The sequence below is a fragment of the Triticum aestivum genome, chromosome 2B (genome assembly GCF_018294505.1).
Source record: "Triticum aestivum cultivar Chinese Spring chromosome 2B, IWGSC CS RefSeq v2.1, whole genome shotgun sequence".
NCBI lineage: Eukaryota > Viridiplantae > Streptophyta > Magnoliopsida > Poales > Poaceae > Triticum > Triticum aestivum.
This window is the reverse complement of record NC_057798.1, coordinates 551658039-551730127: the sequence shown is the minus strand read 5'-3', so window position 1 is coordinate 551730127 and position 72089 is coordinate 551658039.

Below are 72089 nucleotides of genomic sequence, written 5' to 3'. Positions count from 1 at the left end.
AGTCGTGCGCAGACTCCAGAGGACGGCTGGCAGCTCCTCAAGCCAACAACCGGCAGATCGCTCCAGCGGTACGACGAGTCGAGGCTTGATGCCGGATAAGATGAGGCCGTTCGCTCGCTCCACCTGGCCGTTTGACTGCGGATGGGCAACGGACGCTAAGTCCAGTCGGATGCCCTGTGTCGCGCAGAAACGGGCCAAGGCGCCTTTGGCAAAATTCGTGCCATTGTCGGTGATGATGCTGTGTGGGATGCCGTACCGAGTTGTGATGTCAGCGATGAAGGTCACTGCAGTCGGACCATTCAACTTCTTGATGGGTTTCACCTCCACCCACTTGGTGAACTTGTCCACTGCGGCAAGTAGGTGACTCAAGCCACCTCGTGCCGTCTTGAATGGTCCCACCATGTCCAGGCCCCAGACTGCAAAGGGCCAGGCGATGGGGATAGTCTTGAGTGCGGAAGCTGGCTGAAGTGGCTTGGAACGGAAAATCTGGCACCCCTTGCACTTTTGGACTAACTCTTTGGCCTCTTCCAGGGCGGTTGGCCAGAAAAAACCATGCCGGAAGGCTTTGGCGACGAGTGCCCTGGAGGCCGCGTGGTGACCGCACTCGCCTTCATGGATGTCTCTGAGGATTGCTTGGCCTTCATCTGCCTCGACGCAGTGTTGGCAGACGCCGGTAACGCTGCGCCTGACCAGCTCTTTGTTGACTATGGTGTAGGCTGCTGCTCGGCGTTGCACTTGTCGAGCCAAGATTTCATCGGTTGGCAGCTCTCTGTTTACTAAGAACCTGAGGATGGGCTGGGCCCATGAAGGTGCTGCTATTTCTTCAACTGCCACTAGTGCGACTTGGACAAGGGCGGCCGGGCTGGGAGGCGGCGGGTTGGAGTCCGTAGCCGCTTGCTGATTTGACAAAGTCCCGGGGCCGACTGGAGCAGTCCCCGGGCCGAGCTCTGGAGTCTTCGATCTTGCCACTGCAGTCCCCGGGCCGGGTTCTGAAGTCCCCGGGCCGGCTTCGACTGTGTGTTTCTTGGAGTCGGATCTGTCTTCCTCAGGCGGAGTCGGCACAAAGATTGAATCTGATTCTGGTGACGGCTTGATAGAAGGCTTGAGGAGGCGCCGGAGGGTGACACCAGATGGTATTGCCTAGCGGGTGGAGCCGATTCTTGCCAAGGCGTCTGCTTGGTCATTGTCGTTCCTTGGCACGTGGAGGAACTTGCACCCCTCGAAGTATCCGCTGAGTTGCTGGACGAGGAAACGATGGCTCGCCATATTTGCATCCTTGGTGTCCCAATCGCCAGATGATTGCTAGACCACTAAGTCAGAGTCGCCATAACACAGGATCCGGCGAATGCCGAGTTCTTTGGCAAGTCGGAGCCCGTGGATGAGCGCCTCATACTCGGCCACGTTGTTGGAGGCGGCGAACTGGATCTGCAGCGCATATCTGAGCTTGTCGCCCTTGGGGGAAGTGAGGACGACGCCGGCTCCCAAGACGGTGCGCATCTTGGAGCCGTCGAAGTGCATCCGCCAATGGGTGGAGTCGGGCGCTAGTGGCAGATACTGGGTCTCGGCCCAGTCGACGAGGAAGTCGGCCAGTGCTTGTGACTTGATGGCGGTGCGGGGCTCATAGTAGATGGTGTAGGGGGCCAGGTCGATGGCCCATTTGGCCACTCGGCCAGAAGGATCTCGGCTTCCGATGATCTCGGCCAGTGGAGCTGTGCACACCACAGTGATTGGATGCTCTTGGAAGTAAGGCTTCAATTTCTTGGCGGCAAAATGCACGCCATAGCACATCTTCTGGTAATGGGGGTAGTTCTGCTTGGAGGCCGACAGCACCTCGCTCAAGTAATATACCGGTCTCTGGACAGGTAGCGCCTTGCCTTCCTCCTTGCGCTCGACTACAATGACTGTGCTGACTACTCGGCTGGTGGCGGCAATGTATAGGAGCATGGGATCTTTGGGAGTCGGAGCCGCCAGCACAGGGGGAGTAGTTAAGATCTTCTATAGTTGGAGAAAAGCCTCGTCCGCCTTGGGAGTCCACTCAAAGAAGGTCGTCTTCTTCATGAGCTGATACAAGGGGAGAGCCTTCTCGCCCAGCCGACTGATGAATCGGCTGATGGATGCCAAACAGCCGGTGAACTTTTGCACATCTAACAGTCGTCTGGGTGCTTCCATCCTCTCGATGGCCTTGATCTTCACAGGATTGCACTCTATGCCGCGTTCGGAGACCAGGAAACCGAGGAGCTGGCCGGCTGGTACTCCAAAAACGCACTTCTCTGGGTTGAGCTTGATCTGGAATCGGCGCAGATTCTCAAATGTTTCCTTGAGGTCCTCCAGCAAGGTTCCACGCTTCTCCGTCTTCACCACTACATCATCCACATAGACGTGGGAATTTCTGTCGAGTTGCTTCAGGAGGCACTTCTGCATGCAACGCTGAAAGGTGGCGCCGGCGTTTCTTAAGCCGAACGTCATGGTCAGGTAGCAGAAGGCTCCAAACGGCGTGATGAAGGCGGTCTTCAGTCTGTCAGCCGGGTTCAGCTTGATCTGGTGATATCCTGAATATGCGTCTAGGAAACTCAACAGCTCGCATCCGGCTGTGGAGTCTATCACCTGATCGATTCTCGGCAGAGCAAATGGGTCCTTGGGGCAAGCTTTGTTGAGGCTCGTGTAATCAATGCACATCCGCCACTGCTTGTTCTTCTTCAGCACCAGTACTGGGTTTGCCAGCCACTCTGGAAAAAACACTTCCATGATGAAGCCGGCTGCCAGGAGCTGGGCTATTTCTTCTCCAACAACTCTTCTTTTTTCTTCTGACAGGCGGCACAAGGGCTGCCTGACGGGCTTCATATCAGACCGGACGTGTAATTTTTGCTCGGCGAATTCTATCGGGACACCAGGCATGTCCTTGGGGGACCACGCGAAGATGTCGCGATTCTCACGGAGGAAATCGACGAGCTCGCCTTCCTATTTGTTGTCAAGGCCTGTGCCCATGACAGCGTATCTCTCCAGGTGCTCCGGGTCCAATGGTATCTTCTTTGTTTCTTTGGCCGGCTTGAATGATCCTTCTGCTTCTGACTCCTTGGGGTTGGGCGATAACTCGGGCTGCTTGCCGGCCATCGCCACGACCCGATCAAGAAGCCATTTCTCAGCTGCGATCACCAAGGACTCGGCCAGCCGACTACTTTCGGCCGCGCAAGTGGACGACTTCCTGTAGTCGCCGGACACGGTTAGGATTCCCTTGGAACTCGGCATCTTCATCTTGAGGTAGGCGTAGTGGGGGACCGCCATGAACTTGGCCAAGGCAGGTCGGCCAAGCAATGCATGATATGGGCTTTCAAGGTCCACCACCTCAAACCAAATTGGCTCTTGGCGGAAATGATCCTTGTCTCTGAAGAGGACATCTATCAGGATCTTGCCGATTGGTGAGCAGGAAAGGCCAGGGACGATTCCTTGGAACACAGTCCGGCTGCTCTGAAGCTGTCTTCGCTTGATTCCTAATTTCTCCATCGTATCCTTGTACAGGATGTTGATACTGCTGCCTCCGTCTATCAGTACTCGCGAGAAGCAAGTGGCCCGCCTATCAGTGGCGAGTGTGGCGCCTAAGACCAAGGCATAGGAGCCTGGACTCGGCATCACCTCTGGGTGATCAGCTCTGCTCCAACTGATAGGCTTTTCGGACCAATGCATGAACTCTGGAGTACTTGTCGCAACTGCATTCACTTCTTGCTGCTATTGGCGCCTGCTGCGTTGGTCATCCGCTACACTGGTGAACACCACATAGGCTCCGTGCTCATCCGGGAACTCGTCTTGTATCGCGCCGACTGGCCTGACGGCCGGCTGCTGGGGCGGCTGTGGAGGAGGCGGCCCAGCAGGAGGGGGAGGGAGCAGGCCGTCCCCCTTGGCGATTTTGGTCAGCCAGTGGCATTTCCTGGTGGTGTGGTTTGACGGCTTCGCGCCGCTGTGGAACTTGCACCGTCTAGAGTCTGCTCGTAGGAGAAAGCCGGCAGCCAGTTGGACTTGCCGCCCTTCTGTCGCTTCGCCGGAGGCGGTCCCTCCAACTGCTGGTCTTCTGTTGTTGCCACTTGCTGACTACTAGAAGTCGGCTGCGGGGCTTTGCGCTTCTGGTCATTCTGCTGTTGCCACCGACTGGTGTCTCCAGCCGGAGTTCTCGGAGCCTGAGGGGCGACTTTGCGAGTTGTGCTGACCCGAATCTCCGCCTTCATGGAGGAGTCGGCCGTGGCATACTTGTCCGCTGTGATCAGTAGATCATCGAGGGTCTCCGGCTCGTCGCAGAGGAGCTTGTGCTTGAGGAGGGTGCCCTCTCTGCACCCGGCAATAAAGTACTCGATGGCCCGCACCTCGTGCACGCCCTCGCAGGAGTTCCGTAGTTCCCCCCAGCGCGTGAGGTAGTCGCGAGTAGACTCGTCAGGGCCTTGCACGCACAAGGAGAGTTGGCGTGGCTTGGGAGATCGCTTGTACGTGCTGGTGAAGTTGCGGACGAAAGCCTCGGTGAAGTCGACCCAGCTGTTGATGCTGCGAGGCTTTAGACTGTTCAACCACGTCCGGGCCGAGCCCTGGAGCATGAGCGGGACGTATCTTACGTCAACACACTTGTTGCCATTCGCTATGTTGACGGCTGTGGAGTAGTCGATTAGCCAATCTTCCGGCTTCACGGTGCCGGTATATTTGGGCGTGTCTCGGGGGAGCGTGAACCCTTTAGGGAAGGGCTCATCTCGGATGCGGGGTCCAAAGCAGGGGGGACCCAACTCGTCTTCTTCTTCCAGCGCCAGGGATCGGTGGAGTCGGTCGATCCGGTGGCGGGCGTCGTTCTCTCTGACTCCCTCTTGGCGGCCAAGGTGGCTGCCGAGAGTCGGATGTTCCACGGGCGGCGGGGAGACTCGCCTTTCTCTGCGAGGAGCGGGAGGCAGGTAGTCATCCCGCTATTCCACCGCTTTGGGGTGGCCGTCTTGGTCGCGCTCGATGGTGATGTGAGTCCGACTGTGGCTGACAGCCGGCTCCTTGTCCTTCTTCCCACGGGCCCCGCCAGTAGGCGTCCGAGACGTCGCACCTTGGTCTCGGCGAGGTGGTGGGTCGTCGGTTTGGCGCTGCGGCACCTCGGTGCGGCAGCCAGCATCATTCTGCACGGCAGCCGCATCGAGGAGTTGCTGAACTCGCTCCATCATTACGCGGCGCTCTTTGCCTTCGAAGTTGTCGAGCTCGTCTGCCACCGCCTGGGCGGCACGGATATTCTCTGCGGGCGTGGCATACACAGGGCGATCAGCCCCAAAGAGGTTGGCGATTGCCGCGCCGCGCTGTCGAACCGCGCCTAAGCGGCTAGGCCCGGTCGGAGCCGGCGAGCCGCCTACGGCGCGATCCATCTCGCGTTGGTAAGCTTCTGACAAGTGCCTCATGCTTGCCAGCTTCTTCGCGCCCTCGACGAGCTGAAGGAGGAGCGCCTCCAGCGTCTCGGCGTCGGCGTCTTCCAGAATCGGCGCTGCAAGGCCTCGCAGGGCCGCGTCAAGCGGGTCGTGCGCTCCTTCGCCGAAGCGCTCGCCGTGGTCGAGGACAAGGATCTCAGTGACGGTGCTGCCGCCGCACCCCGCGTAAGGGAGCGGCTCGTCGTAGACCACCATGTTGGTGGGGAACGCGTCGAGCGACACGGTGTCGGAGTCGACCAGCATCGGGTCGGTGGATCCTATCGACTCCAGGTCCGCGGCAGGCTCGCCGGCAACGTGAAGTTGGATGAGGAGGCCCGCGAGGAGGCTCTCGGGGACACTCATGCCTGCATCGGACGCAGGCTCATCGGAGAGGCGAACCTCGCCGATAAGATCGGCGAGGCGGCTGGCCGCACAGGTGATCTCAGCGCCGTGCAGCGCGTCAGCACAGATGCCATCCAGCGTGCCAGGCTGGTTGTGCTCTCCGGGGAGGAACAGGGTTCCCGTCTAGAGCAGATCTCCGGACGACGGTGCACCTCGCCCCACGATGGGCGCCAAATGTCGGGGGTTGGATACGACATATGCCAAAGGATGGCTTATCATGGTGGGAGTGAGTAGAACGTCGCCGGTGCCCGAAAGCGGGATGAGGCGAAGACATGCACGCCGGCGGAACATACCCAGCTTCAGGGCTCTCCTAGGAGATAACACCCCTACTGCTGCCCTGCGGGGTCTCCGCATGATCACTAAGGCAAAGTGACTACAATGGTGCTCCTGGAGCTGTTTCGGGAGGCAGGAGAGGGCAAGGCTAGCTCTCTCCTCCCTGTGCTATCTGGTCTATATCTCTCTAGGTCCGAACCCTTTGCATGGGTGCCCCGGGGGGTTATATAGGCCTACCCCCTGGGGGTACAATAGTAATCCGGCTGGGCGCGGGTCCCAGCCGTTTGTCTCTCAGGCCGCCGTCTTCCCCGCCGGCTTCTGGGGCCCGCCGACTAGCGGGTCCCGTGGACAGGCTTGATACTGTAGCGGCACTCCGGATGACGCAGGCTCGGTCATTGGGTCGTGACAACAGTGCCACCATCTATCGGGCGATCACTGTCGCCATTCCCCATCCTATCTGGTTAATGGCTCATGGGGCCCTGGGGAGGAGTCGGTCGACTCCAAGGAGGCCGACTCCCACATGTCCGTCTTCGGGGCGCCCAGGCCGCCTTCGGCCCACCCACTGACAGGCGGCCCCGCCGGCTTCAGGCCGTACATGCCGGCATCGTAGGCACAATGCGTGGCGCACTGTGGCTGAGGTCAGGGCAGGCATGGCAACAATGTCGCGCCTCGCCGGAGATCTTCCAGCGATACGGCTCATTGTAGCCATGCCGGCCCTTCATAAGCAGGGGGAACGGCCACGCCGTGACCGTACCCCACATCGTACTTCGGGATGAGGGAGGAGTCATGGGCCGACTCTCCATAGTCGGCCTCTCTGGAGGTCGCCAGCTCGGAGTCGGCTTATCTCGGAGTCGCCGTTTGGGACTCGGCTTGTCTTGGAGTCGCTCCTGGGACTCGGCTTTAGGGGCGCGGCCTGCCCCGGTGTCTTGAAAGGTCCTGGGACTCGGGTTAGCCTACCCGTGGCCCAATACTCCGACACATGTCATATATTATTACTCTAACATTTGGTCAAAGTAGTATAGTGGAACTGGATCCTCTGACATAGGTATCCCTGCCTTACCCTCCCTTTTGGTCACTTACTGGCAGACCCCATGCTTGCTAGGCCCCGCATGTCAGTTACTCAATGGGTTCGGCCACGTCATGGGATCCTCATCTGTAGTATACTCCCTCTATTTTTATTTACTCCGCATAAAACGGAGGGAGTGGTGGTATAATAAATGACGCGGGCGGGGGAGGCGACGTCGGTTTGCTCTCAACCGCGCGGTCCCACAAGCGAGCGAAAATGCAAGACGAAGCGCGTTCCATTCGGTGAGCGACATGGAGGGTCTAGCGTGCCGGGCTGCAATGCGAATGCGACAAGAGTGATGTACAGTCAAAATCGATTGACCGGTCGTCACTGGAACCACTATTCACACCAGAACCTTCGCTGCTCGGCCTACGCTAGCCACTGCCCTAAAACCACACCAAATCTCCAGCCCATTCCCCCACCTTTCGATCCCCTAGCCCGCATCAAGTGTCCCCTAGTTCACCGGAAAGCCATGGTGCGCTGCAAGATCACTTACTACAAGATGCTGACGCCGGAGCGCCGCGCAGAAATCGCGGCGGCGGTCAGCGCACAGACCTCTGTTCCCAAGCTCTCTTTGCGGCGGGCCAATCCCAGAGTTCTCTGTAGCCAAGCTACGAGTAGGAGGAAGCCGATCCAATGTTCACTGCGGAGGTCGCGGCGCAGAAGGCCCCCGATGGGTATGAGATGATGGACATCGACTTCGTGCGGGCGTCCGAGTCCCCCATGGTGCAGGCGGACCAGCGGTTCAACATGGCGATACTAAAGAAGGACCGGGAGGCAGAGGCTCAACTCGACATGGAGCACGCACATGCCGCTGCCATCGAGGCTCTCCTGTAGGCGGAACCGGATGTCATGGATGTGAACCGGGCGGCGGAGGCTCAACTTGAGGCGAAGCGCGCGGATGCCGCTGCCATCGAGGCCCTCCTGCAGGCGGAATCAGACGTCCTGGACATGAACCGGGCGGCAGAGGCTCGACTTGACGCAAAGCAAGTGGATGCCGCTCTCATCGACGCCTTCCTGCAGGCGTAACTGGAAGTCCTGGACTTGAACCGGGCGGCGGAGGCTCGACTCGACGCGGAGCGCGCGGATGCCGCTGCCATCGAGGCCCTCCTGCAGGCAGAACCGGACGTCCTCGACTTGAACCGGGTTGTGCTCTCGTCCGTGCAGAGCACCCGCACACTCCGCTTGAACGAGTAGCTGGAGGCCGAGGACAACCACGGTGCGGAGACACACGTCGGCAGCGACGGCTGGTTCGCGCCGGCAGCCAAAGACGACGAGGCCGTCTCTTTCCGCGAGCAGTGATAGTTTTTCTTTATGTTGTTATTGTTATGGATCTTTTGCTGTGTAAAAACATAATATTTGTTATGCAAGTCGCCTGACTAGAGTCAGTCTACCATTTCAGGCGGTTGGATGAATATCCTACATCTCCTAACCCTTCTTTCCTTCTTCCTCACCTCTTCTTCTTCCCCAACAGACCACCGCACGGGCCGTACGGATACTCCCCAACATGCGGTTGGATAAACATACACTATGAACGAAAATTATGTGTCAGTGATAGGATGGCTGAGTTTGGTTTGTTCACATGCGACATCACGTGTCAATGAGGGTGCGTTCCCTTGGTTGGGTTTGCGGCGTGCAGGAGCGACTGTGTGAGGGTGCGGTGCGACCGCGGCGTGCAGGAGCGACCGTGTGAGGGTGCGGTGCGACCGCCACAGCCGTGCGCAAGTGTACCTCCTTCTCATTTTGAAAACTTTAGGCAAGCTTGGCAAAAATGTGTGGCGAAGTTTGGCAATGCAAGGCCTAGACCCAAACAGGATAAGTACGTACATACTAGGAGTACTAGTATTAAAAAAGAAAGGCGGGGTTTTCCTTCGATACAAATCCTCGTTTCATGTGTCAATTAATGCTTATTTTTTCTCAAAAGACCAAAGAGCTAACCATCTCACTCCTCATCGCTTGATTAATGCAGCGCCATGCAAACGAACCTTCTCACTTCCGCATGCATGCAGGGGATATTAATGTCCTTGGTTGCTAATCCCATCAATTTTTCCTCGATTAGTGTTAGTGGCCCTTTGCAAATTGTAATTTTTGATATACTGGCCTTGTGTACAAAAAATGGAGGTAGTAACTATATTTGAATTCCTTGCCCATTGCGGTGACGTCGACGATTTTTTTTTGTGGTTTGGCGAAGTGCGTCCGATGAAGAACACCATTGAGGGATATCACGGTAAGTCGTTCGCAAGTGCCGCCTGCAAGCCGAGACAACCGCCTTATTTGCATCCAGGAAGTCCTTTACTAGTACTACTACTAGGAGTACTAGTGCGGTGAGATGGTTTCTCGAAGAAGACGATGGAGAAGCGAAGTCAGCGAAGAGTGGAATGATGGTTGCTTCGTCCGTGCTTTGTGATTTGACGCCTCACTGCTTTGTGATTTGTGATAGAAGGGACAGGGGAGTAGACTCTGTGCTCTATACTGTACTACATGCGTCCAAGCATGGGAGAAAGAGGAGAGACGTTGCATTTTTCTATTCCTTCAATCAATCAATCAGGGAGCTTCGGTTCCATCTTTTTGGCTTTGGCAACACCGTCCACAATGGTTCCCACGATGCCAAAAGCTATTTTCACATTTGGCTACACATTGTGGATGCCCTTAACCGTACCACTTGGTTTTGCTCCTGTGTGCTATCTATACAAATCTCAATTAATTTTTTTTGACTATATACTGCAAGGTAATAGCCTCACGGTCCTTTATTAAACCACAGAGCCAAAGTAATACAAAGTTACAAAGTTAAGATAGGGGAGGAGAGAATAATACTTACAAAAGAATTGATTAGGGTAAGGCAGCTATCCAAGAGATTAATATATTCCTATATTTACATTTGATTCTCTGAGCTAAAAGGGAGATGTCATGCACAAAATTTCTCCTCCATGCCCTGAAAGAAGGTGGTTCATTCCTGAAGATCTTCCCATTTCTTTGTGTCCAAATATTCCAAGTGGCAGTGAAGACTATTGTCGGTGTCAAAACTGGCGGATCTCGGTTAGGGGGTCCCGAACTGTGCGTCTAGGCGGATGGTAACAGGAGACAAGGGACACGATGTTTTTACCCAGGTTCGGGCCCTCTCGATGGAGGTAAAACCCTACTCCCGCTTGATTAATATTGATGATATGGGTAGTACAAGAGTGGATCTACCACGAGATCAGAGAGGCTAAACCCTAGAAGCTAGCCTATGGTATGATTGTTGTTCGTCCTACAGACTAAAACTCTCCGGTTTATATAGACATCGGAGAGGGCTAGGGTTACACAGAGTCGGTTACAATGGGAGGAGATCTTCATATCGTATCGCCAAGCTTGCCTTCCACGCCAAGGAAAGTCCCATCCGGACACGGGACGGAGTCTTCAATCTTGTATCTTCATAGTCCGGGAGTCCGGCCAAAGGTCATAGTCCGGCCATACGGACACCCCCTAATCCAGGACTCCCTCAGTAGCCCCTGAACCAGGCTTCAATGAAGACGAGTCCGGCGCACAAATTGTCTTCGGCATTGCAAGACGGGTTCCTCCTCCGAATACTTCATAGAAGATGTTTGAACACAAGGATAGTGTCCGGCTCTGCAAAATAAGTTCCACATACCACCGTAGAGAGAATAATATTTGCACCAATCTAATATGCTGACGTATTCCACAGCATGACATCACGCCACGGCCAAGCCTTTATTCGAATCATTTTACTGTTCCACCTCAGCGTGTTTAGCGAGGCGGTTTCCTTGGCACGTCTTGTCAAAGCAGAGATCATGTCCCCTTATTCCGGGATTCTCATCAATACGGGCGTGGGTTACCCAACCGCGCCATCAACCGCGGCGCTTGGGAGATAAGCGGATTTTATTAGGCCGGTGGGGGCTCGTAGTTTCAGCCGCCCATATAAGGGGATAAGAATCTACCCTTTCCATTTACGCCTTCTTCCTCCTTTGCTTATTCGTCCCTGCGCGCTCGAGCTCCAACGCCCAATCCCGCACTTCCCACCTCAACCTTCTCCAATCATGTCGGCAGCGGGAGGTAGATGGATGGCCTCCTCCGTCACGGAGGGGCAAATCAAAAAGCTAAGGAAGGCCGGATACCTGTCTAATGACATCGCACACCGGCTTCCAAATGTGGGGCAACTCATCCCCACCCCCAGGCCCCATGAGAGGGTTGTTTTTCTTCCCCATTTCCTCCGCGGACTGGGTTTTCCTCTTCGCCCGTTCGTCCGGGGGCTCATGTTCTACTACGGCCTAGACTTCCTCAATCTGGCCCCGAACTTCATCCTCAACATCTCGGTGTTCATCGTCGTATGCGAGGCCTTCATCCGCATCCAGCCTCACTTTGGCCTATGGCTGAAGATCTTCAGCGTCAAGCCGAAGGTCGTGGGTGGCCGCCAAGCGGAGTGCGAACGTGCCATGGTGGGCAAGTGTCGGAGTAATGGGCCACGGGTAGGCTAACCCGAGCCCCAGAACCTTTCATAAACATCGGGGCAGACTGCGCCCCTCAAGACCCCACGATGAAGAGCCGCCTCCTGGGAGTCGGCAACAACCGTACCTCATGGCCGAGTCCCAAGGGCGACTTCGAGTTAAGCCGACTCTTGGCTAACGGCTTCGAGTTAAGCCGACTCTTGGCTGGCGACTCTAAGATAAGACAACTATGGGAGTCGGCCCACGACTCCAACCATCTCCTGCCTTCGCCACGATGGACGGGGTGGGGTACGGTCATTGCGTGGCCGTCTCTACCCTGCCTATGAGGGGTTGGCAAGGCTACAATGCACCATATCGCTGGAGATCTCCATCGTGGCGCGGCACTGTTGCCATGCCTGCCCTGACCTCAGCCTCAGTGGGCGGTGCACTGTGCCCACGATGGCCTACCTGTACGGCCCAGAGACGGCGGGACCCGCCCGTCAACGGGAGAACAGAAGACGGCGAGAGCGTCCCGAAGACGGACCTGTGGGAGTCGGCCCCCCGGAGTCGGCCGACCCTCCCACGGGCCCCGCACGCCATTAACCAGACAAGACGAGGAATGGCGACAGTGATCTTCCGCCAGACAGCAACACTGTTGCCATGACCCCATGACCAAGCCAGCGTCATCAGAAGCACTGCTATAGTACTAGGCCTGTCGGCGGGGCCCGCCAGTCGGCGGGCCCCAGCAGTCAGCGGAGAAGACGGCAGCCTGAGAGACAGACGGCTGGGACCCGCGCCCATCCGGATTACCATTGTATCCCTGGGGGCAGGCCTATATAAGCCCCCCGGGTCACCCATGCAAGGGGGATAGCTTCTTGAGTATTAGACCCCATCATATAGGAAGGAGGGACCTAGCCTTGCCTTCTCCTACCTCCAGAGAACAGCTCTAGGAGCAACTTTGTATTCACTTTGCCAGAGTGATCATGCGGAGACCCCACAGAGCAGCAGTAGGGGTGTTATCTCCTCGGAGAGCCCTGAAGCTGGGTAAGATCCGCCGGCGTGCATGTCTTCGCCTCATCCCGCTTCCGGGCACTGGCGACGTTCTACTCGCTCCCACCATGATAAGACATCCTTTGGCATATGTCGCACCCAACCCCCGAGATTTGGCGCCCACCGTGGGGCGAGGTGCACCGTCGTCCGGAGACCTGCTCTAGACGAGAACCCTATTCCTCCCTGGCGAGCACAGCCAGCTCGGCACGCCAGACGAAGTCTGCGCCGATGCTTTGCATGATGATGAGATCGCCTGCGGGGCCAGCTGCCTCGCTGAACTTATCGGCAAGGTTCGCCTCTTTGACGAGCCTGCATCCGACGCAGGCACGAGCGGCCCCGAGAGCCTCCTCGCGGGCCTCCTTGACCAACTCCACGTCGCCGGCGAGCCCGCCGTGGAGCTGGAGTCCATAGGCTCCACTGACCCGATGCTGGTCGACTCCGATACCGCATCGCTTGACGCGTTCCCCACCAACGTGGTGGTCTACGACAAGCCGCTCCCTTGTGCGGAGAGCGGTGGAAGCACCATCACGAAGGTCCTCGTCCTCGATCACGGCGAGCATTCCGGCGAGGGAGCTCGTGATCCACTCGACGCAGCTCTGCAGGACCTGACCGCGCCCATTCCGGGAGACGCCGACGCCAAGACGCTGGAGGCACGCCACCTTCAACTCGTCGAAGGCGCGAAGAAGCTGGCAAGCATGAGACGCTTGTCACAAGCCTACCAGCATGAGATGGACCGCGCTGTGGGTGGCTCGCCGGCTCCAACTGGGCCTAGCCGCCTAGGCGCGGTCCGGCAGTGTGGCGCTGCCATCGCCAACCTGTTCGGGGCCAATCGCCCCGTGTACGCCACGCCCGCGGAGAACATCCGCGCGGCCCAGGCGGCGGCGGACGAGCTCGACAACTTCGAAGGCGAAGAGCGCCGCCTGATGACGGAGCGAGTTTAGCAACTCCTCGACGTGGCTGCCGTGCAGAATGAGGCCGGCTGCCACACGGAGGCGCCGCAACGACAAAACGACGACTTGCCTCCCCGCCGAGATCAAGGCGCGATGTCTCGGACACCAACCGGCGGTGTCCGTGGAGGGAAGGACAAGGGTCCGGCTGTCAGCCACAGTCGGACTCGCATCACCATCGAGCGCGACCAAGACGGCCGCCCCAAAGCGGTAGAGCGGCGGGACGACTATATGTCTCCTCCTCCTCGCAAAGAAAGACGAGTCTCCCCGCCACCCATTGAGCATTTGACTCTCGGCGACCGCCTTGGCCGCCGAGAGGGAGTCGGAGAAAATGACGCCCGCCACCGGATCGACCGACTCCACCTATCCCTGGCGCTGGAAGAAGAGGACGAGTTGGGTCCTCCCTGTTTTGGGCCCCGCATCCGAAATGAGCCCTTCCCCAAAGGGTTCACGCTCCCCCGAGACACGCCCAAGTACACCGGCTCCGTGAAGCCGGAAGACTGGCTAGTTGACTACTCCACGGCCGTCAACATAGCAAACGGCAACAAGCGTGTTGCCGTAAAATACGTTCCACTCATGCTCCAGGGCATGGCCCAGACATGGTTGAACAACCTGAAGCCCCGCAGCATCAACAGCTGGGTCGACTTCACCGAAGCCTTTGTCCGTAACTTCACGAGCACATACAAGCGGCCTCCCAAGCCTCGCCAACTCTCCTTGTGCGTACAAGGCCCCAACGAGTCGTCTCGCGACTACCTCACGCGCTGGGCCGAGCTTCGGAACTCCTGCGAGGGCATGCACGAGGTGCAAGCTATCGAGTACTTCACCGCCGGGTGTAGAGAAGGCACCCTCCTCAAGCACAAGCTACTCTGCGACGAGCCAGAGACCCTTGACGAGGTGCTGATCATAGCAGACAAATACGCCACGGCCGACTCCTCCATGAAGGCGGAGATTCAAGTTAGTGCAACTGGCAAAGTCGCCCCTCAGGCTCCCAGAACTCCGGCTGGGGACGCCAGTCGGTGGCAACCTCAGAACAACCACAAGTGCAAAGCCCCACAGCCGGCTTCCAGCAGGCGTCAAGTTGCGGCAGTCGAAGACCAACAGCCGGAGGAGCAGCCTCCGGCCAAGCGGCAGAAAGGCGGCAAGTCCAACTGGTTGCCTGCCTTCTCCTACGAGCAGACCCTAGATGGCCCCTGCAAGTTCCACAGTGGCGCGAAGCCGTCGAACCACACCATCCGGAAATGCCACTGGCTCACCAGAATTGCCAAGGGAGATGGCCTACTCCCTCCCCCGCCTACTGGGCCACCGCCTCCACCGCCGCCCCAGCAGCCGGCTGTCAGGCCAGTCGGTGCGATACAAGACGAGTACCCAGAAGAGCACGGAGCCTATGTGGTGTTCACCAGTGTGGCTGACGATCGACGCAGCAGGCAGCAGCAGCAGCAAGAGGTGAACGCAGTCGCGTCAAGCACTCCAGAGTTCATGCACTGGTCCGACAAGCCTATCAGTTGGAGCAGAGCTGATCACCTAGAGGTGATGCCGAGTCCAGGCTCTTACGCCCTGGTCTTAGGCGCCACACTCGCTACAGATAGGCGGGCCGCTCGTTTCTCGCGAGTACTGATAGACGGAGGCAGCAGTATCAACATCCTGTACAAGGATACCATGGAGAAGTTAGGAATCAAGCAAAGACAGCTTCAGAGCAGCCGGACTGTGTTCCACGACATTGTTCCTGGCCTTTCCTGCTCGCCAATCGGCAAAATCCTGATAGACGTCCTCTTTGGGGACAAAGATCATTTCCGCCGAGAGCCAGTTTGGTTTGAAGTGGTGGACCTCGAAAGCCCGTACCATGCGTTGCTCGGCCGACCTGCTTTGGCCAAGTTCATGGCGGTCCCCCACTATGCCTACCTCAAGATGAAGATGCCGACTTCCAAGGGGATTCTAACCATAGCCGGCGACTACAGAAAGTCGTCCGCTTGCATGGCCGAAAGCAGTCGGCTGGCCGAGTCCTTGGTGATCGCAGCTGAGAAGCGGCTCCTTGATCGGGTTGTAGCGATGGCCGGCAAGCAGCCCGAGATGTCTCCCGACCCCAAGGAGTCGGAAGCAGAAGGATCGTTCAAGCCGGCCAGAGAAACTAAGAAGATACCCTTGGACCCGGAGCACCCAGAGAGGTACGCTGTCATGGGTACAAACCTTGACAGCAAATAGGAAGGCGAGCTCGTCGATTTCCTCCGTGAGAATTGAGACATCTTCGCATGGTCCCCTAAAGACATGCCAGGTGTACCGACGGAATTCGCCGAGCACAAGTTACATGTCCGGTCTGATGTGAAGCCCGTCAGGCAGCCCTTGCGCCGCTTGTCAGAAGAGAAGAGACGAGTTGTTGGAGAAGAGATAGCCCGGCTCCTGGAAACCGGCTTCATTATGGAAGTGTTTTTCCCAGAGTGGCTAGCAAACCCGATCCTGGTGGTGAAGAAGAACAAGCAGTGGCGGATGTGTATCGACTACACAAGCCTCAACAAAGCATGCCCCAAGGACCCATTCGCTCTGCCAAGAATTGATCAGGTGATAGACTCCACAGCCGGATGCGAGCTGTTGAGTTTTTTGGATGCATATTCTGGATATCACCAGATCAAACTAAACCCGTCTGACAGACTAAAGACCGCCTTCATCATGCCGTTTGGAGCCTTCTACTACCTGACCATGATGTTCGGCTTGAGGAATGCCAGCACCACCTTTCAGCGTTGCATGCAGAAGTGCCACCTCAAGCAACTCGGCAGAAACGCCCACGTCTACATGGACGATGTGGTGGTGAAGAGGGAGAAGCGCGGAACATTGCTGGAAGACCTCACAGAAACCTTTGAGAACCTGCGCCGATTCCAGATCAAGCTCAACCCTAAGAAATGTGTCTTCGGAGTACCAGCCGGCCAACTCCTTGGCTTCCTGGTCTCTGAACGCGGCATAGAGTGCAACCCTGTAAAGATCAAGGCCATCGAGAGGATGGAGGTACCCCGCCGACTGCTAGATGTGCAAAAATTCACCGGCTGCTTGGCGTCCATCAGTCATTTCCTCAGTCAGCTGGGCGAGAAGGCTCTCCCTTTGTACCAGCTCATGAAGAAGACGACCTTCTTTGTGTGGAATCCCAAGGCGGACAAAGCTTTCCTCCAGTTGAAGAAAATGTTGACTACTCCCCCTGTGCTGGCGGCTCCGACTCCTAAAGAGCCCATGCTCCTATACATTGCCGCCACCAGTCGGGTAGTCAGCACGATCATTGTAGTTGAGCGCAAGGAGGAAGGCAAGGCGCTACCTGTCCAAAGACCGGTATATTACCTGAGCGAAGTACTGTCGGCCTCCAAGCAGAACTACCCCCACTACCAGAAGATGTGCTATGGCATGCATTTTGCCGCCAAGAAATTAAAGCCTTACTTCCAGGAGCATCCAATCACTGTGGTTTGCACAGCCCCACTTGCCGAGATCATCGGAAGCCGAGATGCCTGTGGTCGAGTGGCCAAATGGGCCATCAATCTGGCTCCCTACACCATCTACTACAAGCCCCGCACCGCCATCAAGTCGCAAGCACTGGCCGACTTGCTCGTCGACTGGGCCGAGACCCAGTACCTGCCGCCAGCACCCGACTCCACCCATTGGCGGATGCATTTCGACGGCTCCAAGATGCGCACCGGCTTGGGAGCCGGCGTCGTCCTCACTTCCCCCAAAGGCGACAAGCTCAGATATGCGCTGCAGATCTACTTTGCCGCCTCCAACAACGTCGCTGAGTATGAGGCGCGCATTCACGGGCTCCGGCTCGCCAAAGAACTTGGCATTCGCCGGATCCTGTGTTATGGCGACTCCGACTTGGTGGTCCAGCAGTTATCTAGTGATTGGGACGCCAAGGACACAAACATGGCAAGCTACCGCTTCCTTGTGCAGCAACTCAATGGATACTTCGAGGGGTGCGAGTTCCTCCACGTGCCAAGGAATGACAACGACCAAGCAGACGCCTTGGCACGAATCGGCTGCACCCGCTAAGCAATACCATCTGGCGTCGCCCTTCGGCGCCTCCTCAAGCCGTCTATCAAGCCTTCACCAGAATCATACTCCATCTTTGTGTCGTCTCCACCCGAAGAAGTCGGATCCGACTCCAAGAATGCCGCAGTCGAAGCCGGCCCGGGGACTTCAGAACCCGGCCCGGGGACTACGGCGACCAGTCCGATGACTCCAGAACTCAGCCCGGGGACTACTCCAGTCGGCCCAGGGACTTCATCAATCCAGCAAGCGGCTGCGGACTCCAACCCGCCGCCTCCCAGGCCAGCCACCCTCGTCCAAGTCGCAGTACTGGTAGTCGAAGAAATAGCAGCACCCTCATGGGCACAGCCCATCCTCAGGTTCCTGGTGAGCAAAGAACTGCCAATTGATGAAACCTTGGCCCGGCAAGTACAATGCCGAGCGGCAGCCTACACCATAGTCAACAGAGAGTTGGTCAGGCGCAGTGTCACTGGTGTCTACCAGCGTTGCGTCGAGCCAGCGCAAGGCCAAGCAATTTTCAGAGACATCCATGAAGGCGAGTGTGGCCACCATGCGGCTTCAAGAGCACTCGTCGCCAAAGCCTTCCGGCACGGTTTCTTCTGGCCAACTGCCCTAGAAGAGGCCAAAGAGTTAGTACAAAAGTGCAAAGGGTGCCAGATGTTCCGCTCCAAGCCACATCAGCCGGCTTCTGCACTCAAGACTATTCCCATCGCCTGGCCCTTTGCGGTTTGGGGCCTGGACATGGTGGGACCATTCAAAACAGCGCGAGGCGGCCTAACTCACCTACTTGTCGCGGTGGACAAGTTCACCAAGTGGATATTAGTAAAGCCCATCAAGAAGTTGAATGGTCCAACTGCAGTGACTTTCATCGCCGACATCACGACTCGGTACGGCATACCGCACAACATCATCACCGACAACGGCACGAATTTCGCCAAAGGCGCCTTGGCCCGTTTCTGCGCGACTCAGGGCATCCGACTGGACTTAGCGTCTATTGCCCATCCGCAGTCAAACGGCCAGGTAGAGCGAGCAAATGGCCTCATCCTGTCTGGCATCAAGCCTCGACTGGTCAAACCACTGGAGCGTTCGGCCGGCTATTGGCTTGACGAGTTGCTAGCCGTCCTCTAGAGTCTGCGCACGACTCCAAACAAGTCAACCGGCTTCACACCCATCTTCCTCGTCTACGGTGCTGAAGCCGTCATCCCGACGGACATAGAGTTTGACTCTCCAGGAGTCACCATGTACACCGAGGAAGTAGAAGAAGCACGTCAAGACCACATCGATCTGCTGGAAGAGGGCCAGCTGTTGGCACTCAGCCGGTCCAGCATCTACCAGTAGAGCCTGCACCGATACTACAACAGGAAGGTCAGGACGAGATCTTTCCAAGAGGGCGACCTTGTGCTCCGGCTGATCCAGCGAACAGCCGGCCAGCACAAGCTGTCGGCGCCTTGGGAAGGCCCCTTCATTATCAGCAAGGTGCTGGGAAACGACTCCTAGTACCTAATCGATGCTCAGAAGCCCCGAGCATGCAAGAGGGACGACTCCGGCAAAGAGACAGAGCGCCCATGGAATGCAAACCTTCTCCGAAGATTTTACAGCTGATGCAGTATGTATCGCACTACCCTTTGTATTAAAATACCAAGACTTCACCCCCCCCGAGACGAGCTCGGGGACTGCCCTCTTTTGTTATCTGTATGATAAGAATTATGCCTTCAAGAATACTACTCTTTGTTACGCCGCTCGGCACCGGGCTCGACTGGTCGGCCCGGGGACTCGCCGCCTTGCGCTATGAAATGCTTCCTGCAGTCGGACAAGTAGTGTGTGGCGCCTAAGTCGTCTCCTGTCAGAAGATGCAGCTCGCAGAGCGACTGATTGGTAGGCAGGAGTAAGGAAGAACGGGCGCCCACACGAAAAATGGCTAAGGACCCAAAGCACAAACATAGCCTAAGACGGCTTCCAACCCCTCTCAAGCAAAGCCGACTCATGAGTAGTCAGCTAGCCGCTTTCTTCTAGCTTCTCTTAAGCAAAGCCGACTCATAAGTAGTCGGCTTGCCACTTTCTATCCAACTTGTTAAAAAGACTCTAAAATGGCCAAGTACTTGCCTTCCCAAAGTAGCCAAGCGTTTGATCCAGTGGCAGTCCGCAGAGCAGTTGTCTGACTGGCAAGGCGGCGACTAAGGGAAGGCAGCAAAGGAAAAAGCCAAAAGAGCAATGAGCAAGGAAAGATAGAATTCGGATAAATATTTACATAACATAGGCCCTTGGCCGAATCTTCAAGTAGAAGTTCAAAATACACCCCGCGGGTGGAATTGTTCGAATTAACAAAGTTCTTCAAAGACTACTAAGGCAGATAAAATGGAGGCAAGACGGCAGCCTAGGAGGCGGCATCCGGGTTCGGAGGGTCGGAGGAGACGGCGGTGTCAGGCACCGGGGCAGCCGGCTGGGCAGTCTCGGCTTGATTGTCTCCGGCGGCAGCCGCCTTCTCCGGACGCGGCTCGTTGCTGGAGGCACGGTCGAGCTGAGGCTGGTCGCCCGTTCCGTCTTCTGGCGCCTCCGTCTCACCTTTGTCCTCCGCCTCGCCTTCCTCCTCGGCGCTGGAAGCAATCACCTTCGCCGAATCCTCGTCATAAGTTGGGTTCATCCTGAACCACTCTGGCGGCGCCTCCCCACCGTCTTCAGCCCGATCAGGGACGAAGACGCTGGTGTCCACGTAGTCGGCAATCCGTGCTGCGCGCGCGACAAGGGCGTCTTCCACGGCTACCAACTCCGCCTGGGCCTCTGACCGGAACGCGGCCAACCGGTCCAGGTCCAACCCTGGATACCACACCTTGACGAATCCCAAGGCCCGGCGCGCTCCAGCACGGGCCGAGGAACCTTTCCAAGCCTCAAGACGACCAGCTACGACCTCCAGCCAGTCGGCAGTCCGACTGGCAGTGCGCAGAGCCGGCATGTCTGGCCACAGGGCGGCAATCGCCTGGGGGCCGACACGTTAAAGCCGGCGCAGCATCCGATGGGCCGGCCGCAGACGAGCCTCGATGCTCAGAAGCTGCTCATCGAGGGTCCAGGGGGCGTTGGCAGCAATCTCCGCGCCACTTGCCCTCCGTGCCTCGCGATCAGCCTCGATGGCCTGAGTGGCCGCCTGCCAGTGGCCAGGGAAGAAGTCTGCCAAGACAAAAAAGAAGCAAGCCAAAAATCAGGAATCAGCCCGGCCCATAGTCGGCAGCTTAAAGGAAACCAAGAAACTCACCGTCGACGATGTCCTCGATCTCATGGAAGCCGGAGGTCAGCTGCGCCTCCTTGTCGGTCCAGGAGGAGCGCTCGCTCTCGAACTCGGCCAGGAGGGCAGTCTCTCTCTTCTCTGCCTCCTCCTGCGCCTTCTTGAGCAGCTCCTTTTGCTCCGCTAGCTGCGCAGCCAGCAGGTCGCGCTCCGCGGCAAGTTTGTTGCACTCCTCCCCCTTGGCACGCAAGGCGGTGTTGGCCTCACCCAGCTGCTGCTGAAGAGTGGCATTGGCCTCTGAAGAATAAAAAAGAAAGACGTTAAGTCGTTAACAAAGAAAGTCGCTGAGAAGATCCGGCCCGACTGCTCAGCAGTCGTCCCGAATCTCGGGGACTACAGCCCACAGGTGCGCCAGCGCGCCCCCGCGAAGAAGAAGGAAGACTCACTCCGACTCTCCAACAAGTCGGCAGTCCACCTGCCCAGCTCCTCAACGTTGCGGTTGAAAGCAGTGACACAGAGGTTTTGGTACTCCTGCAATAAGAATTTTTAGATGAAGATAAGTATCGGAACTCGCCAGAAGGAGTTCCAAGCTGCCTACTCAGCAGCCGGCCCAAAACTCGGGGACTACACCCAGTGGGTGCGCTGGCGCGCCCCCACAGAGAAGAACAAAGAAAAGCAAAGTCAAAAATGAAGCATACCCGGACGGCTACTCGCGACGCCAGATGCGCCTTGGTGCAGCTCTGGATGGCGTCGCCCTCGGCTCGCAGCTTCGCCTGAACGTCCAGAAGCGCCAGGTTCAACGGGTCCGTGCCGCCTCCTCGCACCCACCCAACAGGCGCGGTGCTCGTGGCCTCAGCGTCTGGGATGGCCGAGCTGGCGGCGCCTGTCTCCAACGGGCATGGCGCTGAAGTCGCCTTCTCGAGGCGGCGGCACGCTGGCGAGGCGACTTGAAGGAGCAGCCTCGTCTCAGACTTGTCCGCAGTCGGCGGTGCCGGCGGGTCCGCCGGCTGTTTACCTCACGCGCTCACAGGCGGCGGCGGAGGCGGCGGAGGTGGCGCGGCCGCGTCCGACATGGAGCCATCGCCGCTCTCCCTCTCCATGACGGGGTGCTCGCTGCCGGCTTCCCCAGTCTACCCCGTGAACTCCGGGGGCGGTGGCGCGGAGTTTAGCGGAATGACAAGCAGTGCCGACTGGCGGTGCGCGGCCTCCTCAGCTAGCCGCCTTGCCGTAACGGCGGCTTTGGCCTCGTCCAGTTTCTTCTGGGCGGAGGCAGCGCCTTCTCGGCCTCCGCCTTCTCCAGGCGGGCGGCTTCATCCTCGTCGCGCTTCTCCCGCGCGTTCCGCTCCGTCGCCTCCCGGAGGTCGGCGGCGGGATCAATCCACCGAGTAGTGGCGGACGTCTCTGCCAACCCCATGACGGAGGCGGCGGCGACCCTCTCAAAGGTGAGGGGAGCCCTGAAGCAATGAGGGCGTGTAAAAGATTTGGACAAATTCACAAGTAGAAGATAAGACAAGGGCGGAGGCACTTACGCGGAGACCAGCGGCGGCTTCTTCACTTCCTTACGGAAGCGGTTGGCCTTCGCGAGCGCCTCTTCCCGCTTGGTCGCCGCGGCCGCCCCCTTGAACTTCTTCGACCGGCCACCAAGCAAGCTCGGCCCGGCCCGACGCCTCTTCGCGCCGCCTTGACCATCCAAGCCGGCGGAGGAGCCCGCACCCGGATGGACAACCCTTGGCTAGCGGCGCGAGACGACTTCCCCCTCGGCGTCGTCATCAGGCCAGTCGGCAAAAGTGGCCGACGGCCTGAAGCCTCCTCCTCCTCCTCCTTTGCCTCCTTCGGCGTCGGCCTCCATCGCCGCCGCCCCCAAGTCAGGGTCGTGGACGTCGCTCTCCGCCCGATCGGAGACGAACTGACGGGTCGGGCCTGTGTGCCGGCTGAGGGCTGGATGAGGGGGTTTTGACTCAAGAAAAACCAAAAAGATCAAAAGTCGGATTCGGCTGCAAAAGAAGACAGAAGAAAAAGAAAGACAACTTATCGCAGGCGGGGGGTTGGCACGTGAGTACGGCTCCTTGCCGAACTGCCAATCCGCCGCTAGACCGCAGTTCACAATGTAGTTCACCGTGTCCGCCACCTCCGCGTGGGGCATGTCCTTGGAGCACATCCGACTCGGGTCTTGGTGGCCGCTCATCTGACAGATCAGATGAGGACGGCCTTGGAGCGGGAGGACTCGGCGCGCCACGAAGGCGGCCAGCAGGTCGGCCCCGGCCAGACCCTCCAACTGCGTCAGAACTCAGAGTCGCGCGACGGCGGCAGCTCCGGCGGGAGTTAGCGTCTTGACTCAGTGGGACCAGCTAGGGAGCCTCCCAGCCGGTGCGCCGGCTTCATAAGGTGGCAGATTGACCCAGTCGCCGTCTGGGGCGATGTTCTTCACGTAGAAGTACGACCGCTGCCACATTTTCACCGACTTGATCCGCGGAATGGCGGGAAAAGGGTTGTCGGCCGTCGATCTCCGCATCGCGATGAAGGCTCCGCACTGGGCCGGCACGCCGGCGACATGCGTGCCGAGTTTGGACTGGAAGAATTCCCCCGACAGCTCGATGGTGGGGAGGACGCCAAGGAAGCCTTCGCACAGGATGGCAAAGGCAGCCAGCAGCACCACCGTGTTCGGGGTGAGGTGGTGCGGCTGGAGCCCGTGGAACTCCAAGAAGGAGCGGAAGAAGCCGCTCACCGGCAGCCCCAAGCCGCGCGTAAGGTGCGAGCGGAACACGACCCGCTCGCCCTCCTCCGACGCCGGCACTATTTCCCTCTCCGGCGCGGCACGGGCTCGCACTATGTCCATGCCGGGGAGGCGGCGCGTCCTGGGAAGAAACTCGATGTGGTAGTCGTCCACCTCAGAGCCGTCCCATATGCCGGAGTGCACGGGGGGAGGTGCGGCGGCGGAGGAAGAGCTCATCGTCGCAAGCGTGGCGTGGTTCGGTGCGGCGGCAGCAAGAGGAAGAAGAAGCGAGAAGGAAGCAAGGGGAGTAGGGGAGATGGGCGCACGTGCTTCGACGCTCCCTTCCTCCCGCCTACTTATAGGCTCATGGGCTGAGAAGCCGATGGGGCGGGCATGGGATTAACTGCGCCCCGGCCCCCATGCCCCCCACGATTTACCACACGCAGTAACTGCATGCAGTTACGGCGTGGGAAACCCAACCGTTCGCACGGCCGCAGCAAATCCGCTCACGTGCCGAGGCACGGTAGTGGCGGGCCCCGCCTGAGGTCCTGTCCCGTCGCGCGCGTGGGTGGGCAGACTGACCCCGCCACGTGGCGCCACACGACGGACCCGCAATGGGCGGCTGCCCGGAAGCTTATCAGGCACGCCGCCTGGACCCCGCCGCGAAGTTCAAACTCTCCAAGAGGCAAGACGGCTTTCTGCGAGTTCGACTCCAGCTAGTCGGCCTGGAGGAAGACGGCGAGCGAGGCCGAGATTCCACTCCCAGAGAGATGAAACTTTTGAGGCTCCCCGACACGTCTCCCGCGGCGTCTCACCAGCTTCGGGGACTACTATCGAAGTAATGGGCCACGGGTAGGCTAACCCGAGCCCCAGAACCTTTCATAAACATCGGGGCAGACTGCGCCCCTCAAGACCCCACGATGAAGAGCCGCCTCTTGGGAGTCGGCAGCAACCGTCCCTCACGGCCGAGTCCCAGTGGCGACTTCGAGTTAAGTCGACTCTTGGCTAACGGCTTCGAGTTAAGCTGACTCTTGGCTGGCGACTCCAAGATAAGACGACTATGGGAGTCGGCCCACGACTCCAACCATCTCCTGCCTTCGCCACGATGGACGGGGCGGGGTACGGTCATTGTGTGGCCGTCTCTACCCTGCCTACGAGGGGCTGGCATGGCTACAGTGCGCCGTATCGCTGGAGATCTCCATCGTGGCGCAGCACTGTTGCCATGCCTGCCCTGACCTCAGCCTCAGTGGGCGGCGCACTGTGCCCACGACGGCCTACCTGTACGGCCCGGAGATGGCAGGACCCGCCCGTCAACGGGAGAACAGAAGACGGCGAGAACGCCCCGAAGATGGACCCGTGGGAGTCAGCCCCCCGGAGTCGACCAGCCCTCCCACGGGCCCCGCACGCCATTAACCAGACAAGACAGGGAATGGCGACAGTGATCGTTCGCCAGACGGCGGCACTGTTTCCATGACCCCATGACCAAGCCAGCGTCATCAGAAGCACTGCTATAGTACCAGGCCTGTCGGTGGGGCCCGCCAATCGGCGAGCCCCAGCAGTCGGCGGAGAAGACGGTAGCCTGAGAGATAGACGGCTGGGACCCGTGCCCAGCCGGATTACCATTGTATCCCTGGGGGGGCAGGCCTATATAAGCCCCCTGGGGCACCCATGCAAGGGGGATAGCTTCTTGAGTATTAGACCCGATCATATAGGAAGGAGGGAGCTAGCCTTGCCTTCTCCTACCTGCAGAGAACAGCTCTAGGAGCAACCTTGTATTCACTTTGCCATAGTGATCATGCGGAGACCCCGCAGAGCAGCAGTAGGGGTGTTATCTCCTCGGAGAGCCCTGAAGCTGGGTAAGATCCGCCGGCATGCATGTCTTCGCCTCATCCCGCTTCCGGGCACCGGCAATGTTCTACTCGCTCCCACCATGATAAGCCATCCTTTGGCATATGTCGCACCCAACCCCCGACAGCAAGATAGCCAATGTTACATGGCTCGAGGGCGCCTTCATAGAGACCATCAAAGGGTGGCAATCGGGGTGGTTCTATATCACTGAGCCGCGTGACCCTGAATGGGCAGCGGCCCCCGATTTCTGATCTGGTATCCCCACACGGCTCACATCTTGGAAAGAGACGGGCCTGTTGTGGGGTAATTCGGCGAAAGTGACCGGGACTTCAAACCTGCATCAAAGACCTGATCGGCAGGAAGGTTAAACTTGTCACCGTAGTCCAGGTCATGCTCTTCCGTCGGATTCTCCTGTGTCAACGCCGGGCTTTGATCTTGTGGGAGTTCGACCCGGCCTAGCACCAGACTCTGTCCCGGCTCTTTGACACAAAGCACGACGATGCCTGGAAGGTGCTATTCAAGAGCTACGAGGTCTCCCCTCCCATCACCGAGGATCGCGGATTCTGCGCCAAGCGCCAAGCCAGCACGGTGAGCTTAATTTTCCCTTTACGGGGTATTTTTTTTCATAGATTTGATTCTATGCGGGATCTAAACCCCCATCTCTTTAACAGGACTGGCAGAAGAAGGCCGGACAGATCAATTGTCCGGCTCCCTTGCCCGAAGACCTAGCGGACGCTCGCTTGACGAAGCTGCTGGTTACGGCACCTCACGTGGTGCCGGAGAAGAAGGCCAAGAAGAAGGTCACGGGGACTCGAAAGAGTTCCCGGTGCCTGGTGGTGTCAGATTCATCGCCTGACAACCCCGAAGCACCCTCCGCCTCTGAGGACGAGGAGGAAGAAGAAGAAGCCTCTCCCCCTCCAACGGGGGAAGGAAAGAAAAGGAAAGCCGCCCCAACTGGGGAGGCCGGAGGGTCCAAGAAGGGGAGAACCCTCCTTCAGGACTACAACTCCGATGCCGAAGACGGCGGGGAGGAATGGCCATCCAGGGTCAAGCCCCTGGCAAAATCATAAGCATCCGGATATCCGAATAACTTATGGCGCTCCTCCATTATTTGGCATTTTCTGACGCCAAATTTGATCATGTAGTCCGCCCAAGGCTCAGCTCGACGATTCGACGAGCGGATCCTTGGATTCGTCGGATGTGAATAGTGCTTCACTTCCGACGGCCTCCTCCCCTCTCCCTACAGACGACGCCGAGGTGGAGTCCTGAAAGGGACTAAACCAGGAGGAGGTGGTCCTGGAGGCGCCGCAAGGTGACCTCCCGGACTCCAGGCCCAAAGGGGGTAAAGCCCCGGAGGGATCCAAGTCCGGCTCTAGGCCGGACACTGCTCCGGAACCATCAACGGTTCCAGAGACCGGTAGGCAGCGCCTTCGCAAGAAGGGCACGCCTACTACGCCGGTGGCCTCTGTCCAACCGGAGGCACCGGATGATTTGCTGGAGGCGCTTAACGGTGCCTCCATCGACGAGGAGCACCGCATTGTTATGGGTGCGGTGATCCAAAAGGTTCAGTCCGCCAAGAGCGGGCTAACCGAAGCTTGTACGAGCCTTCTAACAGGCTTTGAGGTAAGTATTCAAAACATATAAAAATGTTACCACATAGACAGTAGCCCCTGATGCTCAGTTTGGTGTTCGGAAAGAAAAGCCGAGCTGAGGATCTAAAAAGATATACGCAGGAGTCTAACATAAATATGTCAATATGGGAATGCAGGCTGCGCTGCTGACCTCTGCCGCACTGACTGTGGAGGTCAATGCATTGAAGGAGAGCCTCGAGCGGTCCGAGAACGAGCTCGGCCGTGCCAAGAAGCAGCTCGAGGACAAGGAGGGTATGTAGTACCGCATGTAAATGTATATAGAAATACTTGGTTGCAAATAATGACAGGACCAACGTAAATGTTGCAGGGGCCACGGCCGAGGTGGCGACCCTGAAGGAAGCGGTGTCCAAAGCCGAAAATAGTGCGGCTTTGGAGCGCACCAAGCGAGAGAAGCAGGAGGCGCGGGTGGCGGAGGTGCGGCAAGAGCTCCAGGCTCTCGTGGAAAAACGCGAGAGTTTGGAGCGTGACTCGAAGACTCGAGAGTCCGAGCTTGCCTTGGCTCTTGAGAGTGCCAAGACCGCTAAGGCCGAAGCCCAGAAGGCCCTCCAGGAGATCGAGGCCATGAAGAAGATAGCGGCGGGTAAGGCATTCTTTATGCAAAGCAAGAATATAAAAGTAAATTATCTGTTACTTACCCGAATCCGGAGCTCTCCAGGAGCGTTCGCTGATCTGCCCCGTAGTGTGTCTGATGCTGCCGCATTCTACCGAGCCAAGGAGGGGAGCTCGACGGAAAAGGTGTTCTGGTCTCAATATGCTGAGGCCGGACATCCGGTGCCCCTGAGCGACCAGCTGAAGCAGCTGGTCGAACTCCACAAGGTGGCCGAACAGGCCATGAAGGGCCTCATAGTTCGGCTGTGGCCTAGAGAAGCCATGCCTGGGAGTTACTTCGGTCTGGTGCGGTGGCTGGTGGATGCATGTCCATGGATTGAAGTCATCAAGCGCTCCGTCTGTATCGAAGGTGCCCGTAGGGCCCTTGCCCGTGCTAAAGTGCACTGAGGCAAGCTGGACGCTGAGAAGCTTTTGACGGATGCGCCACCGCCGGGCAAGGAGTATCGCACGCCCAAGATGTATTATAAGGGCGTCTTGAAGGGTGCCCGCCTTATAGCGGACGAATGCTCCAAAGATGTAATTTTTGAGTAGACTCGCATCTGTTATCTTGTACGCTGAAAACTATGTTCATATGCGTTAAGCAACGCTTTGTTAATTTAAAATATTACCTTCTGTGCGGCCGTTTATCAAATCTGAGAGATGCAAGTCGTCGACTTCTACCCCCATGCCATGAGTGCTGGGGTGTTCGGGATAAACCTGAGCGCTCTTGTTCCCATTCTTGGGTCCATCTGGGGAGGCGCTCAGCACAATGAACCAGGCCATCGGACTTATAATGCTTTATCACTCTCGCTTAGCCATAGAATTCTATAATTTTAAATTTCGGTGAAGCCCCTAGTATTCGGAAGACCGATTTCGGGGCGCTATCCACGCCTAGGCCGGATAAGTCTGGCTCCTCGCTCTAAGCGGCATAAGTCTTTAAGGACTCGAAAAACCTCGTGAATAGCGACCGGTCTCTCGCACTATCATGACGGTCAGTTTTAGCTTTCTCTACTGAGGTGTTAACCCAGCTCAACTAGGGCACAATCTCAGTAGTTCTCCCAGCGCTACCTTAGACAACATTGCAGAACGTAAGGTACCAAAACATGGGAGCCTGGCAAACCCAACTATTGACCCAACACATGATTCGGAGCCGATGCATATAGTGCTATAAGTTCGGGGTGCCGCACTCGTGAGAGTGTTCGGTCTTCTCACACCATGTTATGGGGTGCTTAAGCCCCTGGTGTATTGGCCGTACCAAAGTGTACGGTTGCATAATGTCATGACTGAGCATATTTGTATAAAAAATAGATGAGTACAATAATAGATAAGAGCTATGTATTATTTATTAAAAAAGGGCTGCTATGAAAGCAGAACGATACAAATAGTGCGATAAGCAACATATGGGATTATTTGACATGTCCCCCTCCAGGGGAAAGCTGCGGGACTTTAAGTAAAACAGGTATTAAGCTCGTTATAGAGACCACCTGGACATTTGACGCGGCTTGTTCTCTCCCTGGATGTTGCATCGTGTGTTCGACGAGTGTATTGCCGGACAGGCCTTCTGAATAGTTGGGTCCTAAAAGTATATAAAAAGGAAACGGTGGAATAGGGAGCCCCTTAGTGCGGTTGAGCCGCATTCTGGGCGTGCCGTAGTTGTGCCCCTCCCCTTATGCCCATGGTATTTCTAAGGCGTAATTATGTATGCGTGGTACCGATATCACCATCTGGCGAGGGCTGGGGTTGGGGCCGCACTGCTATGCTTGCTCGGAACATGCCAGTCGGCTTTGTTGTAGGTTACTTCGGGCTCGCTTGACGTTATCCGGACGTTTAACACCTGGATTGGAGAATTGCCTTGAGAGGCTACTCTGTACTTCCGCCACCAGGGCCGCCGTGTGCTCCTCCATTCGGAGAGAGTGTTTGGTGTTTCCATTTACCGTGATGACTCTGCGAGGGCGTGGCATCTTGAGCTTGAGATATGCATAGTGCGGCACCGCATTGAATTTTGCAAATGCGGTTCGTCCGAGCAGGGCGTGATAGCCACTGCGGAATGGGACTATGTCGAAGATTAACTCTTCGCTTCGGAAATTATCCGGGGATCCGAAGACCACTTCGAGTGTAACCGAGCCTGTACAACTGGCTTCTACACCTGGTATGACGCCTTTAAAGGTTGTCTTTGTGGGTTTAATCCTTGAGGGATCGATACCCATTTTTCGCACTGTATCCTGATAAAGCAGGTTCAGGCTGCTGCCGCCGTCCATTAGGACTCTGGTGAGGTGAAATCCATCGATAACTGGGTCTAGGACCAATGCGGCGAATCTGCCGTGACGGATGCTAGTGGGGTGGTCCCTTCGATCAAAAGTGATCGGGCAGGAGGACCATGGGTTGAACTTTGGGGCGACTGGCTCCAACGCATAGACGTCCTTGAGAGCACGCTTCTGCTCCCTTTTGGGGATGTGGGTTGCGTATATCATGTTCACCATCCGCACTTGCGGGGGGAATCCCTTCCGTCCTCTGTTGTTCGGCGGCCGGGGCTCCTCCTCGTCATCGCTATGCAGCCCCTTGTCTCTGGTTTTGGCACTTAGCTTGCCTGCCTGCTTGAACACCCAACAATCCCTGTTGGTGTGGTTGGCTGGTTGTTCGGGGGTGCCGTGTATCTGGCATGAGCGATCGAGTATCTGGTCTAAACTGGATGGGCCCGGAGGGTTTCTTTTGAATGGCTTCTTCCGCTGACCGGGTTTAGAGCCTCTGAATCCGGCATTGACTGCTGTATCCTCAGTATTGTCGCCGTTAATGCGGCGCTTGTGCTTGTTGCGACGTGATCTGCCATTGTTGTCGTTGGTGTCCGAATTGCTAGGGCTCTTGGTTATGTTATTGCTATGAGCTAGCCAGCTTTCTTCTCCCGCACAAAAGCGGGTCATGAGTGTCGTGAGGGCTGCCATAGATTTCGGCTTTTCCTGTCCCAGGTGTCGGGCAAGCCATTCATCTCGGATGTTGTGCCTGAAGGCTGCAAGGGCCTCGGCGTCCGGACAGTCGACTATTTGATTTTTCTTGGTTAGGAACCGTGTCCAGAATTGTCTGGCCGATTCCTCTGGCTGCTGGATTATGTGGCTTAGGTCATCAGCATCTGGTGGTCGCACATAAGTGCCCTGGAAGTTGTCAAAGAACACAGATTCCAGGTCCTCCCAACAACTAATTGACTCTGCTAACAGGCTGTTCAGCCAATGCCGAGCTGGTCCTTTAAGCTTGAGCGGGAGGTATTTGATGGCGTGTAGATCATCACCACGGGCCATGTGAATATGAAGGAGATAATCCTCGATCCATACCGCGGGATCTGTTGTGCCATCGTATGATTCGATGTTGACGGGTTTAAAACCCTCGGGGATTTGATGATCCATTAATTCGTCTATGAAGCATAGTGGGTGTGTGGCGCCCCTATACTGGGCTATATCGTGACACAGCTCAGATGAGCTTTGTCTTCTGTGTTCGGCCTGGCCGTATTTATCATATCCGGCGTGACGGTTATCGTCACGTGAAGTGGGGCGCCCACGCGATCCGTAGATCGATCTTGTTTGCCTTGCCTTATTCTCCAATATGTCTCGCAGGTCTGTTGCGTCTCCCCGCACTCTGGTATTTTTTGAGCGGTGCCGGGGTGCGTCTTGGGTCAAGGGCCTGAAGGCCTCTCTGTCGCGGCCACGGGGTGGCCGATCGGGCGCATCATATGCTGGTGATGTAGGTTTAGTTGCTTCCTCCTCAAGTTGGGGAAGCAGCCTGCGCTTTGGGTAGCTCTTGGAGGGGTGTTCGAGTTTATACTCTTCGGCCGCCAGGACTTCGGTCCATCTGTTGGCTAGCAAGTCTTGGTCAGCTCTAAGCTGCCGCTGTTTTTTCTTGAGGCTACTTGTCGTGGCCATAAGCCTGCGTTTGAAATGCTCTTGTTCGACGGGATCCTCTGGCACGACGAATTCGTCCTTGTCGAGGCTTGCATCGTCTTCGGAGGGAGGCATATAATTGTCGTCCTCGACCTCTCTGTCGGCCGCTCTCTCATGAGGGCTGGCTCCTTCGTCCTCCTGCACTGAATCCTGTTGGAGGGGGTTGTCTTCGGCACTGTCTGGCGTGTTGTTATCTCCGGTGCCGGACTCACCGTTTTTACTTTGGCGGGATTTAGAGCGGCGCCGCTGACGTTGGCACTTGGGTTGCTTCTTGGAGGGGTCGTCCTCCATTTTTTCATCGCCATCCCCTGCTTTGGGGGTGTCCACCATGTATATGTCATATGACGAGGTGGCTTTCCAGTTCCCTATAGATGCTGGTTCTTGGTCGTCTCCTTCATCGGCGTCCATGCCATCGATGTCTTCGGAGTCGAAGTCGAGCATGTCGGTTAAATCATCGACAGTGGTTACGAAGTGGGTGGTGGGTGGGCTTCGAATTTCTTCGTCGTCCGTATCCCAACCATGCTGACCGTAATCCGGCCAGGGCTCTCCTGACAAAGAGAGAGATTCTAGTGAATTCAGGATACCGCCAAAGGGCGAGTGCTGAAAGACGTCCCTGGCGGTGAAATCCATGATCGGAGCCCAATCGGGTTCGATCGGAAGAGGTGTGGAAGATTCGGAGTTCGGAACGGAGTCCGGCACCCTGGAGTCATAGGCATCGCCAAGGACTGGGCTGGTGTTCGGATCTATCGCAGTAGGGATTGCGGCTCCTGGGGCGGCGTCCAACCATCCGTCCCCAATTGGCACGGTCAGCTCCGAGCTAATGGTCGGAGCGGGCACCTGAGCGACGCTCCGGGCGTTGTCCGGCGGCAGAGCTAAATCATGCCCACCGTGATAGTGCAGCGTGCTCGGCCGTGGCTCGAATCCGTCAAAGATCAAGTCCCCGCAGATGTCGGCCGTGTAGTTTAAACTTCCAAACCTGACCTGATGGCCAGGGGCGTAGCTTTCGATCTGCTCCAGATGGCCAAGCGAGTTGGCCCGCAGTGCAAAGCTGCCGAATACGAAGATCTGTCCGGGGAGAAAAGTCTCACCCTGGACCGCATCGTGGTTGAGGATTGAAGAAGCCATTGGGCCTAAATGTGACGACACAGAGGAACTCTCAATGAAAGCACCAATGTCGGTGTCAAAACCAGCTGATCTCGGGTAGGGGGTCCCGAACTGTGTGTCTAGGCGGATGGTAACAGGAGACAAGGGACACGATGTTTTTACCCAGGTTCGGGCCCTCTCGATGGAGGTAAAACCCTACTCCTGCTTGATTAATATTGATGATATGGGTAGTACAAGAGTGGATCTACCACGAGATCAGAGAGGCTAAACCCTAGAAGCTAGCCTATGGTATGATTGTTGTTCGTCCTACGGACTAAAACTCTCCGGTTTATAGACACCGGAGAGGGCTAGGGTTACACAGAGTCGGTGACAATGGGAGGAGATCTTCATATCGTATGGCCAAGCTTGCCTTCCACGCCAAGGAAAGTCCCATCCGGACACGGGACGGAGTCTTCAATCTTGTATCTTCATAGTCCGGGAGTCCGACCAAAGGTCATAGTCCGGCCATCTGGACACCCCCTAATCCAGGACTCCCTCAACTATCTCTGAGAAAAAAGGAAGGCCAAAGTCCTTCCTAGCTGCAGTAGCCAACTCATAAGTGGTCTGGTTAGGTTGAGGACTCCATGAGATACCCAGGTAGCTCCAGACACGCTGGCTAAAATTACAAGCAATGAAGAGATGCGCTCTATCCTCATGTGAGGCCAAGTGACAAAGAACACAAGTGTCATCCTGGATAATCCAGTGCCTCCGCTGCATCATGTCCCTAGTGTTCAGGCGATCCATCAAAAGGAGCCACCCAAAAACCTTAAGCTTCAGAGTACAAGAACATTTCCAGATCAACCTGAATATGGGGTCAACCACTGTGTCCAAAAAGCATGACAAGTAGTAAATCCTGGAAAGATAATCACCAGACTTTGAAGGCCATTTGCAGACATCCTTTTCCCCGTCTTCAAGGTTAATAAGAGGAAGCAAAGCCTGAAGAAGATTAAACTCCTCGAAGGCCTCAACAGACAGTGGCAGATAGAGGTTGTTAGTGAGATCTGATAGCTCCATCATATCCTTGACTATGAGAGAGTCATCAATCACAAAAGAGTGGAGTCTCCGAAACTGATGTTGCATGATAACCTATTGTTGCCAAGTTTCCAACGGTCAAGCCAGAATATCACCATATCCCCCTTACGAACGATTCGAACTGCCAACTTGCAAAACTTATCATATAACTTGAAAACGTCCCTCCACCAGAAAGAGCCGCATCTTTGAGTGACTTGGGGAGGCGTAGAGGCATAATAAGTGTCCCAAATAAGAGATACCCATGGCACGTCCATCTTATTAAAGAACTTAAAGAGATGCTTGATCAGCAAGGCATCATTTTGAATGCTCAAGTCCATAACCTCCAGACCACCAGAAGATTTAGGACGACATACCAAGTCCCAAGCCGCCAATGATTGCTGGGGCGTATTAAATTGATCTAAAAAATTATAGAATCAAAGATTAGTAAAAAGGAGGTGATTTTGCCGTGCGGATGGCGGGGGAGGTTTCTTATTTTCGGAGGATGTTGTCCTGGCGGTTTGCTAACATGCAGTCCCACGTGTCAGTGATTTACCATGTTGATCCGCGTCCCACATGAGGCAGAACAACGGCAGAAGCAACACGTGGTTAAGTTGAAGAAGATGAGGGAGAAGCGGATTCAGCAATGAGTGAAATGATGGTTGCTTCGTCCCTCCAACTTCTTTTTTAGCATTATTACTTCGTCCCTCCAACTTAACTGTGGGAAAGGTGCAGCTTTGTGATTTGATGCCTCATTGCTCATTACTACGCCGGCGCCATGACTGGGGTGCTTCACCCTGGCTGCTCTGCACTGTATTCCGGTATGGCAGGTGGACCCGATAGCTTGATCTCCCACATGTCGGCGAAAGGGACTAGAAGATTTACGAAAGAGAGTGCTCCACTCTTACGACGGAGGAGTAGACGACATGACGGCCCAGTGAACTGTCACTTGTACTGTATAGTACTATAGTTTTGTTGTTTTGCACGATCCATCGATAAAAACCCGATTAAACAGGAAAGGGCAGGATTTTTCCCGCGCGGTAGATGATACTGGCCATACTTTTCAAAGGCAATTTTAATGTATGCAAACTGAATAATTATAAGTAACAATATGATATCTAGTAAAACTAAAAACACATATGATTTATTGTGTTAGAGTGTAGTAGTAGTGTTGTATTGCATAGTTGTTAGATGTAACATGCGAGAACGTGTAGAGATGTAGTTTTGGAGGGCCTACAGAGAGAAAAGCGTAATACGGTCACCGAACTTCAGAATAAGCTGATTACAGTCACTATATACGTTTTGCGGTGATTATCCGGTCACTTGCTCACAGTTCAGCATAGGATTGCACTCTGTTGACCAGCCAAATAGTCTGTGTGGCACCATGTTGACTAGTTAAATTTACCACGTTCCTTGTGGGTCCCACCTATCAGTTTGCATAGGGAAAAGGTCAAATAAACACAAATTTACGCAGGCGCGACTAGGCTCCAACCCGTGCACGGGAATCACCTGGTTGTGTATGTGTCTGTCAGGGCCTGATGTGTGCGCATGCATGTGTAGGTTGAGCACTTGAGCATGAGAGTGTGTGTTGGTCGTGTGGTGTATGGTGTGTGCATGCATGCGTGCGTGTGTGCGTGTGAGTGTTGCGTGCATGCGTGGCTGCGTGTGTATGTGTGAGTGTTGCTTGCGTGCATGGGTGCATGTGTTTGTGTGAGTGTTGCGTGGATGGAGTTCGTGTGCATGCGTGTGTGTGTGTATAATCACCACACCAGCTCCTGTGTGTTAAAATAGACGGCTCAGCATACCAATACAAGGCCACCTTGTCCGCTGTGCCCGCGGTCATGACTTCGAACCACCGTCAAAATATTTTTTTGTCGTTTGTTTTCATTCTTACTAGCAAGATGCCCGTGCGTTGCACGTAACATCAAGATGCATTTTATGACTTGTTTATCTTGTGAGAGAAAAGGATGAACGAGGGAAGGCCTTATTTGCAAATGTGGAGAGGTGTGTGGGTACCTTTTTGCAAAATTGCCATAGTTTCTTTCCTATCCGTCAGATATAAATTGGACGGCCTATATTGCAGGATGGCAGGCACACCATCATCACAACCTTTGTTTTTTTATAAGAGTGTATTTATATTTTATGTATTTTATAATAGTGTAGATGTAGAGTAGATACAAGTCGACAGGTGGGCACGATGGTAGTGAGATAATGTGATGCAACACTAGAGGTGCCACGTGGAGCATTTAACTGGTCAACTAGTCATGTCATGAGCAAATACAAAGTTGTACGGTGAGCCCGTGACTGTATAATAACCACTAAACGTAAACGATGACCGTAATGAGTGTATTATGAAGTCTAATGTATGTATCGCTTCAAATACAATGATCATCATTGCATATATCGCGAGAGAAAGATGAAACACGCGTGAATTTTCTGGGGGCTTACTTTTAGAGGACCTGGAGATAGTTTTGTGTGCATACGTGAAAGGGGCGTACAGGGGGGGTATGCGATGGAGAGAGAGATGCTCTTCGTTTCTCTTTATTATGACTAACTTTGTATATAGTATAAAAATATACAAATTCACAGTGCGGAATAACTATCATTGTGGGCACCATGCAATGCAAATTAGCGTTCGTACTCCTCCATATAACTTTGTAATGTTGTATATATGTAGAAATTCTAAAATAATTTTTGGCCACACTTTATTCAAAAGGAATGTTGTATGCGAAATAAACATGAAGAGAGGGCTTTTTAGATCAATGGGGTATGTGATGTAACATGTGTGAATGTGTAGTTGATGCATTTGGCGGGGCCTAGAGAGGTATGTGTGTGTATTACGTATTCGAGAGAGGCATGGATAGAGGGGCCGACGGGGGGGGGGCTTGGGAGAGATAGCACGAGAAATGAGAGTGGTCTAGAGAGAGAGAGACGAATATGACGTCACGGCAAGAGATTCCATTCCCTTGAGTGTGTATATGCAAGGGGGGAGGGAATAGAGGCACCAGGAGAAATTTCTGTGTGTGTGGTGTTTGTGTTGGTATGTGTGGGTGTGAGAAGATAATGAGATGTGGGGGCACAGGGTGTGTCACCGCGTGAGGTCCGGTGGGTCGAGGTGAGGCCCTTTGTTCGGTTCCGTCCTGCGCCACATTGGTCGGCCCATGACACATTTAGGAAGACCCATGGATGACTAGTCGTACAAGACAAAGATAGTAGAATTGTGAAGGACTCTGTGCCCACTGACAAAGCCGGCTAGGATTTGTAACCCTAGGTTCTCGGACTAAGGTAACCCCTTTATCTCTGATATTACTATTCATCCAACCTAACTTTAAGGGGCATCCTACATAATGCTCTGCTAGAATCATACTCGTCGACTAGGAAGAGAGGTGTGAGATAATGCGTGAGAGACAGGCGTAAAGATAATGTGCGTACATGAGACACGTAGGCAGGTCCATGTATATAGAAAGGGTCGATGAGGATTGTGCCTGTGTATGTTTGCGAGAGGAAGAGTGCTTGTGATAAAGGTTAGTGAAAACAGTTGTAAATGGTTACGAGAGGGAGGGAGGGTTATATCTATAGCATGTGTGCGAGAAAGACACCTCGGGAGAGAGTGTGTGAGCATGTGTGAGAGACCACCGATGGAGAGTGAAACTACACGTAAAAGACTGCTCTACACATTGATGAAAGATATAAATTGTATCCAAATATTAGGATGGGATCATGATATTTGCAATTCGCGTAAGGAGCGGTCATTGATCCATCAGACATCTAGATTCTATCGAATTTGAGCATGTCTATGTTATTATTCGACACAATTGATCCACATAGTTAGTATTTTGAACTCCAGACAATGCATCGCTTTACCAATCGAATATAAACATGAGTATAGTTCATGTTGTGTGTGTAAAGCACATTATACATACGAAAGTTACACAGTGGACATTTATAAATAGCTACCTATGAACTAGCATACATTTGAATTCAACCTAAGGTGGTTTAAAAAAAATCGAATTCAACATGAAGTCCATTCAATTATTTGAATTTGATATCATGGCATTTGTAAACCATACCTAAACTATGGGGGTACCAATCTTTGCTCTGATTTTGTACATAATAGCATATGTAGTCGTGTACAAAATAGATTCAAATTTAGCTCCTCCATTCCAAAATAATCGTAGTTATATGATTTTCAAGTGTCAAAATTTTAAAAGGAAGCGGATAACTTAATGAGGTTTTCAAACATACAAGGTCAAATATAAGTTGTCTATTTAGGTCAATCCTCATAGTTCAAGAGTACTCTAATCGTGAATGCTTGTGTTTCAAAATTTCGAACGAAGCGCCAAAAGAGCCTCTACTCGCCCGAAACCGCGTGAGACCAATGTTTGGTAGTACAAGGAAATTACTTTTCTAATAACTCTGATCCGTGAAACCAACCGGCCCGACGTCCAAAGGTCTAAACAGGGGTAGGTTTGTAGCTTCATCTAGACGCCACGCAACCGCCTCCGAAAAACATTCATACACAATGGTCGCCTAAGCACACATGCACGCGGCCGAAATCGCTCCCGCCCACTATTTGGGGCACCTGGGATTACCATCCTACCCCCGACCCACAGTAGGTCCGAAATTGAAGAGGGGGGAAAAGTTTGTACTTTCCCCAAATTACAAACAAGCGCGTCCCATCTTCTGTTCAAAAAAGCCAAAAACAAGCGCGTCCCAGACTGAAACATGGTTTCCCCCACCCGTCTGATTCCCCATTCGTACTCTGTGGGCGCCAAAACTACCTCTCCACCAGCTGCGAAACCCCGGTGTCCTCCGTCCGCCATCCCATCCCACCCATCAACCGCCGCCCTCCTCCATCACGCCGGAGCCGATACCCCGACATCGTCGTCGACTGCAACCTCAACCGCAACGCCCTCCACGGCTAGTAGTTGAAGCCGAGGATGAGCCGTCCATACCCGAGCCAGTTCAACCACGCCGTCCTGCGCCTCAGCGCTGCCGCTCCAACTTCGCCACCCTCCACCACACCGGAGCTATTCCTGCTATGCCGTCCTTCGCCACCTCGGATCTGCTTCCCCTCCGCCGACATACGGCCACAGCAACACAGTCAACAATTTGGCCATGGGTTCATCCAAGCCTGCACCCTCCAAAACATCGGTTTCCCCGGTAAAAAGAAGAAGATCGACGACACATGTGGAGATGACCACACCGGCAACTGAAGAAGGTACTCCTCTTCCCTTATTCGTGTAAATCTTATGTCTCAGCTTGCACGGTATTCATCCCACAGAAGACACTAGTTGACCGCTTCTTCTTGATACTAGATGTTCCTAGTAACTCGCGATGCACAAGGTTTCTCCTCATATACTATTTCACCTTAGCTAGAGGTCCGCCGCCCCCCTGAATTTCAATTTCTGGCCAGTTGATTCCCAATTAACGGAAGCATTCCCCGGCGTAACAGGCGCTAGTGCGACTATTACGCCGGGGAAGCAGCGCCTTGGTGTTTATATTAGGGGCGTGTGCAGCCTAGAGCTACTGGTGCTCGGTCTGGAGGTCGGCCGGAATTAAAGGGATGGCATGGGGGCGCTGCCAAGCACGGCGGTGGTGTGAGGTCGATGGGAGGGCGGGGCGGCGGAGGCACGGGTCTGGGCCGGTGGTCACTGGCGGTTCGAGAAAGATCGTCAACGGTGACTGGCTGGAGGTAGACAAAGTCCATCTGCCTGTTCCTTATAGATTGGACGGTTCATTAAAAAATCGACTGACCTATTTATTTTCAGTCGACTGTTATCTTAGATATGACCACATGTGGTGGTGTGTGGAGGAGTACCTGCATTTCCTGTGCTCATATATTACAAAATCATACGGAGTAGAATCTAATTTTTTTTTTGCCATGTAATGTTGTAGAGCTATCATATGTCTCCTGTCATTTATTTTTCAGCCACCTGCTATCTGCTACTTTTACAGTGCACTAGTTCTGCACACACTTCATCCATACTCTCACTATTGTGTTTCTATGCAAGGGTATTTCAGAGTCTGCCGAAAGCGAAGCAAAAAATAAAAGAGACAAGTCGTGCCAGCTTTCTACGTGGCTAGGCGCGGCACGTTGCAGCGCTTTAAAGGGTGCAGTGTCAGCAGATGGAGACGGTAAACGTTGCTATGGAGTTGATGACCTCGCTAGCAATGAACCACCATCCCAGGTGCTTGCTTTAACTTCGCGGTGTCATATGTGGTTGCATGTTCCATATGGTGTCTAGCTTGTATTCAAAAGGCCGAAGTCGGTCTTTATTAAGATAAGGAAAGATATTTTTTACACGAACCACCATCCCGTGAGCACCAGAAGACAAATAGCTAGTCAGGGCACTGGCCGAGCCAGTGACGAGCCCAGCAAAGACAGGCATCACCTGGAAGCCAACTAAAAATCCGCGATGGTGGCGAAGCAGCCCGCCTCCCACCAGGCTCTCAGGTCCTAGATGATCATGTTCACCACTCCAGCCGGATGTCTAGCTTGTATTGCTTCCAATTTGGTTAAATTGCATCTGCTTAGCTTACACATTATACCTTTGAATATGACATGCCTTTCTGTTTTTGGTACATACTAGTACATCTGTGTATTAACCATGTTCTTAAATCAAACTAATGTTCTTGTGTATCCCTCATCAATCACTTATGACAAGGCAGGCAGGCAAGGGAACTACTCCTCATTTAAAGAATGCAGCGTCAGCCTCTTGACATGATTCTCAAGAAACAGAAATGCTAGATGAAGATAGTGAACGTAGCTCTATAGTTGATTACAGCATTTCCCCTACACTAGCATCGCAGGTGCTTGCTCTAACTTGGCAGCGTGATATGTGGTTGCATGTTGCATATGGTGTCTAGATTGTAATTCTTCCAGTCTGGTTAAACTGCATGTGCTAGTCTGCTTAGCTTATACTCCTGTAAATGTGACATTATACCTGTTAATGTGACATGCCTTCCTGTATTTAGTACATAGTACATCTGTCTATTAAGCATGTCCTTACATAAAACTATTGTTTTTTTTGTATCCCGCATCAATCAATATGACGAGACACCTTTAGTATATGTAGTGCGATATTAGTTGCATCTTTCATATGATTTATAGCATGCGCTACTTCTAATTTGTTGAAATTCCATTTATGATGGGACGCTTTTAACTTGGCAGAGTCATATTGGTTGCATCTTTCATGTGGTGTCTAGCTTGCATTGCTTATTATTTGCTGGAATGGTTTCTGCTTAGTTTACACAAACAGTTGTGAACATGCCATGTCGTCCTGTTTTTCGTACATATTCCATCCTGGTATCATGTGTTTGCCTTACATCAAAGTAGTGATTGTTAGTATCATGCATGAATGAGTTCTGAAGAGAGAATTTTATTGCTTTTTCTTGTCGGTTTTACTTGACAATTCAAAATCAATAAAGCGGAAGGAAGTTAGCAAGGCAGCGGATAATGGTGCTCCTTCCAAATGGAGGGCCTCTACAGTTTCTACTCCTCCACACCCCCAAGATGATTTCCAAGACAACACATGCATAGACACTCAACAAAGCTGTGTTTATGATGAGCACGTCTCCCCTAGTGCAGCATCACTGGTGCTCCCTCTAACTTGGCACTGTTATATGTGGTTGCATGTTATGTGTGATGTCTAGCTTGTATTGCTTCTAATTTTGTTAAATTCCATCTGCTTACTTTACACATTATACTTGAATAAGACACGTGTTCCTGTTTCTAGAACATACAATATCTGTCTATCACACCATGTTCTTACATCAAATTACTACTGTTGTGTAACCTGCAACAATCACTTATCATAAGACACGTTTGACTTTGGAGTGTGATATAGGTTACATCTCACATTCTTTTCTAGCTTGCACTACTAATTTGTTGAAATGGCACTTATGACGAGACAGTTTTAACTTGGTAGAGTGATATTCGTTGCATCTTTCATATGGTGTCTAGCTTTCATTGCTTCTAATTTGTTGAAATGCCTTCTCCTTAGTTTACACATCATAAGCTGTGAATATGCAATGTTGTGAATATGCAATGGCACTAATGACGAGGGACCTCTAACATGGTAGTGTGATGTTGTTTGCATCTTGCATATGATTTATTTCTTGTACTGCTTCACATTTGTTTAAATGCCATTTATGCTGAGACACTGTTAACTTGGCAGAGCGATATTTGTAGCATCTTTCATATGGTGTCTACCTTCCATTGCATTGCTTCTAATTTGGTGAAATGTCTTCTTCTTAGTTTCACATCATAGTTCTGGTTATCTCTTCCGTCCTGTTTTTCATACATATTACATCCTCCTATCATGTGGTTGTCTAACATCAAAGTTCTGGTTATCTCTTCCGTCATGTTTTTCATACATATTACATCCTCCTATCATGTGGTTGTCTAACATCAAAGTTCAGTTCGTCTGCATCACGCATCAATTTGTTCTGAAGAACTAAATTGTTATTCGTTTTTCCTGTTGGCTTGACTTAACATGGCACAGAGAAAGAGGAAGAAATACAGAATGGCAGGGAATGAGAAGCGGATGAATCCTGCAGATTTTGCTGGTACTGATGGTGCAATAGAAGGTGAAAGTCCAGCGGAAAATTCTACAAACACGGCATCCCATGCTACACGAGCTGCAAAAAAAGGCCAAACAAAAACAAATAGCTGCCACCAAACAAGCAGAGATAGCCCTAGTTCTTGCAACACCTACCACAGTACTACCAGCTGCACGACATACTCATGCATCAACTGAGCTAGCAGCACGTTCCCAAGCTCCCTTGCCACCTGACACTACTTCCCAAGCACTCTTGACACAAGACAAGTTGGCAATATCAGATGAACCTTGTGAGCTTCAACAACAAGAAGGTAGTTGCTGGAGTCAAGTTACAGTTGCATGCTTCTTTATATGTAGTCTCACAGTTTGATGTACACTAACACTTCCTATGTTCGTTGTTGGACTAGCACCTAGGCGCAAGAGGAAACAAACATCATGGATAATGCTCGATAGGTTACTAGAGGAGGAAGAATGGAGATCTGTTTTGAGGCAGGTTTAAAAAGGCCACGTGATTGTACAGAGTCAGCCAAGTTAGTATCAGAGGCAGCGGTTGCCGTTAGGTGTCATGTACGTATCCTCCCAACATGGATTCAGTACAGGAATGACAAAGACGAAACCCAGTTCAACACCTTCCTCGACCATTTATCTGTAAGTATGGTTATGTATGGAAACTAGTAATATCGCCTTGCTTTGTCCCATACTTTCTAGGTTGCTGATAATGAGACTCCCATAATTTTCAACAGATGAGGTTCAAGTTGGATAGCCAAGATGATGCAACCAGACAAGCTTGCACCCATGTTTTCAAGTCTGCTCTGCGACAGTATCGGTATAACTTGAGGAAAACTCACTTTGAAGGCAAGGCTAACGGTGAACTTTCCCAAACATCTCCAGTGGCAAATATATCGGATGAAGACTGGAGGGGCCTTGTTAAACACTAGTCTGATCCAAAGTAGCAGGTACATTATATATATGTGATCAGATCACATGTTGAAGTCCTATTGACGCATGTGCCACACAAATCTATCTTCTTGTAGGTGAACTGTTCAAAGAACAAGGCCAACCATACGAACGTGAAATTCCAACAAACGACAGGATCTCGTAGCTATATTGCACATTGCGAGGCTCTTGTAATTAGCTGTTGTTTCACTCTTTTCGCTGTACCATATTATCGGATCTATATTGACTTGTTCGAAATGCAGAGGAAAGCCCGCAAGGACCAAAAAGTATCTGAGCCAAATGTTGTGGAAATCTTCAAGGACTGTCACACCAGCAAGAAGAAGGGCATGACTTCACCAGTCAAAGCCGCTGTTGTAAGTCCTTAATCCTCATGCCTTTTAACTACTACTTACTCTGACTTGTGCCTTGAACTGCATGGTTTGCAGCCAATGTCTATTACTCTTTTCAATTTTATACACAATTGTCTTAGCGTATCGTTGCACCTTACAAGGTTTAAATGGGAGGAGTGATGTTCCTTTAATCTTGACCCGTAATCTAGTTCCGTGCTGGACTTGCCCACACAACGTTACAATTGCCTATTTGTCTGTTCTCAGTTGTTTTGTGATATGAATGATGTCATACTATGCTTACCGTATTATAAACTTCGTCTCTTTATCCTTAGCCTCAATACAATGTGAAGAAATAGACAATACATTAGCGATGGTACATGGTCATATGTTTGGAACCTGGTTTTATTATGTACTTTGCAATAAAATACAACTAATATTTTACATGGGTTCACCAGAATAAGTTCTGTATATAGACCAAAGCTATTCTGTTTGGTTTTGCTGCCTCCTTAATATCTTCTATTCTGGTACTACTAATGTAAAACCTCAACTTTTCAATGAGCTATGGAAAAAATGGTGGAACCGCCACCTTCTGAAGGTGGCGAGGCAACTATAACCGCAATGTCAGCTCTTGCTACAGTGGGTCAGTACCTGTCCACTAACAGTGCCAAAAGCACGTTCCTGCGTAATACTGGGTTGGTTGTTAAGGCAATATCGTCCAAACTGCCTCATGACCAAGATATGCAAGCTCAAAGCAATGTTGTATCTGCGCTCCAGACACAAGTCCATTCCCTAACAGAGGCCCTTTGTGAAACAAGGAGAAACATTGCTCAATGTCATCAAGATATGCATGGTTTTGAAACCAGACTATCAGACATTTGCTATGTTGTTCAGGAGCCTAGGGGAAATGAAGGCGAGGGTTATGGTGCTCCATCGGACAATACAGCATGAAAACGTAACAGTCATGTCAAATGAACCGAGCTTCTGAACTTCTGGTGGTGCATTTATCTGCTAGACTGCTAAGTTTTATGCCAACCTTCCTTTTGTTATATAGTTGTAATTTGTTTTGGTGCGATACAAAATTTATTCTTAACGTGCAGCCACCGGCTGAATAAAACATTTGGCTCTATAGTGTAGGGTGTTCCCTATATTTGCACTAGTGGCGATCTTTGATGCCGAGTGGATGTAATCTGTGCAATCGCCTTAATAGCCTAGCGTTAGTTTCGGCCTTATTTATTTCCTAGTCTTCTTTTTCCCTGGTTTGCTAGTGGCCGCAACTACCCATGGGCCATATACGGGCCGTAGGATCCATGGGTCTCCTACGGGCCGTCGATAAATGGGCCTGTAATCGGTGGGCCTCGGGCCATCGATAAATGGGCCTGTAATCGGTGGGCCTCGGGCCATCCGATAAATGGGTCTACATGGGTCGTAATCGGGCGTAATTGGTATCGACCCAGCACGATAACGGGCCGTTAACAGGCCGTAGGACTGCAAAAGCTTAATTCTGTCACAGGCATAACGGGTCATTAATGGGCCAGAATATAGGACGGGCTGGCCAGAAACGGGCTGACTCTTGCCATGGGCTGAATTTGGCCCATTAGGGTAACAGGCCAGTAACGGGCCGACTCTTGCCATGGGGCCGAATTTGGCCCATTTGTGGAATATGCCAGTAACGGGCCGACTCTGGCCATGGGCCCAATTTGGCCCATTAGGGGAGCAGGCTAGTAACGGGCCGAAAGTAATTGAGGGCCGAAAAGGAGCCCAAGAACATATGGGCCGTCAATAGGCCGAAAGCTAACACGGGCTGGAAACGGCCCATGTAAATCACGGGTCGTTAACGGGTACAAAGAAAATTACTGTTCATTATGGGATAGAGTCACCGTGGGCCTGTAAAGGGCCAAAAGATACGAAGGCCTCATATGGGCCAAAAGACGTCGTGGGCCATACATGGGCCGAAAGTGAAATGGGCTGGTGTTATATTCGACGGCCCACATGACGTTGTTGGGCCGATTTCCTTTAGTGCCTAACGGGTCGTGAGTTAACGGGCCGTAAAATGGGCTATTTGTGAAGAGACCGTTAACATGCTTTTCATGGGCCAGCCCATTAACTTTTGACCAAGTCAAACGAGCTGGCTTTGTAAGCTAAATGGGCCAGTGGTGGGCCATGGCACGTGTCAACATATCATAGGCGCCTATCTGACCCACTAACGAGCTGACACGTGTTTCGTCCGGCCAATAAGAATTTTACACGTGGAAATTTCCCATTGGTCGGGGCTGTTAACGGGTTATCGGATCCAAAACCCGACCCGATAGCTTAACGGCGTTCCATTATAGTGGATGCCACATGTCAGTCACCCTTGACGAAAGCACTTCTGTGACACGCGATTTATTGACATGGAAGTGGACACTTCCATGATGATAATTTTGGTAATGTCATGGAACACTTCTACGACATCACAGGTATGACTATCTTGATTCTGTCATAAAGTCGTCATGGATGTACATGCATGACAGAAAACGCGACCTACTGTGACAAACACGTATCATCATGGAAGTGTATTTTTTGTAGTGGGTGTTGATGACCCCTCCTTCTCAGAAGAGCTTCCAGGCAAGCAAAACCTCCTTGATCATCCCGATACCGCCTATTCCTTCTATCTACCGCTTGCATTAGAGTAGTGTAGCTATTACTGTTTTCGGATGATCCTATTCTGCTGCATAGTCTATCTTTGTTACTACCGTTGATACCTTTACCTGCAATCCTAAATGCTTAGTACAGGATACTAGATTTCCATCAATGGCCCTACATACTTGTCCGTCTGCCATGCTATACTATCGGGCCGTGATCACTTCGAGAGGTGGTCATGGGTATATACTATATACTATTACATACTTATATTACTGTTCAGGTGTGGGGGCTGAAGGGGCAGGTGGTTCCACCCAGGTAGTGGTGGGCCTGGGTTCCCGACAGCCCCCGAGTGTTACTTTGTGGCAGAGCGATAGGGCAGGTTGAGACCACCCAAGAGAGAGGTGGGCCTGGTGCATGTCAGCGTCCGCGGTTACTTCTAAATAATTCGCCTAACAAGTTTGGATATTTGATCTGAGTTGGTCGTTGGCCATATACGCATTAACCGCCATGTGGGACAAGATATGGGCAACCAGCGTCGTAGTATCAGCCGAAGCTTTCACACGTCAGCGATTGAGTGGCGCGCGCTCGGGTGGTCCGCGTAAAGCAACTGCCTTATAGTTCAGGGTTTTACAATAGATCCCAGCCGCCCACACAACTTGCAGGAGTGCAAAGGGTGATGGGCCCAAGACCCCTCCGTGCATAGGATGTAGACCGGCATGTTGACCTCTCTGTTGGGCCTGGGTAGGGCTACGACGTGATGATCTTCTGAGGCCGGGCATGCCCCATGAAAGTGTGTGTAGCCAGAGTGATCGAGCATGTCAGGTAATGTAGTGCACCCCTGGAGGGAAGATTGATCTATTCGAATAGCCGTGTCCATGGTAACAGGACGCTTGGAATTGTATTCCGACCTCATGACAACTAGAAACAGATACTTAATAAAACACACCCATAATTAATAAAACACACCCAGATAAGTCCCAGAGAAAACACGGTGATCGCTCTCTCGTAGGGCGTCAAGGAGAGGATCATCGGGTAGGATTATGCTATACGTGATACTTGTTACTGTACTTGCTACCCTCTTCTATATGCTTCAAGATGAAGGCTGCCAGAAGCATAGTCTTCAATAGGACTAGCTTCTCCCCCTCTTATTCTGGCATTCTGTAGTTCAGTTCATAGATACTACCCCTTTCATTGATACCGATGCATAATGCAGTATAGATTTGATATCAGCCTTGCGAGTACTTTGGATAAGTACTCACGGTGGCTTTGCTTCCCCCTTTTCCCCTATACCCAGTTGCTGCAATCAGATGTTGGAGCCCAGGAACCAGACGCCACCATCAATGACTCCTACTACACCAAGGGTGCCTACTACTACGTGCAGGCCGCCGACGACCAGGAGTAGTTAGGAGGATCCCAGGCAAGAGGCATGCGACTCTTCGATCTGTATACCCATTTGTGCTAGCCAACTTATGGCACCTTATTTAACTTATGTTTGTACTCAGATATTGTTGCTTCTGCTGACTCGTTTATGATCGAGCGTTGTATTCGAACCCTCTGGCTTGTAATATGAAGTTTGTGTGACTTAATTTGTTTTTAGAGTTGTGTTGTGATATCTTCCCATGAGTCCCTGATCTTGATCATACACGTTTGCGTGTATGATTAGTGTATGATTGAATCGTGGGCGTCACAAATTGGTATCAAAGTCGACTAGTAGGAATCCCCCTTCCAAACTCGTTGGCTGAAGTTGAGTCTAGTCATTGCAAAAACTTTTACTAACGTGGGTGTGTGGCTTACGGGCCCACGTCGCCATTGGATGGTATTAGGATCTTTTATTCCTCATCTATACTCTCGGATTCTAATCTCTCTTCTATTCGGGTTAAATGAATCTGCTAACTCTAACATTAGGATCTCATGATCACATTCACCCGGAGATCTGGATTATCTGCAATTATTCCTTTGAAGTGTATTCTGAACATTATACACGCTGTCTTTTGACATCCTTAAACTTCTTTGTTTGAGATGCATTCCGCATTGCAGATCGTGCGCCGGGCCATGGCGGTCGACACGCCTGGGTTCTCGGCCATTTTGGTCAACCTCTTGACCCTTCTGGGATATCGCTGGTATCCTCAGTACACAGTGTACGAGAACTAATGCTAGTTCAACCAGGAGATGTACCACACTAAGGTTGATATTTATGGTCAGCAGAACAAGTCCACCCACGAGTTGCACAACTTTGAGGGTGTTGGAGTGACCGTTGAGAGGGCAGTCCAGGGTGTTGCCTATGTTGCTATCACATGTCTTCGTAGAGAGCATCCACGCTTGGAGGAGACTGGGTTCAGATACATCCCCTACCCACCAGCTGGGGATGATTCTATACACTACCATATTGTTTGTACCCCCTACATGAGCCGTCGTTACGACACTCGGTTTCTAGTTCGGCACATTGAGGCTCTGGATCGCACTGTTCAATCTCTGAATGTCGAGTTGTACGCCACGTGCACGCGCCACTACGACACTCTGACACATATGCGTCTAGCAGTTAGTGCAGGACAGAGATGCCACCAAGTCTTGTGTGGCTTGATGTTGGGGGTGATACCCCTGCTCGTGGACCTCTTCTTCCGTCCGGGGATCAGCTACTACACCAGAGCCGCCACGGAGCGCAGGATCGCTACTTAGCACTATTTGGCTTTTCATCACCGGCAATTGCCTGACTTTAGAGGTTTTCCTCGACATTGATGTAGCATATTGCTATGTCGTGTTGTTGTATCCCTCGACCGCGAGCTTGCGCGCTGCCTAGTTGGTCTAGACTACCTTTCCCTTTCTGAACTCGTACTTATGGTTTGTAACCGAACTTATGTATGGATCTGTATGTCGTGTTTGACTACTATATTGTATCCATTGTACTTCTTTCGTTATTCTTGTTTCATCGTTTATGATTCTTTGTCTTTGCAAATTTCTCAATGCTAAACTACCCCTATTGCATTAAGCAGGATGGTTAGACCCGCTGGTCATGGTCGTGATGGCAACGCCCCGCCACCACTCGAGTACATGGCTGGAGTGATCCTACAATTTGAGTTGAACCGCCAATTCATGGAAGGAATAATGGCTAGTTTCCTCGACCCAACTTGAACCAATAGCCAGCCCCAGTGACACTGCAAGACTTTGCACGTCTCAACCCAACCATCTACCGCAGGTCAACTTAGCCACTTGATGCTGATGATTGGCTCCGTGACATCACCTTCGAGCTAGAGTCTACTGATGTAGCCCATGCCAGCTATCTCACCTTTACTGCATACTATCTGAAGGGTCCCGTTGCTCAATGGTGGGACATCCATATGCGTTCACTACCTGCTGGAACGGTCATCACTTGGCCGGATTTCCAAGCTGCTTTCCGTGGCTGCTTCATTCCTTAGGAAATTATGGATAGGAAGAAGCGCGAGTTCCGCAACCTCACCTAAGGCAACAAGACTGAGGATGCTTATCTGCAGGTGTTTCTAGACTTATCCCGCTATGCTGAAGAGGGCATTGCAACTGAGGCTCACAAACAGGAGAAGTTTCGCGATGGCCTTCAAGCTGACATCAAGCTCGCACTTCTCGTGCATGACTTTGCTGACTTCGCCACCTTGGTGAACAAGGCCATTTAGGTCGAAACTGGTCTGTAGGAACACCAGGGCTCTCTTAGGCACAACCGTGATACGGGCTCATCCTCGGGCCCGCCCTCGCAGAAGCGCCGCATTTGGATCCCCAACAACATGTACCGTCCAAATGCACCTGCTCCAAGGCAGTCTTATGCTGCACCACGTCTGCCTCCTCCACCACCTAGACAACCAAGACTTCCAGATGCACCACCTCGAGCTCCTGCTCCCACCCCCAATGATGGGTTATGCTACAAGTGTAGTCAACCAGGTCACCTTGCCAAGAACTGCTACCAGAATCAGAATCAACTGGCACTTCTTGCAGCTGGTCGTGGAAATAATCAGTCTCGCAACAACAATGCCATGTCTTATGGTCGTGTTCATGCCAACCATGTTGATCTCATTGAAGCTCAAGACCATCCTTCTACTATGATGGGTACACTCCTCTTAAATTCAGTACCAGCAGTTATTTTATTTGATACAGGAGCATCTCATCAAATGAACTATATATTCATGGAATACCTCTACAAATTCGTCATGGTTTATCTGGATGATATCCTCGTATACTCCAAGAATAAAGAAGAACATCCTGAACATCTTCGTCTTGTTTTGGAAAAGCTTGGAGAGCATCAACTCTATCGTAAGTATTCCAAGTGTGAATTCTGGCTTCCCAAAGTAACCTATCTTGGGAATGTCATTTCCAAGGATCGTATTATCATCAACCCTGAGTGAGTTCAGGCTATTCTCGATTGGACCCCTCAGAAGAACGTCAAGCAAGTCAGAAGTTCTCTCGGACTCGCCAGCTATTGCAGTCAATTCGTCGAGAACTTATCCAAGATCGCCAAGCCCCTAACTGGTCTGCTTCGCAAAGTCGTCAAGTTCGATTGGACAAAGAAGTGCTAGGAAAGATTCCAGGCACTCAAAGACAAGTTGACTTCTTCCCTAGTGCTTGCTCCTCCAGATACTAAGAAGGAATTTGTCATTTACTGCGACGCTTCACGTCAAGGCTTAGGCTATGTCCCAATGCAAGAGCTTAGAGTGATTGCCTATGCCTGTCGTCAGTTGCGCCCTCATGAAGAGAACTATCCTGTTCATGACCTCGAGCTTGCTGTTGTCATATCTGAACTGAAATAGTGGCAACATTACCTTCTCAGTATTTTTTGCGAGATCTTCACCAACCACCAAAGCCTGAAGTATTTGTTCACTTAGCCAGACTTGAACCTCCATCAGCAGAGATGGATGGAGACTGTAGCAGATTTTGACTTGGGTATTTCCTATACACCGGGCAAGGCTAATGTAATGGTTGATGCCTTGAGCCGCAAGTCCTATTGCAACCACCTCCAGGTTCGCAAAGTTCATCCCTCGCTTGTTGAAGAATTCAGAAAGCTGAACCTCCATATTGTTCCGCCTGGTCGACTTGCTCCCTCTCCTACAAAGTTCCATGAGACGAACCTACGTGTTGTTTCCCAGGGTTCCCTTAATACCATGGTTGCTAAACTAGATCTCGTGGCCTCTATCAAAAGGCTTCAGAAGGCCGACGATGAACTCGAGAGGATTAAAGGCTATCTAGAAGAAGGAAAGTGTAAGGGCATATTTATCCCCAAGGTGTTTTGGTGATTGATGACAATGCTTTTGCGGACTAATCGTGTGCGTTGAGATTTTCAGAGATTCATCCTTTGGCACGAGACGATTCCCTCCCCTCGGTGTTTTATTCAAGATGGTGCAGCTCCTTCCTTTGTCTGTTGGTGGACTAGTTGCGTAGGAGTCACCATACTATCAAGAGGGGATCCGCTTTGGTATGGCTAGGGTGGAATCAACACGTACACATTCTTATTGCACCCGCTGTTCCTTCCCGCTTCAATGGAGCCCTCTTTCCCCCCTCTACTCTCTATGTCTGGCCCAAGCGGTAGTACCGCGGGCCTCAGCGGTAGTACCGCCGAATACATCAAGCGGGAGTACCGCTCCTTAGTGGTAGTACCACTTACTGGATTCGTCCGTAGTACCGCTGAGGCTCCGGGCCACTACCGCCTCGACTCGAGCCCTCGTTTTCTCGTGTCGGGTTCTGCGGCACTGGTCGCAGCAATATTGGCGGTAGTACCGCTCCCGAGCGGTAGTACCGCCCCTACCACCGCGGTAGTACCGCTCTGGGTCCAGGACCCTGCTTCTCTCTTATGGGCGGCAGTACCACTAGGTGGCGCGGTAGTACTGCTGGCTCAGCGGTAGTACCGCCCACCCAAGCAGTAGTACCGCTCTCTGCGGGGCTGCTTGGGGGGGTAATGGTTGGATTGTTCCCCCCACTATATAAAGGGGTATTCTTCCCCATAGTTGACCTACCTCTTCCCCCAAAAGCTCCATTGTTGCTCCAAGCTCAATTTTCGCCCGATCTCTCTCTCTAGCCAATCAAACTTGTTGATTTGCTCGGGAGTGATTGAGAAGGCCCGGATCTACACTTCCACCAAGAGAAATTTGATTCCCCCCACTAATCCCTAGTGGATATTGTTACTCTTGGGTGTTTGAGAACCCTAGACGGTTGAGGTCACCGCGGAGCCATAGTCCATTGTGGTGAAGCTTCGTGGTGTCGTTGGGAGCCTCCAATTAAGTTGTGGAGATTGCCCCAACCTTGTTTGTAAAGGTTCGGTCGCCGCCTTCAAGGGCACCAATAGTGGAATCACGACATCTCGCATTGTGTGAGGGCGTGAGGAGATTACGGTGGCCCTAGTGGCTTCTTGGGGAGCATTGTGCCTCCACACCACTCTAACGGAGACGTACTTCCCCTCAAAAGGAAGGAACTTCGGTAACACATCCTCGTCTCCATCGGCTCCACTCTTGGTTACCTCGTGCCTTTACTTGTGCAAGCTTATTTGTGTTGTATCCCTTGCTTTCTTGTGTGCTAGTTGTTGTTGCATCATATAGGATGCTCACCTAGTTGCATATCTAGACAACCTACTTTGATGCAAAGTTTAATTTGGTAAAGAAAAGTATACAAAGTGTTAGTTGCCTATTCACCCCCCCCCCCCTCTAGTCAACTATATCGATCCTTTCAATTGGTATCAGAGCCTCGTCTCTTTTTTAAGGACTTTGCCATCCGAAGAGTATGGTTGACACCACAGACGGTGTGGAGGAACACTCCAGTGTGAATCCTATCTCGTCTACGGCCAATGGGGGAACCACGATCTCTCGTGAGGAATTCGATGTGGCTTTGGACACATTGAAAACCTCCATCGACCGAGGTTGAAAGCATGTTTACTAAATTCCTAGAAGGTCTTAAACTGTCTACCTCGCCAATGAAAGTGGGTGATCCCACTAACAAGGTGATGGATGCTACCTCCAACAAGGGGGGAGCTAATAGTGAAAAGGGTCCTTCTACTAGTGGTAGAAATGGCACCGGCATCTATGCCCATGTGGAACCTCCAACTTATGGAGGACCGATTCCTTCTACTCATTTAAATCATGCCAGTCCTCCTCCTAAGATTGTGAAAAATGAGGATTCTGATTCTTGGGTGTATCGCTTCAAGCGTCATTTAAATCATGTGAATACTAATCTTTGGAGAATCATTGAAGAAGGTTTCTATCCACATGACCCAAGCAACTTCACCCCTAGAGAAGCCGTGGATAATCAATTCAATGAGAATGCTCTCTTCATCATCCAGGATGCAATTCTCCCCAAAGATCTCCCTTTTCTTCGACCCTACGCCATGGCCAAAGACGCGTGGCAGTGCGTCATGTCTCTCTATCGGGGAAGTGCAAGCATTCAACGCTCCAACTATGAAGTGGTGCAAGATGAAGCCGATGAGTTTGCTATGAAGGAATATGAAGAACCTCGTGAGCTCTTTCGGAGAGTAACCAAACTCGCGGTCTCACTCCAAGATCATGGGAGCAAGGACACGGATGACAATTGGATCAAACGCAAGTTCCTCAAGGCCATGATGCCCTACAATAAGGCCATGTCCTCCGTCATTCGTCAAAGACCGGACTTTCACTCCATGACCTCAAGTGAAGTGTTGGATGAGTTTGTTGCAATGAGCATCTTGGACAAGACCGCCGATAACGCGGTGCTCCGGTCTCAAAGGGCAAAGAAGCCTAACCTTGCCTTGAAGGCCAAGGTTATTATGGAAGAAGAGGAAGAAGAGGAAGATGAGGACAGCAACCCCGAAGATACAAAATATGATTATCATGAGCATATGGCTCTTGCTTCAAGGCAACTTTGGAGCAAGAAGAACTCAAGACCCAATTTCAACAAGAATAACTCAAGTGGCTTCAAGGGCAAGCAACGAGCAAGAACTTGTTACAATTGTGGCAATGTGAGCCACTTTGTTGCGGATTGTCCTTACGAGAAGCAGGAAGACAATGGTGGCAAGCTCATCCGAAAGGACAAAGCCAAGTCCTTCCCCAACAAGAACAACTTCACCAAGAAGACTCCTACTTGAGGGTTGGTGGTTCAAGAAGAATACCGTCAGGATGACGATGATGATGAAGAGAATGAAGCAATGGCCATGGCATCCATTGCCATTTCCACAACTCCCCGGATGTCTCTCTTCGATTCACCCAACGAGAACATCACCGCCAGTGCCTCATGGCTAAAGCCACCAACAAGGTAACCCCCAACATTAAAACCACCATCATTACTAATCCTTCCTTGACGGATTGCATTGATGAAAGTGAGGGACTAATGAAGAGATGAATGAATTTGAGTCTTTTATGAGTAAACTCAAGGGCAAATCCAAGAAGCACTTTGTTGCTCTCTTGGAACAACTTGGTGAAGCCAATGACATGATCGAGGGCTCACGAAGAAACCATCTCTAATATGGAAGGGCATAGTCGTGACTATGCCGATGAGATATCAGAGCTTTCTAATGCTCTGGAGGAAGAGCGTGTGCATCGTTTGACTCTTGAGGAGTCACACAACGAAGACCATGCTAAATTAAAGAAAGATCTTGATCATGCTCTTGTTGTCTCTCGTGTGGCAAACTCTGAGAAGGCTAAAATTGGGGTTGATCTTGCTAGAGTCAAAGAGGAGTTTGATTTACTTGACAAGGCACACAAGGCCTTGAAGGGTGCTCATGCTACCCTCAAGGAGTCTCATGCTCAACTCCAAGTGAAGTTAACCAAGGAGAAAGCCACCTTTCCTCATATGGTCTTAATTGATAATGCAAATGCTACTAACCCGTGTTGTGAGCATGTGCATCTTGTGGAGGATAATGCCAAGTTGAAGGAATAACTTGAGAAAGGCCTTGTGTCATGCATACAAGGTGAGAAGAACCTCAATGACCTTTTGAGCAATCAAAAGGAAATTGTGGCCAAGGAGGGAGTTGGGTTTGCACCCAAGTCCAAGGATAAGAAGAAGAACGAGAAGAAGAATGACAAGACCAAACGACCTCCCCCTCTTAAGCAAACCTTTGTGAAGGAGGGAGAGGGTGCTCCTAAGGAGAAGAAGAACAATGCGAAGGGTGGTGATGCCAAAAAGGGCAAATCCATCTCTTCCAACAAAGCCGACGACTTTAACCCTTCTTATGTGTTGTGTTGTGCTAGTGATGGGCATGTTTATGCTAAATTTGTTGGTTCTCCTTATGAGTACATTGAATGGTCTATTTGGGTTCCTAAGACCATATTTACTAACATCAAAGGACCCATTACTAAATGGGTACCTAAAACTAAGCATTAATCTCTTGTAGGTGTTTGCTTCCGGTGGGGGATCATGGTTGCTAGATAGTGGAGCAACAAATCATATGACCGGAAGCAAGGACTTGGTGGTGGACGTAGAAAAGATCCCATCTATGCCCACCAATGTTGAGTGGGGTGATGCCTCATCTTCTAAGGTATTGGGCCTTGGCAAGGTTGTCATTTCTCATGATCTTACGATCAAGAAAGTCATGCTTGTTGAGTCTCTTGCGTACAATCTACTTTCGGTTCGTCAACTTGCACTTATGGGCGTTGCCACTTTCTTTGATATTGATACCGTGGCCCTCTTGTGGAGCAAGACTCTTAAAGTAGCTTTTGTGTGCATGTCGAGAACGGACTCTATGTGATTAACTTTTCGGAGCGACCCACTAAGACCGTGACATGCCTAATGGCTAAAGTTGATGTGGGTTGGCTTTGGCATCGCCGTTTAGCCCACGTCAATATGAGATCTTTGCAAAGTTTTCTCAAGGGGGACCATGTCTGTGGACTAACAAATGTTAGTTTTGCCAAAGATCGTGCTTGCAGTGCTTGTATCGAAGGAAAGCTCCATGAGAAGGCTCACCCTCCCACGACTATCATCTACTCGAAGAGACCCTTGGAGCTCCTTCATATGGACCTCTTTGGGCCTCCATCATTTGATAGTCTTGGGGGTAGAAAGTATTGCTTGGTGATTGTGGATGATTATTCAAGATACACTTGGGTATATTTCTTCAAGAGGAAGAGTGAGACTCAACAAACTTTCATCGACTTTGCAAATGAAGCTCAATGTCAATATGATGCAAAGATCTTGACAATAAGAAGTGACAACGGCACCGAGTTCAAGAACTACACCTTGGATGAGTTTCTTAGTGATGAGGGGATCAAGCATCAATATGCTGCTCCATATACCCCTCAACAAAACGGTGTTGCGGAGAGGAAGAACCGGACGTTGATGGATGCGGCAAGGACCATGATGGCGGAGTTCAAGTCCCCATACAACTTTTGGGCTGAAGCCATCAATACTGCATGTCATGCATCCAATCGGCTCTATCTCCGCAAAGGCTTGAACAAGACTCCTTATGAAATACTTACTGGTAACAAGCCCAACCTCAAGTACTTCCGGGTGTTCGGGTGTAAGTGTTTCATTCTCAAGAAAGGTGTTCGTTTGTCTAAATTTGAGGCTAGAGCATATGAGGGCATATTTGTTGGTTATGCTACAAACTCTCATGCTTACCGTGTCCTCAACAAGTCCACTGGACTCATTGAGGAGACGTGTAACGTGGAGTTTGACGAAAATAACGGCTCCCAGGTGGAGCAAAGTGGTACTTGTGATGTAGGTGATGAAATTACTCCCCAAGCCATAAGAAGAATGGGTGTGGGTCGTATCCTACCCATTGAGGAACCCCTTGTGGCCGAAGGAGAAGTACAATGCTCCACTCAAGTGGAGCCATCATCAACCCAAGACCCACACGCTTCTGAAGAACAAAGTGAAGGCCCTCAATCTGGTGAACAAGACCAAGGGCAAGATCAATCTCAAGATGGTGATGATCCACCAAATGATGCCCAAGGTCAAATTCCCCCCCTCGAGCAAGTTCAAGATCAAGAGCAAGCTCAAGATTTTGAACAAGTTCAAGACGGTGCTCAAGATGATCAAGTTAATCCTCCTCCTTCCACATCCGAGGAGGAATTAGAGCATCGTGCCGTGAAGATTGCTTCCAAGCTCACCACCAAAGTCCATCTCATGGAGAATGTGGTCGGAAGCCTAAGAAAGGGGGTAAGCACTCGTAGACAATTAGCATATATTGTGAACATCACACGTTTGTCTCTTTTGTTGAACCCCAAAAGGTCTATGAGGCGATCGAAGATTCAGATTGGCTCAATGCCATGCATGAAGAACTCAACAACTTCGAGTACAACAAGGTTTGGAGATTGGTGCCACGGCCGTCGGGGAACCATAACGTCATTGGAACCAAGTGGATTTTTAAGAACAAGCAAGACGCACATGGGAACATCATTCGCAACAAGGCAAGATTGGTAGCACAAGGCTACTCCCAAGTCGAGGGTATCGACTACGGTGAAACCTTTGCTCCCGTTGCTCGCCTTGAATCCATTCGTTTGTTGATTGCTTATGCTTCCCATCATAACTTTAAGTTATAACAAATGGATGTGAAAAGTTCTTTTCTTAATGGTCCTATTAATGAGTTGGTTTATGTCAAGCAACCCCCCGGGTTCAAGGATCCCTACTTCCTGGATCATGTGTATCAACTTGATAAGGCACTCTATGGCCTTAAACCAGCCCCTCGTGCGTGGTATGACCACCTTACCGAGTTGTTACAAGATCGTGGATTTGAGGTTGGGCAAATCGATCCCACTCTTTTTACTAAGAAGGTCAAAGGGGAGTTGTTTGTATGCCAACTATATGTTGATGATATTATCTTTGGTTCCCCTAACAAAGCTTTCAATGAGGAATTTGCCGCTCTCATGACCTCTAAGTTCAAGATGTCTTCGATGGGAGAGTTGAAGTTCTTCCTTGGTTTTGATATCAAACAAAGAAGAGAAGGTACCTTCATCAACCAAGCCAAATACACTCAAGACATGCTAAAAATATTCAAGCTAAGTGATGTCAAGCCGGCTTCTACTCCAATGCCTACCAAGTGCCAACTTGACATTGATCCCAATGGTAAAGCGGTGGATCAAAAGGTATATCACTCCATGATTGGATCCTTGCTTTACCTTTGTGCATCTAGACCGAATATCATGTTGAGTGTGGGAATGTGTACACGGTTTCAAGCCGCACCAAAGGAAAGCCACTATGTGGCGGTCAAGCGAATCTTTCGATATTTGGCTCATACCCCAAACTTTGGCTTATGGTATCCAAGAGGAGCAAACTTCAAGCTTGAAAGTTTTACGGATTCCGATTGGGCAGGAGACAAAGTGGGTAGAAAGTCCACTTCTGGAGGGTGCCAATTTCTTGGTTACTCTTTGGTGAGTTGGTCTTCCAAGAAGCAAAGTTGCATGTCTCTCTCGTCCACCGAAGCGGAATATGTGGCGGCCAGTAGTTGTTGTGCACAACTCTTATGGATGAGGCAAACTTTAAAGGAATACGGTGTCATTTGTGACAAAGTGCCTCTTTGGTGTGATAATGAAAGTGCCATCAAGATTTTTCTCAACCCGGTGCAACATTTCAAGACGAAGCATATTGAGATTTGATATCACTTCATCCGGGGTCACATTCGGCGAGGGGAGATCGAGCTGAAGTATGTCAACACTCATGATAACCTTGCAGATATTTTCACGAAGCCCTTGGATGAAGCAAGATTTCGCGAGTTAAGGCATGAGCTAAATATCATTTATTCGAGCAATGTGACTTGAACCCTTGCACACCCCACCTCATTCAACATGATGTCTAGTTTAGGTGTAGGCATGGACATAGGGGGAGTGTTGTTCTCTCAATGAACTCTTTCTCCCCCCATTATGCATAAATTGATCAAGTCTTTCACTTTAACCATCTTCGATGGTACTTGTGCTTCAAGGACGAGTTGCGGTCATGGGCCCAAGGTTAAAATCTTTGCGGCGCCATACCTCTTGACTCAAACATAGGTGGCCTCGGCCACCACCCTGTCTTGAAGAGGTGTGTCTTGGTCCCTTTCTAGTGTGTTCGCTGTCGTGTTAGTTTTTCTTCCGTCTTGCCGTTGGTTTTCAGTTTCTTTTTTAGCTGAGCCGTGCTATCTAGTGGCCGTGAGTTGCTAGGTGGTACTACCGCTGGTGGTGCATGGTACTACCGCTTATAAGCGGTACTACCGCCCATCAGCGCGGTACTACCGCTGTGGGGCGGGGTCAGGGGGTTATATCGGGGCAGGGGGAGGTTTCTTCTCCCCCATACCCATTCGCTCGCCCCCTCGCTCCTCTTCGTCTCTCCAACAACTGTTCACCGCGGGAGGGCTCCGGCGGATCTCCTTCTCCGAGGCGTACCTCTCCATTCCCTTCGGTGGAGTCGATCCCACCTCGTCCTCTTGCCATGGATGCCGGTATTGCCCCCGTTCCCTCTTTCTTCTTGTCTAGATTTCCAATCTAGCATATTAGGGGCGATAGTGGTTGCATCTCTAGATTTTTTGCTAAATCTAGGCTTGAGTAGGATGGAGAAGGCTACTAGGCGGTCTGGATTAGTGATTGGTAGGAGTATTTTTGAATTTGGTAGGACGGTAGTGCCGGATCTGACCGCGGCAGTAGGAAACCATTGTTTCCCCGCCTCGAGCGGTACTACCGCTCTCACATGAGCGGTACTACCGCTGGCTACCAAGTTCTATCATGCTCCTACCATTCCGTGATCCTTTTTGTTGAGTTTGGTGGCTTGTGATCGTTCTTTCTGGTTGTTTTGCGTGCTCTTGTGTTTGGTTCCAGGTGATGAGCTTCCTGAGCATCAAGCTCGCCGTGTCAACCCCAGCCATGCCATGTCGAAGCACTACCGCACATCTGAGTCAGCAGGAGGTTCCGCTAGTGCTCCACCTCCACCTCAGATCCCGAAGAAAGCTGTCATCAAGCCAAAGCCAAGGAGTTCTGGGCAAGGCGTCGCCGCAACCCCTATGTGGAAGACCAAGATCCCACTTTGGTCAACCGTCCGTTCTGGAACCGCTTTCAGTTTTCCATTTTCTTTGATGTGCTCAAGGCCAAGAAGAACCTCTATGTGGATGTGCGCTCCATTGACACGGATTATATGGAGAAGGATCCTGAGTACTTTGGTGAAGCTTTTTAGATGTGCACTCAGCTGAACATTCTCAGTATCATGCAGTTCAACAAAGACTATGATGCTGATATTGTGGCCCAATTCTATGCCACGGTCCATCTAGGGACTGACGAGGACAGGACTCTGACTTGGATGACCAATGGCAAGTTACTTTCTGTCAAGTGGAAGGCATTCATGGAGCTACTTGGAGTGGAAGATCACGGGCTTGAGACTCCTGTTGGCTTTCGCCCCCACAGTAAGACAACCTCCACTCACAAGCAAGCTCTCTGGCCCTACTGCACTCAGAAGATCAACCCTGACACTAAGAAGGTAACATATGAGCTGCCTGCCTTTCTGGACATTCTTCACCGTGTCTTTCAGAGACTCTCTTCCCTCGTATCAGGAATCTGGATGTGGTTCACTCCTTTCTTGTGGACATGCTTCTCTTCTGCCAACATGAGAAGGAAGCTAACACTGGCGAGTCTTTGGACATCTCTCATGTTATGTGGTCTGAGCTCTATCTGCTATCTCTGAGTGCAAGTGCCCAATCTATGGACCTTTCATCATGCTGCTCATTGAGAAGGCCTGGGATAAGGTCTATCCCAAGGTTATGCTAGAGACTGGAGAGTTGGTGTCTCATGAGATCAAGCGTCTGAGGAAGAAGAATAACTGGGGCACCCAGGTCCCTAGATCTGGGGCTACATCTTTTGCTGCCGCCATGGAGACCGAAGAGGAGGCTGATGCTGCTGATGATGATGACTATGAGCCTTCTAGGGTAGATCCCTCTTGGGCACAGAAGCTCAAGCTCAAGGTGAAGAAGTTGTTCTGCATGGAGGCTCATGGTCAGTACATGACTCATGTGGCTAAGAAGAAGGCCAGGGGTCGTCAAAAGGAGCTCATGCATCAGTTGGGCACCACCGTGTACAGTGGTTCTGAGGATCAGCTTACTGAGGAGGAGGGGTGGATTCAGCAGCACTGCCCGTGGACAGATTCTGATGCCGAGCAGTTCCCAACCGACAACGGAAGTGCAGACGATCCTGCTGGGATGTGATGTTCGAGACCCTCATGTGCTATCACCTGGAGCCGTAGCAACACTCCCTCTTGTTTTGGTGTCTCGATGCCAAAGGGGGAGTGTCGGTGTCAAAACCGGCGGATCTCGGGTAGGGGGTCCCGAACTGTGCGTCTAGGAGGATGGTAACAGGAGACGAGGGACACGATGTTTACCCAGGTTCGGGCCCTCTTGATGGAGGTAAAACCCTATGTCTTGCTTGATTAATATTGATGATGTGTGTTACAAGAGTGGATCTACCAGGAGATCAAGGAGGCTAAACCCTAGAAGCTAGCCTATGGTATGACTGTTGTTCGTCCTAAGGACTAAAGCCATCCGGTTTATATAGACACTGGAGAGGGCTAGGGTTACACAAAGTCGGTTACAATGGTAGGAGATCTACATATCCGTATCGCCAAGCTTGCCTTCCACGCCAAGGAAAGTCCCTTCCGGACACGGGACGAAGTCTTCAATCTTGTATCTTCATAGTCTTGGAGTCCGGCCGACCATGATAGTTCGGCTATCCGGACACCCCCTAGTCCGGGACTCCCTCAGTAGCCCCCGAACCGGGCTTCAGCGATGACGAGTCTGGCGCGTATATTGTCTTCGGCGCTGCAAGGCGGGTTCTCCTTCAAACTTCATGTTCCTGTCGAATAGTGTCTGGCTTCCTTATAAATGTTGCGCTCCTTGGCTTCTACGCCCAATAATGGCCTTCTTCCACATGTCGTATGAATGCGAAAGGCTGGGGTATTTTTACGTTTTACCCCCTAGCCGTGCGAACGAGCCGCCTATAAGAGAGGCGAGGATCTAGATCCAGCTCACACCATCCTCCATCCGCAAGTTCTCATCGAAGAGCCTCTGACAAAAATCCATTCTATCATGGATAGTCGACGCGGTTCCTCCTCTCGCACTCCCAGCCCTAAGCCAGGAGATTGGGGGAGATGCTCAGTTCCACACAGCGAGCTAGTGGCGCTCCAAACCGAGGGATATCTTCCCCAGCTTTCATGGTCCCGGTTCGAGCCGGACTGGCCACCTTTAGGGGTGGAAAGCAGGCGGAGAGCGTCCCCAACCCTTCCAAAGGAGAGCGGGTATGCTTTGTCCCTTATCTAATAAGGGGACTCGGATTTCCCATACATCCGTTTCTCCGGGGGCTCCTGGAGTTCTACGGACTCCAGCTTCACCACCTTACACCTGCCTCCATTTTGCACATCGCGGGCTTCGTAGCTCTTTGCGAGCTGTTTCTGGGCATCGAGCCCCATTCTGCACTGTGGAAGAGATTGTTTTGCCTCGTACCCCGTTCTCACGAGGGGTCGATATATCAAGTGGGTGGAGCCGAAATATGGCGCACCGCCAGGACCGGATATCTATCCGGCACCCCGAAGAAGGTGTCCGAAGACTGGCCTTCGGAATGGTTCTACATGGAGGACGCTCCTCTGCCGGATCCAGTTCGGATCGGCCTCCCGGAGTTCAGCAATGCTCCCTTGAAGAAATGCCTGAGTTGGCGCCCGTGGAGCCCTCAACGGGAAGATGATAGGAGCGTCCATTATCTGATGGGCCGGATTAGGTTATTGGCCCACTCCGGATTGACCATGATTGGAGTCATGGCTACGTGCATTATGCGAGGGGTGCAGCCACTCCAATATAGGGGCCACCCTATGTGGGATTTCAATGGGGAAGATGACGCCACCCGTCATGGCCGCAAAGGGCCAGGCTCGGCAGCCGATCTGGCAAAGATCATGTCCGGCTTGTACAAGGGAGAGGAGGAGGACTTCCTCCGCACGAATCCGTTGAATGGATTCTCTATGAATAACCCTCGGAGCTGGGTAAGCAGATGTTCATCTACCCGATCCATACTTTTAAAGTCAAGTATCTTACTCTGTGATTTCAACGCAGGAGCTACGCCGGGACGTGGAGGGCATACGAAGCCTAACTCCACAGCCCGAGGATCCAGAACGATCCCTTGATTCGAGCTCCGAAGAGGATCCGGACATAAAGGTGGAGCTGATTAACGGGGTGTTCCACCAACTTAGCATGGACAATGCCCTAGTCACCATTACGGCTGACTACTCCGGTTTGTTTCTGGCCTCCCAGGTGACTACGACCAAGGTCTTGACACCATCATTTGATCCGCGCTCAATTCTGACCATCCCATGTTGATGGTGCATCCCAGGAGGTGCCTTTAAGGCGGGAAGCCGAACCCGCGGCGGCTGACCAACAAGGGTCAGTCCGGCCCAGCAGGCGGAAGAGGAGTGCGACGCGAACCGAAACGTCGCCGCAACGGTACGGAGCACCGCTATTTTTAAGGGAAGGATCCCTAGGAGGTATATTAATGCTCATAACTTTTCCAGAAAGAGCGCTCGCCGGACAGTGTCCGGAGAGGTTGCCAATCAAGCCTCCGCCAGCCATGCTCCATCGCGTGGTCCGGAAGGGGAGGCTAACACAAGGCATGAGCCGGACGCTCCTCGAATGGAGGATGCCGACAGGCTGTCCGCCACCCGATCTGAGGTGGAGAGCGCCATGAATCACAGGCGTCGCCGGACAGTTCTTCGTGACGTGTGTTTCTCCCCGGAGGCGTTAAATGCCTTTGATGCGGGAAACACGCACCTCCATGCCGCTCAAGATGGTTTAACCAGAGCCACGGAGCAGTATGTGAAGGACATACGGGTAAGTAATTTTAATAGTTATATATGCTAGTAGCCCCCGAGACTTAAAATAGTTAAAATAACTGATTTAAGGATCATTTATTATGCAGGATCTTACGGAGAAGAATACCCACCTGTCCAAGGAGCTCCAAGAGTGCAAGGCCCAACTTGAGGCCGCACTAGCCACCACAGGGGGAGCCATAGAGACCCCCGCTGGTAATACGTACTTCAAAAAGATAAGTAGTTAACAAAGTGTGGCGTGTGCGTAAATCTGACAATAATATTGCAGAGGGCGCCGGACTAGATCCGGACAAACAACAGCTACTGCGTCAGCTAAAGGCCGGCGAGAGGGTGCTTATGAAGGTGCAGTAGGAGAGAAACAAGCTCCAAGATGCCCACACCCAGCTGGGAGAAGAGCTGAAAGGTGTTCGGGCCCAGCTGTCTGGCTCCCTGAAGGAGAATCAGCGGCTTCGTCGCGGCATTTATAGTAAGCGCTTGAGCAAATTCCTTTGAAAAGAAGAATTCGGCGAGGAAGTCGATTGACAGAAATATGTCTTTAGATGTGCTCATAGGTCGCCCTGCGGAGGAAATGCCTGGTTCAACGGGTGACCAACTTCCCGAGCTGGTGCAACTGCTCGAACGTGTTCGGCAGGCGATGAGTGGCGTCGTTCAGGCCTTATGGCCTTCCGTCTCCCTACCCAAGGGCCTTGGAGGGCTTGCTGAGAAGCTTCAGGGAGCACGGCGACGCCTCTGTTTGTGGAAGATATCGGCCTGCCGTCAAGGCGCCAGGGAGGCCTGGGCCATGGTGAAGACGTGGTACCCGAAGGCTGACCCAAACCACATGGCCGAGGTCGGACCTGCGGGGCCTGATGGGAAGGAGATCCCTGTGAGCTTGATGTACGGCCAGGTAGAGCTGGTCGCGAAATATTCCCAATAGGACTGTAAATTAGACAGCCTGTTAGATGGGATTGAAGAGGAGTACAATTAGTCAGTTTGACGATGTAATTTTTTTTAAATGACATGTAGAATGCCTTCTAGCTGGATTGTAGATCGTTTGTCTTTGCGGACCGTTTCGCTTCAACCTCGGGACCCAACAGTCCGGAGTGTGTCCGAATACCCGTACGGTTATAAAAGAACCGGGGCATGCATGGAGACAAGGCGTCGGGGTCATAATTGCTTTATCAGACAAGTGCCCAACTAGCTATGTTATATTACATGGTTAGTAAGAAACATATTCCAGGGAGAATAGTTCCGTTAAGGGTTCCTTTCCCTGGGAGGCATGCCCTAAAGTGCAATGCCGGACTGCAAAAATAGCAGAAAAAGCATCTGGGGGCAGATAAATAAGTAAGTAAGAAATCATCTTTCAAGTCACTGACCGAATATTCTCTTGAGAACGCTAGCTTTCGGCTTCACCCAGTCTGAGGTACACATCCGGCTGACCCGGCAGTAACAATCGCAGAGGTGCTCCCTTTACCTCCTAGCCAAACAATCGGGAACGTAGGGGTAAGCACAGGAGCCAGGCAACCCAGCTTGGCCAAAACTTAAGTCATATCGATGCATATAATGGTGAATAAAAGGTACATGCGGAAGTATGACACATGTATTGGGCATGAAGCCCATGTGAATAAGCTTCTGTTAAAGAAGCCCCCAGGTATAATGAGTGCTAGGAGCACATCAAGTGTGTGCGATCAAAGCGCAAATCAGCCTATAAAAGGTATTGAAAAAAAAGTGGGAAGAAGGAGGGGGACAAGAGACAGTAAAAAATATATAAAAAGGTGGACGGGGGAGTGAGACGAACTCTGAGTCCGGCGTTAGGCGTAGAATCTTCGGAGACGGGCTGCGTTCCATGGGTTCGGCTCGAGTCGGTTGTCAGATGCGTTACGTAGACGGTATGCTCCGCCGGTCAGGACTTGGTCGATGATGAAGGGACCTTCTCACTTGGGCTTAAGTTTGTCCTTTTTCTTGTCCGGCAGGCGTAGAACAAGTTCGCCAACATTGTAAGTTTTGGCCCGTACTTCTCTGCTTTGATATCTTCGAGCCTGCTGCTGATAAAATGCGGAACGAGCCTTTGCCACGTCCCGCTCCTCCTCTAAGGCATCCAAACTGTCCTGCCGATCCAACTCGGCTTCTCTTTCTTCGTACATGCGCACACGAGGTGAGTCATGAATTATATCGCAGGGCAGAACTGCCTCTGCGCCGTATACCATGAAAAATGGTGTGAATCCAGTAGTTCGGTTTGGCGTGGTCCACAGCCCCCAGAGTACGGAGTCGAGCTCCTCTACCCAGTGTGTGTTAGGTTCCTTGAGGGACCGCACTAGTCTGGGTTCGATGCCGCTCATGATTAGACCATTTGCTCGCTCGACTTGACCGTTAGTTTGGGGGTGATAGACTGAAGCGTAATCGAGCTTGATTCCCATGTTTTTGCACCAGAGTTTAACCTCGTCGGCCGTGAAGTTTGTGCCGTTATCAGTGATGATGCTGTGGGGGACGCCGAAACGGTGTACTACCCCGGATATGAAGTCTATCACAGGTTCGGATTCTGCCGTTTTAACCGGCTTGGCCTCAATCCATTTGGTCAATTTGTCCACCGTGACCAATAAGTATTTGTGCTTGTGGGTTCCCCCTTTAAGGGGTCCAACCATGTCAAGCCCCCAGACCGCGAACGGCCAGGTGATGGGTATAGTTTTGAGGGCGGTGGGTGGCATGTGGCTCTGATTAGCAAAGAGCTGGCAACCGACGCATCGTTGGACTAAGTCCTGAGCATATGCCCAGGCTGTTGGCCAATAAAATCCTGTGCGGAAGGCCTTGCCTACAAGGGCCCGGGCTGCAGCATGGTGCCCGCCGAGTCTGACGTGAATTTCAGCCAGGAGATTTCGCCCTTCCTCTTCGGAGATACACCTTTGAAGGACTCCGGTTGTGCTTTTCTTATAAAGTTCTCCCTCATGAACCTTGTAGGCTTTAGATCGCCGAACTATGCAGCGGGCCTCATTTTGGTCTTCGGGAAGTTCCTGCCGGATTAAGTAGGCTAGGAATGATTCTGTCCACGGGGCAATTACTGCCATTATTTCGTGGGCTGAAGGTGTTATTTCATTGGCTGAGCCGCCGATTGTGGTAGAATGGTCTGAGTTAGATGATGCAGCTGGCTCTGGATTGTTATTTCCAGACTCCTCTTCCCATAATACGGATGGCTTAAAGAGCCGTTCCAGGAAGATGTTTGGAGGGACGGCGTCTCGTTTTGCGCTGATGCGTGCTAACATGTCTGCTGCCTGGTTATTATCCCGGGCTACATGGTGGAATTTGAGTCCTTCGAACCGAGCTGACATTTTTAGGACGGCGTTGCGGTAAGCTGCCATTTTTGGATCTTTGGCGTCAAAGTCTCCATTTACTTGGGATATTGCGAGGTTTGAATCCCCGCGCACCTCTAGGCGTTGAATGCCCATGGAGATTGCCATCCGGAGGCCATGTAGAAGGGCCTCGTATTCGGCTGCGTTGTTGGAGTCCATGTACATTATTTGAAGTACGTATTGGATTGTGTCTCCAGTTGGGGACGTCAAGACGACGCCAGCCCCCAAGCCAGCCAACATTTTGGATCCGTCCAAATGCATGATCCAGTTGGAGTACGCGTCGTACTCTTTAGGGAGTTTGGCTTCGGTCCATTCGGCGACGAAGTCAGCCAGAACCTGCGACTTTATAGCTCGCCATGGTTTGTAGGTTATGTCAAATGGTAAGAGCTCAATAGCCCATTTTGCCATCCTGCTCGTTGCGTCGCGATTGTTTATAATATCGTTGAGAGGTACTTCGGAGGCCACCGTTATGGAACACTCTTGAAAGTAGTGTCGCAGCTTCCGAGATGCCATGAACACCACATACGCTATCTTTTGATAATGTGGGTACCGGGACTTGCATGGAGTTAGAACAGTGGATACGTAGTACACTGGTTTTTGAAGAGGGAATCTGTGCCCTTCTGTTTCTCATTCGACGACGAGTACCGCGCTGACGACTTGATGTGTTGCTGCGATGTATAATAACATAGGTTCGCCCAGGTTGGGCACGGCCAGGACCGGATTTGTTGCCAGTATGGCCTTTATTTCTTCGAGTCCGGCTGTGGCAGCATCCGTCCATTCAAAATGTTTGGTGCGCCGGAGGAGGCGGTAGAGGGGTAAAGCCTTTTCTCCCAAACGGGAGATGAAGCGACTTAAGGCCGCTACGCATCCGGTTAGTTTTTGTATTTTCTTGAGGTCTTTTGGAATATCCAATTGTGACAGAGCTCGGATCTTGGCTGGGTTTGCTTCAATTCCTCTACCGGATACAATGAAGCCCAAGAGCTTTCCGGCTGGTACTCCGAAGACGCATTTTTCCGGATTGAGCTTAATGTCATATGCTCGGAGGTTGTCGAATGTCACCCTCAAGTCTTCTACTAGAGTTTCGACGTGTTTGGTCTTGACGACCACATCGTCTACGTATGCCTCTACTCTTTTGCCTATCTGGGTAGCCAGACATGTTTGAATCATGCGTTGATATGTTGCGCCGGCGTTTTTGAGTCCGAAGGGCATTGTGTTGAAACAGAATGGCCCATATGGAGTAATGAATGTTGTTGCGGCCTGGTCTTTCTCCGCCATCTTGATTTGATGGTATCCGGAGTATGCGCCGAGGAAGCACAATGAATCGTGCCCTGCGGTAGCATCGATGATTTGGTCGATGCGGGGGAGAGGGAAAGGGTCCTTTGGACAGGCCTTGTTAAGGTCTTTAAAATCGACGCAGAGGCGCCAGGATTTGTCCTTTTTTGGTACCATTACTAGATTGGCTAGCCAGTCCGGATGTTTTATATCTCTGATGAATCCGGCTTCTAAGAGTTTGGCTAGCTCCTCTCCCATTGCCTGTCTTTTGGGTTCGGAAAATCGCCGAAGAGCTTGTTTGACTGGCTTGAATCCTTTTAGGATATTTAGGCTGTGCTCTGCCAGCCTGCGTGGGATTCCTGGCATGTCTGAAGGGTGCCAGGCAAAAATGTCCTAATTTTCCCGAAGGAATTCTCGTAGTGCGGCTTCGACATCAGGACTTAATTGTGCCCCAATGGAGGCCGTCTTTGTGGGGTCCGTTGGATGGACATGAAATTTGACTATTTCATCTGTTGGTTTAAAAGAGGTGGACTTGGACCTCTTATCGAGTATCACATCGTCCCTCTCCACCGTGGAGCGCAGCGCAGTTAGTCCCTTTGCCGCTAGGGCTTCGGATAATGCCTCTAGGGCCAGTGCGGCTCTCTTATTTTCAGCGCGGAGTGCTGTATTTGGATCACTGGCGAGAGTGATTATTCCATTGGGTTTGGGCATTTTGAGCTTCATGTACCCGTGATGGGGTATAGCTTGGAAGATTGTGAATGCCTCTCGCCCTAACAAAGCGTGATATCCGCTGCCGAATGGGGCCACTTGGAACGTGACCTCTTCGGACCTGTAATTGTCCGGTGAGCCGAACACTACATCTAGTGTGATTTTTCCTGTGCAGCGTACTTCTCGACTAGGGATTATTCCTCTGAAGGTTGTGCTGCTTCGCTCAATGCGGCTCCAGTCAATTTCCATTTTTTGAAGGGTTTCCTCATAGATGAGGTTTAATCCGCTGCCGCCATCCATGAGTACCTTAGTAAGACGGAAACCGTCCACTATCGGACTGAGGACCAATGCGGCTGGTGCTCTAGCTGTTCAGAATTTAGGTTCGTCCCTGGCATTGAAGGTGATAGCCGTGTCGCTCCATGGATTTGTTGTTGCTACTTGGTAGACTTTGGCGAGGCTGCGGATTGTTCGTTTCCACATGTTATTTGATGCGAAAGTCTCAAAGACTGTTAGTACCATACTGGTACTGCTGGGTTGGTTGCCCGGGGCTAAAAAGCCTACGCCACTTTTGGCCACCTGCCGTAGTATCCAACATGCTCGAAGGCTATGTGTTGGAGTGGCGCCCTCCGTACTGTGGATTTTGCAGGGTCCGTTGAGCCATCCCTCCAGTACGGTTCCGTACCCTTTAGGGGTTTTTTGCTTTTTGGTTTTTAACCCAGGTGCTTGAGTATGACGCACCCTTTTATTTCGGACTGGGGTTGTATTCAGGGCCGGATTGTCCCAAAACCTAGTTTCGGTTTTCCAGGCACTCTCCATCGCGCAGTATTTTTGTACAATGGTCGCTAGGTCGACGAGGCGTGTCACTTCGCGATGACTGATGGCGTTTATGATTCCCTTGTCCGTGCAATTGTTGCAGAAGATTGAAATCGTTCTTTCTTCATGGCAGTCCTTTATCCTATTCATAACCGGGAGGAATCTGGCCCAGTAATGATGTACTGTTTCATCGGGCTCTTGCTGTATTTGAGATAGATCGCTTATGTTTGGGTGGGCGGGTGGAATCAAGTTCGGAACCCCGCCCAATCTGAGGCTCAGAGGCCAAGAAGTTTCCGGATTCGGAAGCTTGGTTTGCTGGACGGTTTCCAATAAATCTGGTCCGATGCCTGACTTTAAGTTCAGTATTTGATTAGCGTCCGTCCCTCCGCGGAAATCCGGCATGGAGGGATCGAGAATCCGGACATAGTTGGTTTTTAACATAGAAGAAGAGTCGCTGCATTGTTCCTCTACCACAACAACGTGGTGGGTAACCTGGGGAGAGTTAATTTCTCTCAGATCGGTTTTAAGCCCAATCTGATCGTAGTCGGTAACGACTCCCAGGGCGGCGATGCGATCTAAGAGCTCGTTTACGGAGGAGAGCTCAATCGGATCTAGCTGCTCGGAGAATTCCGAGCTGACGTGAAGATCACTTTTAATGACCTGAGAGGTCATTGTCGGAGCGGCGGCCGAACAGGCGGTCATAAGAAAACCGCCTAGCCGGATAGTTTGGCCAGCGGCCAAAGCTCCCTTGATGACGGTGCCGTCTTTAAAGACGGGAAAGGGCATCCTTCCTGATGGTGACGGCACAGAGGAACTCTCAATGAAAGCACCAATGTCGGTGTCAAAACCGGCGGATCTCGGGTAGGGGGTCCCGAACTGTGCGTCTAGGCGGATGGTAACAGGAGACGAGGGACACGATGTTTACCCAGGTTCGGGCCCTCTTGATGGAGGTAAAACCCTACATCCTGCTTGATTAATATTGATGATGTGTGTTACAAGAGTGGATCTACCATGAGATCAAGGAGGCTAAACTCTAGAAGCTAGCCTATGGTATGATTGTTGTTCGTCCTAAGGACTAAAGCCATCCGGTTTATATAGACACCGGAGAGGGCTAGGGTTACACAAAGTCGGTTACAATGGTAGGAGATCTACATATCCGTATCACCAAGCTTGCCTTCCACGCCAAGGAAAGTCCCTTCCGGACACGGGACGAAGTCTTCAATCTTGTATCTTCATAGTCTTGGAGTCCAGCCGACCATGATAGTTCGGCTATCTGGACACCCCCTAGTCCGGGACTCCCTCAGGGAGAGAGTTTAGGGATTTTTGTCATTGTCTGCTTTGCGAGTGTGTTTTCTTTTTGGTGTGTTTTCTCGCTGTTTGCTTTTGTTTGGTTGTGTGTCAGTGAGACCTAAGTTCCAGACATATGGTGTGAGACATATGCTACCTTATCCTTATTATCATTATCTATGTCTTTCTAGTACTTCGGTATCTTATGAAATGCATGCTTATCTGGTTATATATACTTTGCTCTCATATATCTTGCTTAGGTTGTTGGTCTCCAAAATGTAGGGGGAGCGTTGATCCTAGTATGTGTGCCGTGCAGTCCAAAGCACCTATCTAGATAGCACACATCTAGGGGGAGCCCATCTACATTTGTGACTTGTGGGGTTTGCGCATGTCCTATATCTCTTCCCATTTGTGCAAATCCCATATTGTCATCAATCCACCAAAAAGGGGGAGATTGTAAGGGCATATTTATCCCCAAGGTTTTTTGGTGATTGATGACAATGCTTTTGCGGACTAATCGTGTGCGTTGAGATTTTCAGAGATTCATCCTTTGGCACGAGACGATTCCCTCCCCTCGATGTTTTATTCAAGACGATGCAGCTCCTTCATTTCTCTGTTGGTGGACTAGTTGCGTAGGAGTCACCATACTATCAAGAGGGGATCCGCTTTGGTATGGCTAGGGTGGAATCAACACGTACACATTCTTATTGCACCCGCTGTTCCTTCCCGCTTCAAAGGGGTCTTCTTCCCCAAAGTTGACCTACCTCTTCCCCAAAAGCTACATTGTTGCTCCAAGCTCCATTTTTTC